The sequence below is a fragment of the Myotis nattereri genome (genome assembly GCF_964212035.1).
Source record: "Myotis nattereri genome assembly, chromosome: 3".
Classification (NCBI taxonomy): domain Eukaryota; kingdom Metazoa; phylum Chordata; class Mammalia; order Chiroptera; family Vespertilionidae; genus Myotis; species Myotis nattereri.
The window spans coordinates 88,429,289-88,501,377 of NC_138077.1; the positions used below are offsets into that span (position 1 = coordinate 88,429,289).

The window sequence follows — 72,089 nt, forward strand, 5'->3', positions numbered from 1 at the left end:
TTCTAGACTTTCATTCTGGGCTGAATTTATCATTATTTTCTCATTTTCTTCCATCAGTATAATATAGAAATGACCGAGGTATTGAAACAGTGATATTGCATTGTAGGAAGATTTTTGTCAAATACCTCCAGACTTTTGAGTCCATGAGTTATTAGTATCCAAGAACTACATCTTTGTTGTACGATAAATAATTCGCAGCATACTGGAGTCCATGTGGGGTGCAAGGAAGATGCAGAAATTGGGGATATGGACATGTTGGATCTAGTTATGATTTATTTTCTAAGTAGACAAATACATATAGAATATCTTCTAAATGTTAACTATACATGATATAAATGGTCTCTGCAAGAGTCTAGTGGAGGAGAGAAATATTGAACACATAATTATACCCAAAACAATCAACTACAGATATATTGAGGTATTTAAAGGTAAAGTGGAAAGCGGTAAGGATGTAAAATAGGAAGTCTGGATTTTGAGGAAGGGCTGCCCTCACAAGCTAGATTCCAGGCCCAATCAGTCACTTTACACTTTAGGTCCTAAATTTGCTCACATCACAAGGTCCTTCTCATTCTAACATATAGGAAAAGCCTGAAAGAGAGTCTGAAACCATGTTCCTTGCTTTAACCTTCACTGATTTCATACACGTTTGTATGAAATGTTGTAAATTTTTGTAACACATTTGTAAGCTCCCCTAATGTTTTTTTCTCCCCCTTTTATGCTTTATTTATTCAATGAATGTTTACTAAGCCATGACTGAGATTTAGAGATAAAAGTCACAGTCCTTGCTTCAAGCAGTCATGGTCATATTGAGGAAAAAGCAAGTAAGCAATTTCATATCAGATAGTTGGTTGTTAGTATGGTGGGAGCAGTATTCATGGGGTGCTGGAGTTGTTGAGAGTTAGGGGCATTGGAGCTGGTTTTCAGCAGATGTTTTGGAAGGTAACTCCTTGAAGAACAAGGAGTTAGCAAGTGAAAATGGTGGGGAGCGGGTATTGGTGCAGATGTTCTGGTCATGTGTATAAAAGCATGGTAGTAGAAAGGGAGGTCGCAATTCAAAGGGCTGAATGGACAGTTGAGGGAGATGGTGACTTAAGCAGGGACCAGAACTTGAAAGTTGGGACTGCAGACTGTGGGGAGCCACTGTGAACATTTTTAAAAGAGTGATGAAACATTATTACTTTGTTGGATTTTTGAGTAGCTAGGACAGAAGAGAGTGGGAAGGCAAGTTGTGAAGAATGAACCAGAGGAGGGTTCAAACTAGGGCCTGGGAATCAGAGAAAAGCCTCCTGCAGGTGTCGGTGAGAGGTGCTGAGTGAACTAAGGATTATTACTGCAGAGATAAAGAGTCGAGGAGAGAGAATCAGTAGAAATGTGAAAGTTGGGATCAAGTGGACTCTAAAAAAGGAAGGAGTATTAATTACCAAAATTCTAGCTCAGCAACTGGTGAGCGGGAGTTCAATACCTGAGATGCAGAATAAAGAAGAGGATCACTTTGTGGGTGTGGGGAAACCACTAGTGCTGTTATGACTGGGGTTCCTATGGAATATCTATGTGGAGTCATCCAGACATAAAGCTGAAGAGATGAATCTGGAATACAGGGAAAGGGTGTAAACAGGGAATGTCAATTTCAGAAAAGGCAGTAATAAACACTTTTAAAAAATTCTTATATACTTTTTATATGCTTTGATTGATTTTAGAGAGAGAGGAAGGAAAAAGGAGAGAGAAATATTGATGTTAGAAAAATGCACGAATCAGTTGCCTCCCATTAAACGTGCAACTTGGGCAAATGCCCTGACAGGGAATCAAACTGGTGACCTTTTGGTGTATGGGATGGCACTCAACCTACTGAGCCACAATGGCCAAGGAAAAATCTTATACAACTTATTGATAGAAAAACTGCTCCATTGCAAAGAACACACTTAAAGTCCAAACTGTTGAAGCCCTTAATAAATATATTTTTAACATTCAATGGATGAAAGAATGGGTGAATGAATGAGAGCTGTATGAGTAGCTAAAAGTTCCTATATAATTTGTATAGTTTGTTTAAGTGTATGAGTTTTGTATGTGTAAGTGTATATGTATGCACGTGTCTGTGTGTTTATACATGCACACTTATATAAAAATTAATAATGTATATTGGTACTATATATCTGCACTAGTCTGACAGGACTGCCATAACAAGTACCAAGACTGGGAGGCTTAAACAACAGAAACTTACACTCTCACAGTTTTGGGGACTAAAAGTCCAAGATCAAGATGCTCTCAGGATTACTTTGTGGTGGTGAGGCGCTCTTCCTGGCTGGTAATCTGTGCCTTCTCACTGGGTCCTCAGGAGACCCCTCCCTGTCAGCACAGAGAAAGATAACTGGTGTCTTTTTCTCCTAAGGACACCAGTCCTGGATCAGGGCCCCACTCCCTGGTCTCCATAAACCTTAATTTCCTCCTTACTGGCCCTGTTTCTAACTAGTCACATGGGGGTTAGGGCTTCAGTGTATGGACTTGGGGGTGTGCCACAGTTCAGTACACAAAAGCCTCAGTACACTTGACATCCAGAAGGATTTTCCCTCTGACAAAGAATGGTCTCTGTGAAAACAAACGAGGTTGCTATATCATAACAGGATACCTACGGATGAAGGGGAAAATCTGTTTGTTAAAGGTTGGAGGTAGAGTTTACTCATTTATAAAATAAACACAATTCTTTCCTGCTTTATCTGGTTGTATAGCAATTTCTACAACAAATTTTCTTTTTCACTTTAGGGAAGGTTACAAGTCACTTGCACACAGACAAACCTCTGAAGAGCAGCTGGACGGGGAACACGGACTGTTGCTCTGTATTGCTCTATGGAGACCAGGCTGGCCAAGCCAGAAAAGGCTGCCGTCAGACCACCAAGGTGCAAACTTAAAGCGGGGACTGCTTGTTGAACACTGTTTCGTTCCTGGCATGCGCGCACTTGTAATAAAGTTAACTTTCACTATGGTTATAGTGAGTGGAGGGGATATCCAGTTTACTTGGAGCCTGCTCTGCTTTTCCTCTGCGCGCTCGGCTGCCCGCGGGCCCCGGCCTCTCCCTGTGGTTCCCAGTGAAAGCTCCCTGGGGTAGGGAAGCCCTCGCCGGCAGCCAGGTGACGGAGGCGGGTGGGAACCGCGGAGCGCCGAGGGCGCGGAGCTCTGCATACCATTCCCCTCCCACCACCGTCCCACGGCCGGGAGGCGGAGAGGGCTGCACACTCCGCTCCAATCGCAGCCGGCCCTTCCCGGGTCCCCCTGCCGGCTGACCCGCCCGCGGGACGGAGTTGGAGGAACTTTGCGGAGCTCCGCGTCCCAGCCCCTGGAGGCCGAGCGCTCCCTCCTCCCAGCCGACCCCTCCCCCCGCCCCTGCCTCCCGGCCCGCGCCCAGCCGGCCGCGCCGGTGATAGGACGGCCTGGGAGCGCCTTGTGTGTCTGCAAACCGGAGCCGCGCGGCCCGGGCCAGGGCTGCGGAGGGCGCTGCCGTGGGAGCCGCTGCCCTCGCCGGACCCGGCGCTGTCATGTCCCCGCCGCGCGGCGGGCGGCTGCGTGCCCGAGCCGCTATATAAGCGCGGGCAAGGGGACCTCCGCTGGGGCTGAAGATGAAGGTGCCCGCGCACGGGCTCCCGCTCATCGCCCAGCCCTGCCGAGCCCGCGCCCCGCACGGAGCCCGCGGCCGCGGAGGACCCGCCTGCGCCGCAGTAGCAGCTGGAGCAGCGACAGAGGCGGCAGCTGCGGCGGCGGCGCGAGCGCACAGATCGGCGGCGGCAGCTCGGGGACCGCCGCTGCCCCGGCTGCCATGAGTTGTGCGGAGGTGATGTATCACCCCCAGCCGTATGGAGCGCCCCAGTATCTGCCCAACCCTGTGGCAGCTGCAACCTGCCCCACAGCCTACTACCACCCGTCGCCCCAACCTGGCCAGCAGGTGAGTCACGGGCCGGGCAGCCACCCGGGGGCGGGGGCGGGGGCGGGGGCCAGGGGCGCCGCGAGCGTCGGGCTGGGGCTTCGGCGACGTCCCGTGGGGGGCCGTGGCGCGGAGGATGCTCTGGGACCTGCGGAAGCGCCCCGAGCAGAAAGCGATCAGAAGAGAGGAGGCGAGGCTTCAGGAAGGGACGAGCGGGGGGCGGACGGCGGGGGCTGGAAGGGAGGCATTACCTGGCCAGGGGCTTGGGGAGTGTGTCACCGGAACGCACAGGCGCCCCTCATAGCCTCCCCAGCTCTTAGGGCTCAGTTCTCTGAAGCTCACCAAGGGCATCTGTCCTAGGAGGATGTGAGTAAACTTCCCTTAAACCAAATATTTTGTTTCTTTTGGAGAGGTTGAGTGTTTCAGGGTTTCCTTGATTGAGGGGATGAAATGTGTCCCTGACATCGATAGGGGAGGTAGCCCTACCTGGACGGTGAGCTCAGGGAATGGGGATTTTTATGGTAGAACACGGTGTGGAGTAACATCTCTCAAACGTTACTAGAACTTCTTTGCAGAGTGTGTCTTCTTAAGACTACCACTTAGAGGATGGGGATTAGTCCCCAAGTTCCTCATTCACTTTTTAAAAAATTAAACGTATTTGGGCAACAGTGGTTTAATAACATTAAATGTTGCAGCTGTACAGTTCTTTAATACCTCATCTGTATATTGCCTTGTGTGCTCATCACCCAAAGTCTAGTCTCCTGTCACCAATATTTTACTCCTGTGCCCTCTTCATCCTCACCCCACCCGCATTCACCCTGCATTCCACCAAAGCACAGAGGTGTTAGAGTTCAGCCTGTTGAAAGTGTGGGGTGTGTGTGTGTGTGTGTGTGTGTGTGTGTGTGTCTGTGTCCTTCTGGCCAAGAGGTGCCTTGGATCAGGGTTCTCTACCATGTCAAGAGTGACTGAGAACGCTGTTGGTGAGAGGGGTCCGGGAGCCAGGGAGATGATGTAGTCCTTCAGAAGGGAGAGTACGGCTCTGAGGAACTGGGCACTCAGTACCCCTGGGCATTCCTCTCTGGACACCAGTAGAGTGTGTCAAGGCTTAGTTAGTGCTGCACAGGACACATCAAGACACATGCGAGTGCCTGGCTCTGGCTTATACCAAAGCAGGGTCTTCAGACCCTTAGGATTAGAGTGGGTTGATTTGGTGAGACTTAAAAAATACACATATGAGGGAACTAGGTAAGGTTAGAAAATTACAGTCCACTGAATTTATTGATTTGTTGTTTCTCAAGAACTATATGTTTTATGACAGTCTTAAGAGTTTGGCTCTTTGGTTAATCTGGCCTTTTAATTTCTACATATTTTTTTTCCTCTGTCTCTTTGCTAGATTTGTAGTGCTACTCTTTGGAAAGAAATCATAACTTCTGTTTAGGATTTAGGGACTGTGAAGTTCATCTGATTCGGAAAGGGTACATGCCTCAGATTTTTCTGCCACACAATGAGGTTTGCAAGGACCAACTAAGACTGCAGAGGAAGGAACCCCACTTTCTTGCTATCATTTTCATTATTTAATATTCCGCAGGTCCAGCATCTCAGAGATTACTTTTGGGGAGGAGAATGGGAAAACATTTTTTAATTTGCAGCCAAGGATGACAGTAAAACATTTTGGTTATGCTGTTTGTCTTTCTTTGGCTTTAAATATAAAAGATATAAATAATGAAGAAAACCATTTAGTACAAGTTAGGGAGTGAGGCAAAGAGGTGCTGGAAATCAATTTCTGTGTTTAATAACACTGTCCCGGTGACACACCCTTTCCTCCTCTCCTTGCTTCCATCGTGGAGACGGTAGAGGCCCTCAATTATCAGTTGGAATGTGGATGTGCAACAGACTCAGACTTTACTGAGCATCCGGGAAGGTATTTTTCCCCTTAAAAAATTACTTGAACTAGTAGATGTGAATAAGGTTTTATTTGTGAAAATAGCCCCATTAAAATATGAAGAATTTGTGATCGGGGTTAGAACTATAATACTTTTTTGGGCTAGACTTTAAAATTTCATAACAGAAAAATTATAAATTACAAGCCACAACATTTAACCTTCAATAAGAAACAACTCCAGTCCTTTACCTAACATTTGCAATAGCCCTGAGATTCACTCCCCAAATTTCATTCTTTTGCTAAGACTATCAATAAACTGAAGAATGAGCTCTTTCTGTTACCTGACTTGTCAACATTGGTAAGGGGCACATATAAGTAAATAATGATCAATTTCCACCGTATTTTGGAATTCTGTAGATGTTGTTTGAATAGATGCGTGGCTGAGTTGACCTAAATAACCTAGTTGAGAGATGTGCTTGCAAATTTTTATCTTGCTTTGCCAAAATGGCTTGTTCAAGATTAATTCTTTTTTTTTTTTTTAGTCAAGTAAAGAAACTATTTGCCTATAACTGGCTAACAAATGAAAAAGAGACTTGCTAGTATAACTATTGTTCTTTCACCGTCAGGAGTTTATTTTGCTGACCTATATTTTCTATTGGAAAAAAGAGTAAATCAGGAAATTCTTATCAGGCTGACAGCATTTTTAGACTGTGTGGTGCGTGGGTGAAGTGGGACTGATACTGACTTGGCCCCAATGCAGTCATCTGAGAATACATATTTTGGTTGTTTTTGCATTCCATAAGGTTTTATCATTATTATCCATGAAGATCCTTTTCTCCGTACATGGGAAGTGACCCCTAATAACATCTTGCCTGGGAGACAAAAATAAGGGCTACAACTTCTACTGCATTTAAACATTTGATTTGTTGAGGAGGAAAAAAAAGGGGGGAAAGCAGAAAAAATAATAGAATTATTAATAAAGTGTAATGATCATTAATAAAATGTTAGAAGACAGAGCACTGAAGTTTTATATGACTTCTGTATTCAGTTGTAGTAGTGTATCTTTGAACTGATTTTTTCTCAAATCTATATAGCTCTGAAGTTCTTGTAAATTGGTGTATACTTTAAAATGGTTCATTATGATGGATTTTTAAACATAGGTATATTTGTCCTCTTCGTGTATGACCATATAGCTGAAAAAAAATTTTTGGAACACATGAACTTCCTACTCCAGACATGTGTATTTCAACTTTTTCCTAACAGCAGAAATGTACCCTTAAAATTTTAAGCTAAGGTTTTTATTGACTTTATACATTGTAGGTGGGTAATGGGTTAGTACCGTAAAGCCATAGCTAACTGCAATGTGTTACCTAGGTGTACAGTAGGCTGAATGAATCCAAGTAATATGCAGATATGTCTGGGTAAATTGTATAGGCCCTGGCGTCCATTCCTAGAAACTGCATGGCTCTGCGTAAATCTTGCAGTGTTCTCTGCAGAGTCAGGACTTGCCAAGAATGCTAAACTCCCTGGCCCACCATCTCTTTATAGCCTTACTACATCAGCCCCTCACATCTCATGAGAACTCTTGACTCAGGCTTTCGGCACATGCTCTGAAGGCATGATGACACTGCAGAACATGTGTAGAGAGGAATGCACTTGTATTCTAACAGTGACAGTAGGAACCAAGAAAAAAAATTCAAAATATGTGTCAAGAAACATTGAGGGAAATGATCTGAAATCATAGATTCTCTTCATACCCAGTGGATTTCTCATCTTAAGTGCAGACAGTCTGCTGTTCTCTGACCCCGCCCCACCCTCTATAATAATGTTAACCTCGGGAAGATGCTTAAAGCAAAACTTTCAGAATTGTATAATTCGTAGATGGGGTAGTGAAAGCTGAGAACAATAGTTAGTTTTCTAATTGGACGTAGGAAGTTTTAACAGTCATACTTCGGGCTTCAAGTAAGAGCACGTTTACTCTATCCTCTTCAAAGAGGACAGTCACTGCATGCATCTTTCACTTGAAAGAATTCAATGCCCTTGGGAGAAACTCCAGTTATAAATTTGTAGGAGTTCAAACTCTTTCTCTGGACTCTGCCACCTCGGTTAGGTAATAAAACCTCTCTGAGATTTTGTTTGTCAGGGGAAAAAACCGGAAAAGCCTGCCTCAAGCCCTCCTTTCACCAACAGGAACGTGGACAGTCGTAGGACTCAGGTGCCTGGCTGAATATCTCAAAGCTAATTGGTGACAAAATTAGAACAATTCCCTACTCCCCAATATAGCATCTTTCCACCATGCCATGCAGTATCCCAAGATTTTTTTTTTTTTTTTTTGCTATTGCACAATAAGCTTATTCTTGTCTTTCGCGCTCCAAATCAACTTCTTGATAAAGAAGATTAATATGCAGTAGATTCTTTGGCCTTGGAGCTTGAAATTCTTTCCAAGTCCTTGGTAGTGTACTTTTTTAGTTTAGGCATTCCAAAGTCCTTTTGCAAGCATTTGTATTATGCTAATGACTTTTGCTATCCATGTTGCATCCTTTGTTGATGAGGTAGGATATCCACTTAGCAAATGAACATTTATTTACTTAAAATAGTATGCAAGAAGTGGTATTAGCAGTCAGCTTTAAGTGCCTCATATTTCATTGCTATTCCAACATAAGTTTAGATTCATGAAGAAGAAAGAATACAATTATATCTTAAGTAGTTTCAATACACAGTCCACTTATTTACGGTGCAGGGTCTAATTTTTTTTTTGCAACTGTAAACAAGGACTTAAGTGGGTTTATAAGAACTCATCCAGGACTTTCTTTGAGAAAAAACAGCCCTTATAATTCCACACTACACAGATTTACTTGACTGCAGAGACTTAGGAGCTTAATGTGCCCCACAGTTTTATGCTCCCAATAACTTTGCAGCCAGAAGATTCAAAGCTAGAGAAGAAAATTAAACTTTAAAATAACTAACTGAACTGTTGTCTCTGGCAGTCAACCAGAATGAAGATTACAATAATGATAGTAAAGGCAGGCTTGAAATCTATAAAATCATTCGGAGTGATGGAAACCAAATGCCAGGAGAAGGTAACGCACTTTGAAAATTGAAGTGAAGGGTATTTTGGATAAATGCAAGGAAGCTCCACTTCACTGAACACCTATTGAGTCTCATGATGTTGGGGTGGCAGGGACATGTCCCACACCAAAGGGAATGAGAGTGTTCAGAAGGTTGAACCACTCTGTATACTGACTCTGGGTTATTACAGAAAAAACACTGAGCTTACCCCAATAAGCAGTATGTATATTTCAGTCTTATGTTTCTCTGCAAAGGGAATTTTCAGGGATACTAAAAATATTATGCTCAGAATGCTTAAGGTAGATCCTAAAACAAATTCGTGAGTTAGATGACTATTATTCTAAAACTTGGGTGCTTAATCTGGACCAAATTCCCACAGGTCCTGTTTCCAGTTAGTGTAAAACAAAACAAAGCAAAAAAACAGCCTGGCTGGTGTTGCTCAGTGGTTGAGCACTGACCAATGAACCAAGAGGGCACTGATTTGATTCCCAGTCAGGGCACATGTCCAGTTTGCAGGCATGATCCCCAGGAGGAGGGGTACAGGAGGTAGCCAATCCATGATGTTTCTCTCTCATTGGTGTTTCTATCTATCCCTCTCCCTTCCTTTCTCTCTCTCTCTCTCTCTCTCTCTCTCTCTCTCTCTCTCTCAAAACAAACAAACAAACAAAAAACTAATACATCCAGTAATGGGAAATAACTTAAGGTATTATTTTCAGAAAAATATTGTTTTATGACCCAGTGATTCCACTTTTCCACTTCTGGGAATAAATCCAAAGAAACCCAAAATACTCATTTGAAAGAATATATGCACCCTTATGCTCATTAGAGTGTTATTTACAATAGCCAAGATTTGGAAGCAGCTCAGTTTCCCATCAATAGATGAGTGGGTAAAAAAGCTGTGGTACATTTACACAATAGAATACTACTGGGCCATCAAAAAGAAGGATATCTTATCTTTTGTGACAGCATGGATGGACCTAGAGGGTTTTATGCTAAGTGATATAAGCCAGTCAGAGACAAGTACCATACGATTTCATTTATATGTGGAATCTAAGGAACAAAACAAACAAACTAAGAAAAAAAAAATAGAAACAGACTCAAAGATACAGAGACCAGATTGACAGTTTTCAGAGGGGAAGGGGTTAGAGGGCTGGGTCAAAAAGGTGAATGGATTAAACAGTACAAATTAGTAGTTGCAGAATAACCACAGAAATGTGGATTGCAGCATGGAGAATATAGTCAATAATGTTGAAATAACTGGGTATAGGGCCAGGTGGGTGCTTGGGGCAGCAGGGGGACGAGTCTGTAGAGTACATGGTTTTCTAGCCCTTTTGCTGTACATCTGAAACTGGTATGGAATGGTATTGAATGTAAACTGTGGAGGGAAAATAATAAAAATCATTTTAAAGAGAAAAGAGAAAGAAACAAAAGTTCTCTGATACTTGAATATCAGTCTCTGGCAGATACAAGTAAAGGAAATAGTTGGGGGGGCGGGTGCAAAACTGTGCCTTGAATCTTTCAAAACACATATCGTTAAGCAGCTGGTTTTCTGCTTTAACTATTCATTCAGGAAGACCCTAAGAGTGCCTTGAACCATTAGACCCAAACATCTGCTGCTAGAAAGAAGTCATAAATGCCATATTTATAGATAGTTCAGTGGATATCAGATTTATGCCAGTAATTTACAAGTGTGGTCTGAACTGGGGTAGCTGAACTATTTTTCACTTATCTCTTACTTTAATATAGGAAAACAAAATGACCGAAAGTAAACAGGTGTCTTTTGCTCTTAAGCGTATGTTATTTTAGTATGCCAAAACACTTGTCCGTGTGGGACTTAGTGGCGGGGGGGGGGGGGGTCTCAAAGGATGCATTATTTCTTGTTACTGTGAAGATAGATAAAAGAAGTACTGAAACTAATTCCTAAGAATCGGGCTAGATGACCCATGTCTGGAAATGAATTAGTCTTCAATGGTCTGTAGGGTGTTTTTGGCTAGTGTCCTGCAAAATCAGATGAGGCAGCCAATGGAAGAAACAAAATTAAGTGTGAATTTTTCTAGAGCTCCAGCATGTTGCTTATTAGGATATAGAATTGGACCAGATCTATAATATAATCAAGTCAAAATTCCTCATTTTCAGAAGAGGAAGCTGAGGGCCAGAGGGTTACCCAGACTCATGGACAAGTTTTGGTTAAATCCTTTCTCCTATTGCAGTCCTTCCTATGTGCTCCCTTCTCATCTAGCTTTCCTTAGAAACAAGAAAACAATTAGTAACTTACCTGACTTTACCTTCTTACTTTTCTTATTTTTAAATTTTTGAGTATTATCTCCTTGAAGAAATAAAACAATTAGCCATATGAATAAGCTGTAAGATTCCCTTTATTTTCTATTGACCTTACAATGCTTTCCCAACTACAAGCTTAGAGGCAGGCTATGGCTTTGATCTTTGTGGCTCCAAGTCTATGCACTATTACTGACAAAATAGAAACTAATGGACAATTCAATGAATAACAGATACATCTTTAAAAACTGAAATCATGCTCTGAGTCTTATAATAGGTTTATACAAATATACCAGAAATTTATACATTGGAACTATTGTTTCCTTCATAGTAGTCAGTTTGAGAGAGAACACATACCTTCATTTTGTGATCGCTGCTTAAACAATTTTGGGAATGAAAATTTTGAAATTCTCTCTAAGCCTGTGGCATATTTTTTTGAACATGAATGGAAAATGTTCATTCTTGGAGGAGATAGGTTTGAAAAAAAAATTGGTTTGATTTTTGATCATGACTAGAATCATTGAGAGGCAAGTGTGCTAAAACATAGCTGATCATGTTAATATTATTTTTGGTTTGCTCCTTACAACTGTTAAGAACAAAACAAATTTAAAATAGCAAACAAATAGAATCTCAAAGTGTGACTGTGCTTCACAAACTGGCTGTTTGTGAAGCACTGTTCCCAAAAAGACTTCCAGAAATATGGTAAGCAATTGCATTATCTATCTGACTGGTCAAGGGGACAATACATGTTTAGATATAGAAGTTCACTTTCATCAATATACTAGTATATAATGAAGAATACTGCATTTCTTAATAGCCATACTTCTGATACATGTTTACTAATTGTTTTAATGTTATAGATAACTTTAGACTCTCCTTGCTTAGCATGTGATGCCATGCTGACTCCGGGCATCTGTTTTCCTATTCAATTAAAAATAAATATCCGCCGAAGCCGGTTTGGCTCAGTGGATAGAGCGTCAGCCTGAGGACTGAAAGGTCCCAGGTTCGATTCCGGTCAAGGGCATGTACCTGGGTTGCGGGCATATCCCCAGTGGGAGATGTGCAGGAGGCAGCTGATCGATGTTTCTCTCTCATCGATGTTTCTAACTCTCTCTCTCTCTCCCTTCTTCTCTGTAAAAAATCAATAAAATATATATAAAAAAAAAATAATAAATATCCTATAGAGACTCATTTCCTGCTGTCTATTTTCTCGGTACATGCTTTGTAGGTAGTTAGAAGTAGGTTCTAGTTCTATCTCTGCTATTTAGTAGTTAGGTAACCCTAGCCAAGTAATTCAGTTTTTGCATATGTAAATTGGGAATAATTATTCAAAATGTGTTTGAGAGAGTTAGTCAAAAATATGAAAATTTGTGGCATATCTCCCTTCTCCTGACCCACCCACCCATAACCTGATTCCTCCCCTTCCAAATAGGCTAAGGATCAAAATTTCATGTCTGTCTGAGATATTTTTTTAAAATCTGTTATTCAAGTGAATTCAGAAAAATATGATCAAAGAGCAATGTGCTATTTCTATGGACTTTACAATTTTGAAACAGTTACTTCTGGCTAGTATTATAGGTTACTCTTATATACCAAAAGCATATTTTGGACATAAAATTGTTGCATTTAGAAAAGATAGCCAGTCGAAAGTAAAAAAAAAAAAAAAAAAAAAAGAAGAAGAAAAGCAAAAAGCTGTTTCAAAATATCCAATGATTCATTAAAATACTTTTGTTTCCTTAGGAAAAAAGTTTCCACATATGCACAGTAATCATTTGGCTTTTCTTAGGCTTAAGCCTTGGGGAGTTAGTGGTATTTGGCTCCTGACATGGAAGTCTTTCTCTTGTCAGACAAACCCTTTCCCCTGCACATTCCTGTGCAAGTTTGTTTCTGTTGCGCCTCATGGCAGGCTGCGAGGTGGCTGGGTACGTTTGCACTGCCCAGCGCCTCCTTCACGCGGCTCCTTTCACCTCCTCCTGAGTTAGCCTCAGCTCTGTGGCTATTAACGTGCTCATTGTTTCTCTTTCCTTGAGTGTCATTTTACCTGGACAATAGCCATTACTCTGAGATGGAGATGAGCCAGTTAATGTGCATTAAATAAACCAACTTGTCGTTTTTGAAGTCCCTTTGGATGGGTTCTTTATTTTTGCTAACCATTCTTCAGGGTTTCATAAGAAGAGCAAGAACATTTCTGAGAGATTTGACTCTTTTTAGGGAATGGTTGTGCGTTTTGAGAAAACTATGAACTAGATTGCTTTTCAATGTTGTTTCGAGAAATCTAGGTTTTGATGATTTGAGATTTATTCTCAACATTTTGGACTTTCTATATTCTCAAGAAAGGAGATAACACTAAGAAAGTTTCATTCCAGGGAACAAACACCAAAGTGATATGGAAAAGTGCACACGAGTAACATAGTTTTAAAAAAGGGCAAATGATTGATTTACAGTCTAACTTAGACTCTAAAGCATAGGTCACGGAAAGTAGCTGAGGCTGGAGTCCATGCAGAAGAACATTAGGATGTTGTGAATGTCAGCATATCGATCCATTGCTGTTTAAATTCTGTTCTATTTTCTTCATGCTCAGACTCAGTGTTTGAAAAATGTATGCAAATTAAATGTTAGCATTTTAGGTAGCTATCAGGCCATTTGGAGACTTTAGAATTTTCCCTTTAAACATTGATGTTGGTGGTAAGGCTATAAAAATGTGTGTGTGTGTGTGTGTGTGTGTGTGTGTGTTGTAAATGTAAATGTTTAAATTGATTCACTCTAATTTGTGAAAATTGCCCCAATTTTAATCTGAAAAATGTGTAAGAGGGAATGAAAGATAGGTATGCCTCTTTTATTCCTTATTGGTAAATATGCCATAGGCTCCCATTTCATTTTATTTCTTTGATAGTCTCCAGTCAAATTTATGTAATTAGTAGACTTGCCTTAAAGAGTTGGGAGAATAATAACAAAAAAAGAAGTATATTTGCCGAAGCCGGTTTGGCTTAGTGGATAGAGCGTCGGCCTGTGGACTGAGGGGTCCCAGGTTCGATTCCAGTCAGGGGCATGTACCTGGGTTGCGGGCATATCCCCAGTGGGAGATGTGCAGGAGGCAGCTGATCGATGTTTCTCTCTCATCGATGTTTCTGGCTCTCTATCTCTCTCCCTTCCTCTCTGTAAAAAATCAATAATATATATATATATATATATGTATATTTTATAATAGTTCCAAACATTTTTACTTACATAGAGGAGTCAATATAGACATTTTAGTAGAATCACAGGTGTTTGCATATCAAAAGGAATAATATATTAGTATATATTCATATAAATGCATATGTGCATAGGCAGACATATTACATTTATATGATATATAAAAATATAGGGAATCAATGTGTCCATCAACAAAAGAATGATTTTTAGAAAATAGATTAATAAAAGGCATTATGATAGGGTAGCAGATTTTGCTGTTTTCCCCATTTTATATTGAAAAGTATGTAATTTTTAGACTTATTTATTTGTATCCAGCCATTCAACAATGGTTTAAAAAGGAAAACACAAAATTAGTTTTCAATGATCAAATTCTATCATTTTAAATAAATAGTAAATGTATACTCTAAATTCAACTACTATCAATTAAAAAATTAAAAAATATATTATTGGTATAGGTCATAATACTCCACTACATTTATATAAGGATTTGCAATTTAAACATTTTTACATATGTACCAATTTAGTTTTATTTCATCTCATAATTGATTGCTAATTGAGATAAAATAATGCATTGCCTTCTTTTGGTAATTAACACAGCCAGGATGAAAACAAATGAAATAACTATGAAACTCAATTCTCACAAACTAAGGCTGAACTGGACATTAACAGAAAATTAAAATCAACTTCATAGGTAATAATGAACTCTTGTGGACAGTGAAGCTACTCTGTAGATTAGTTTTAATTTCCTTCCCATATAAAAACTGCTTCTTTCTAATATGCCAGAGAATTAGGCAAAGAGTGTGTGTATATGCTTAACGTGGTATGACTTCGAGTAAATGCACATGTGCCCAGAGAAACAGGACTGTGATTTGACTAACAAATCATAATATTCATTTAATTTTATAACAGAATTTAAAGTTAGGAGTAACTTTAGAGGCCATTTAGATCAATCCCCTCACTTAATTTTTTTTTATTTATTGATTGATTTTAGAGAGAGAGGAAGACAGAGAAAGATCGATTTGTTGTTCCACCCACTTATGTTTTCATTGGTTGCTTCTTGTATGCACCCTGACAGAGGATTGAACCTGTAACCTTGGCATAGCGGGACCATCTGTCCCTCATGTTATATATAACTTATGCTACTGTGGTGTTTTTACTAATGGAGTTAGCTATAAACATGTTCAAATCTGTGCAAAGAGACTATAAGAAATATAACCACTCAATCATTACAACCACCTATGCACCAGCAGAACATATACACTCACAAGGAATGAATTATCTACTTATCAATAGATAATCAAAGTGCTAATTATACTGATACATATTTTAAACAAAAAATCAATACACATATTTATAAATACACATATTTATAGCAGCCCCCAAATAACAAGCAGTTGCTCATAATATACCTGAACATTTCAGGACTTACCTCATGCAAGAACAACATATTCACTGCTAGGGGAAAGAGTTTAGTTTATTGAATGAAGCATTTATAATTTGTGGCTACAGATTTTGAAGCTTAGAAACATAAGAGTTGGAGTTAGGTGTTGTGATAACATTTGTTATAAAAACTCAGTGATTAGTGAGTTTTCTAGAATGATTTATTTTTTCTACTCACATTTATTTTCCAGCATGCAATTTTTTATGAAATTAAAAACACAGCATGACAAAGAATCAAGTTTTACAGGTATATAGATAATAGAATGCTCATTCTGTTATTAGGATAATGAATTTTATAATCTTCAGCATTATCTCCTTGTATCTAGTTCACATTAAAGTTGTTGATAATAAAAGTAATGCATGTTCGATGACAAATGTTTGGAAATACTGAAAAGCAAGAATAAGAAAATAACAACTAAAAACTTACCAGACAGAAAAACAATACAAAATACATTTTTGCAATTTTTATTCCCACAGTAGATACCCCTCCCATGCTCTTCTCCATCACATACATGTACACAGATATGTAAATCTGCATATTTTTGTTACACATTCTGACTCCACCACTTACATGCTCGGTGAGCTTTGGCAGTTTACTTCACTTCTCTGTGCTTTTGTTTCTTCATGTTTAAAATGTGGAGAATAGCAATAACTGCATTATAGAATTGTAAGGATTAAGTGGGGCAATTAATAAGTATAAAGTTTTGTAAGTGTCTGGCATAATATTTTAACTATTAGTATCACTATTATTATATGTTTAAAAATGTTTTAAAATCATCCAAATGTTCTCATTTTTATTTGAAAGCCACACTAGCCATTGCTAGCATCTTGTATTATTTTCTGTAAGCCACAACAATACCCTTTTTCCCCTCTATGATAATGGTGGTAAGTGGAACATCTGAAAAATATGTTCCATGCAAAATGGATCTTCACACAGACTTATTTTGTCATTTTAGTTTGATTTTTGAGAAATGAGTTGGGCACATCTGCCAAATCCTTTTATAAGATGCTACATTCCTGTTTTTATTTTAGTTTATTTCATTTATGGAAAGTTCTCTTCTCCTCCGCCCCACCCTCAGATAATTAGGCCTCCATCCCCATTTCTCCATGTCCCAAACTATAGAGTCGCCATACGCTAAATGTTTAAAATAAAAAGTGGAAGAAAAATGGGGAAGGAATCTGTCTTTGTTTGTTTGTTTTTTGTGAAGTCATCCTTCTTTTGGTATATCTAGATTAACAAAAAACTTTCACACTCTGGAAATATACAATTTGATAAAGGACTTTAATTTTTCTTCTAAATTTGAAATATATTTTTTTCGAGGGTGGGAAGGAGAAGGTTGGTTTGGGGAAGGGAAAGATGGGGTAAAGCAGATGAAGAATCAGTTTAAGAATATATGTTAATATATATATATATATTTTTTTTAATTGAAAGGTTAAATAGTTAATGCTTTTTTACAAACTGTCTTTGATACTGTGTTTTGTTTATTCCATCCCAGAAAAAGTTAGCGGTATACAGCAAGATGCAGGACTCTCTGGAAGTCACCCTTCCCAGCAAACAAGAGGAGGAGGAGGAGGAGGATGAGGAGGAGGAGGAGGAGGAGAAAGACCAGCCTGCCGAGATGGAGTACCTTAACTCTCGCTGTGTCCTTTTCACTTATTTCCAGGGAGACATTGGGTCAGTAGTGGATGAACACTTCTCAAGAGCTTTGGGCCAAGCCAGCACCCTCCATCCAGAATCTGCCATTACAAAAAGCAAGATGGGGCTAACCCCCCTATGGCGAGGTAAGAATTTAAAAGCAGATGCTCTCCAGGGCCCTGTCTCTGTTTCGCAACTGCCTGTACCAGTTTCCAGCTGGAGATTTGCCCCTGAAGGACGGATATCCACTTGCTTTTTAATTTTTAAGGACAGCAAGGAATTTCTTTCAGACAAACAGCTGGATCAGTTTTGTCACATGTGGAATGCAGGGTTGGAAAAGATGCAGTCACACCCCTTAAATTCCTCATGGAAAATAGTGATGCAACCAGCCGGAGTTTATAGTGGCCGGATCTAGCTGCGAGGCACCATTCCTTAAGCCCCCATGGCCCAATTTGGATGTCTAAATAACAGGCGTGCCTGGATCAGCTTTTAAAAATTAGCTCTTGCTCATTCCACTAGGTGCTACGTGGTGACATAGCAGAGATCTGAGTCTGGCCCAGGAATACCAACTTTGAAAGCTGTCTCTGTTCTCTCGATAGCTTTCCCTGTCCTGCTTTGTTGTGTATTAACTCTTTGTCCTGTACAATCCAGACATTACTGACTGTGTCTACATGGTTTGGACCTCGGTGAAGTAGAACAGTAGATTGGGCATTCTCTTCTTTATTTGTCTCTGTATAGAAGTCACAGAGGTGTGTTTGAATCTGATTGCTAAGCTCACTGAAAATTGGGACATCTTAATTGGGATAATTACAAGGCTAGAGAAAAAAATAATACATCATTCCAGTGATAGTTTTAGAGAAATGTGTTATGGACTTTTTTTCTGAACTCACTAGGTTATTTGAAGCATCAGTCAAATGGCTCTCAAAGTGTGGTTTCCAGGATGAGGGACATTGGCCTCACACAGGAGCTTATTAGAAATGCAGGTTCCTGGACCACACCCCAGACCTACTGAACCAGAAACTCAGGGGTAATTTGTGTTTTAACCAGCCCTCCCAGTGATTCAGATGCAGGCTCCCATTTGATAATCATTGATTGGGGGCTGTTATAAACACAGATTGCAGGCCACCTAACTCAGTCCTACTGAATCAATGTTTCTAAAGGAAGGCTTTGGGAATCACACTTTAACAAGTGCTGCAGGTGATCCTATGATGAGGAAAGGCTACCTGTGGTTGGGGCAGGTGAGAGGTGATGAGTGGTTGGTCTCCTCTCAGCATCAGAGGAATGGTTCTGCTCCTTTGTAGGGGAAATTTTGGCCATATGAAATTGCTGGGCCTGATCTGTAGATAGGGTGACACCTCCCTCCCCCCCCCTCCCTCCCTCACTCCCTCCCTCCCTCCCCCCCCTCCCTCCTTCCCTCTCTTCCTGTAAATAAGAAGAATACTAAGATAAGCAGTGACTATAACCAGAAGGAGGAATACAAATTCAAGTGACTGAGTCTTGACAGAGATGGATTGGGAATCATAACTGCTTATTTGATTAATACATATTACAGACTTCACACAGAACTGAGAACTTAGTCCTTGGAAACGTAAGATGTTATGTAACCAACCAATGTTCTTCTTGATAGTACATGGTGAATACATTTAATAATTTGGAAAGGGTAAAATTAAGAAAACTTTAATGAATTAGTTGACTTGAATAGTTTGTTATATCAATAATAGATCCTATCAGCATATTTTTTGCTAGGAGAGTAATAAATACAGTGCCTATTTCTTTTAGAATACTGGCATAGGCAACCCTAGTAATTATTTAACCTGGGATGCAGGAACAAGAGCCCAAAATTATAGCTATATGTGAGCATAATTGTCTATACTATAGTATTATAACTAGGATAGTTTTAAGTGAGGTATAGTATATATGCAAAAACTCTACAATTCAGTGTTTTTTTTTTTTCTGTAATATGCATGACTGAATAGAGAAGACATTTGGGCAGATATCAAATTTCAGTATGGAGAGGGTAAATAAGGTAATGTTTTAGTAACTATTGTTACAATTTTCTTGGCATTATTTTAAATTTGGCTTTCAAATCTATCTCCTCTTTTATTCATTGACTCACACAGCACATCTTTTATTAGGGTCTTACTATGTTCTAGGTAGAATGACTATATCAGTGCACAGGAGAGTCTAAGGCTCTACACTCATGGAGCTTATTAGTGAAAGAGACAGGTAACAAATGTGCAGTGGAACCCAAGGGAATTAGGGTAATAATAGATGTTCTTTCTAAGACCATTGCATTTGAGCATATATCTGAAGGAAGAAAGAGTGCTCTGCACCACATGAATATCCAGGGGAAGATTATGTGAGGCAGGGGGAACATCCAGTGCGAAGACCCTGAGTAAAGACTGCATTTAGAATGTTTAATGCAAAGTAAAATGCTGGTGGGTGTGGAATGCAATGAAAAGTGAGGGGCAGAAGCAAGAATCTTTAGAGTTGTTTATGTCAGTTTACCAGAGTAGCACAGGCAGACACACTGTGCTCTTTGGCTTCCGTTTCTCCATCTCCCACTAATTATTTCCCTAACACTTGGGATAATGCATTTCTATAAAGAAGATCTGGGATAAATATGAATTGAATGATTAAGTGACTGACTTAGATAAACCAAGTTCATACCATGTACCCCAGATTAGAAAACAAAAGTGTCCTCAATGGAGAATTTATTAGCAATACCTTGTATGAAATCATTGATTACAGTTTTGTTATTTGTAAAATAAGGGGGTTGAATTAAGTGAGTACTGAAATCTTTTCTCTGTAAAGTTCTGTGATTTCAGATGTATTATTTACTTCCCATTTGTGAATAGAACTTTGCCATTGTTGTTTCTAGTTGTGATTCCGTTGTTTCTTGTTGTGATTCAGTCATTTTTAGATAAACCAAACATAACTTGGATACAATTTATAGATTCACAAAATAAAGGTTTAGAAAATAATATCTTTAAAAAAGGTGTAATAAATTGAGACCCCCCATGTCTAGCAAAGAGAGTTATGGGGAGTTTTGGATTAATTGCCTAAGTCATACAGGTTTGGTTAATGCAGTCTTTGGGTTCTATTTGTTTTGGGTTTAAGTTTGAGCTTTCTTAATGTCTGGTTGCAATGTGATTTGGAATTAATTACTTAAAATCTCTCTGGGCTCAAGTTTGCCTATATAATATGTGTTTATTGATATCCATTTCCTGGGGTTATAATACATAGTTTTTAATAATGTGTGTGGAGAACCTGGCATAGGGTTTGATGCAAGGAGCTAACTGAAGGTCAGGTGCATTTTCTCTTTTTCTTGTGTCCACTCATTTTGCACATAAAACACCAACCTTGGGCCTTTATACAGAAACACTGTGTCTAGAAGTTTGCATTTCTGGCAAAAGCACAGTGTGTTGGACACAGTAGGTACTCAAGGCTATTGATAGCGTTGATGGCCATTGTGGTAATACTTTATGCAGGAGCTGCTGACCAGCTGCATTAAATTATAGGGTCTAATTTATGGCATGAAATTTTTACAGTGCCACACGAGTGCTATAGTGCTACAAAGGAATTTAAAACTGAATTATGTTTGATTGCAGAATATATTACACAGTAAATCTTTAGACAAGCATAGAATGTCAGCTAATAATGGAATAATGGTTATACTTTGTGTATCTTGATGGTGTGAGGAAAGTCCTGTTTAGGTGTTTTGCAGCTGTTAGGCAAACAATTGACAAGAAATATTTGTATTTTGGCATGATATAATATCAATTCTCTCATATTTCACTACAAATTCAATTCTAGCAGTGATTGAATAAGGCATCTCAGTTAAGAAAATCTAATGAATCCCATTGTCCCCTTATCCCCATCCAAATAGAAACATCAGCTTCAAATATGTCTATGTATTGATCTCAGTGCCCCAATAATATTACAGAAAGTGTGTGTGTGTGTGTGTGTGTGTGTGTGTGTGTGTGTGTGTGTGTAGGAAAGGGGAGACGTTAAGTTGAGCCACAGCAAAACAAATCACTGATTTAAAAACCATGCTGAGCCCGGCCAATGTGGCTCAGTGGTTGAGCATCGACCTATGAACGAGGATATCACAGTTCAATTCCCCGTCAGGGCACATGTCCGGATTGTGGGCTCAATCCCCAGTAGCAGGCCTGCAGGAGGCAGAAAATCGATGATTCTCTCTCATCATTGATGTTTCTATCTCTTTCTCTCTGAAAGCAATAAAAATAGATTTAAAAAAGAAAAAGAAAATTATGCTGAGTAGTAACATATTTACTGGCATCTTTTCTTACTGTAGCGGCAAAGCAATTGTTGCTTGATAGATCTAGTAGTGTGTGCTTGGAGCAACTCATTCTGGCCGGAAAGACCTCTCTAAATGAGTAGTAACTTAAAACAGCAAAAAGGTGAGGGGGAGAAGGACTGATTTTCTGAGCCACTGAGGCTGGGAAGGAGATGGTGGAGCCAGATCTCCAGGAGGCCCTGCTGGGACCGTCGCTGCTGGGACGTTTAGAGCAGGCACCTGGAAGAAAAGTGAGGTCTGAGGTGCCTCAGTGTCCTGCCTCCAAAGAGTGCGGCATCTGCTGTTGCCTTTGAATCTCTTATTTTAGAGTCACAAGACCCATTTTGAGCTACTCTAGAACAAAGTAGATAGGGGGCAATGTTTGGAGATAATGGAAATGCCTAATTCCAGCCTGACAGAAAGCGTTGGAATACATGTCCTTTCACCTCTGACCCAACAATTTATTTTCATGGGAAGCAGGACAAGAGGATGGGAATTAAATTATAGGGAGGACCCTTTAAGTTGAAAATGCGGTAGCATTTTTTTTCACTGAGATTAATAAAAAGATAAATGCTACCTTTTAACATTGCTATTTTAAGTCAATATTTGTTCTAAGAATATGTTTTCTGAATGTTTTTAAGATAATTTGATAGTGGTCCTATAGCATTTTATTGTCCCATTTTACCACTTTACTATAGTTCTTTTTTTCCAAAATTAAGTGACACAGTACTTAATTAAAAAAATAAATGTTGAATTTTCTCTTGCTTATATTGTTTGCCCTTAGATTTTTTTAAAGAGACATTTAGAGTTAACATAAAAAGTCTCCCAGCTACTATGAATTGAAAGAATCATTTGATGGCCCACGTTAAATTCTTCTATATTTCTAATATATATTTTGGGTATAAGTCAGACAGTGAAGTTACTGGCTATATTTTGGGTGGGTTGTAGTGGATAATGTGTCACGTTTGTCATTTTGTTGTTTAGGAATAAGGGTGTGTGTGTGTGTGAGTGTGTGTGTGTGTGTCTAATATTTTTCAATCCCAAATGCAAGCTGAATCAATGTATAGATTTTTTGTACGTGTCAGATTGTCAGTGTTAACATCATCCAACTGTCAAGTAACACTGATCCCACAGTCACCCTGGAGAGTTCACATTGTTCAGTCTGAATCGCCTCCGCTAACCTGAAAAGTAATATTGCATGGAAATAGCTCATACAGTTTCTCATATGCTTTTTCATCCAACAAATGTGGCTGTGATTAAGTTCTTGTGAGCAAAGACTCACGTAATGAAAAAAAATTTACATATATATGAAATAAGTACACTGATTCCCAGGCATGAAAAAAAGCATGTCATCTGTTTCTTTGTATCAAGATTTTTTCTTAACAATCAAGATAGCCAATAGTGGTTTTGAAGTTTAGACTTGTCCTTAAATATATTTTCTATTCAGTATCATTTCATTTACTTGTAAAATGTAACATTGTTTTTGAAACGGCTGCATATTATACTAATCTCAGGAGACATACAACTGGGAAAATACTAAGTTGCTTCTAATTTTATTTTTCCCTAAGGCATTTTAAAGCTTTGTTCAGACTTTATGAAGTGCATTTTTAAAAATAGAGTTTCAGTTTCAATGACAATGTGTTCACTAATCACAATACAATACTTCCTAAATAGGACAAGATTTTTGGTAAGGAATTTGTTCATTATTCACATTTGTACGTGTATATCCAAAATGCTTAGGCATCTATAAAATAAAATTGGGCCCATGTACATATAAATGAAAAGAAATAAAAGGAAAGCAGCCAGAGAAATGACATATACTCTCTGTACTTTTGATATTTTAATGGTGGCTTTTACTAAGGAACTCTGTATCTCTGGCACACACCCACGGGTTGGGTTCAGCAATGTTTATAATAGGATTTTGGCCTCACTAGGAGATGACGGTTACGAGTAGAAAGAAGGATTTGGTACCAAAGATTGGATCTATGAGAGCAAAGTGGCAGATCGGTGGTGGCAAAGCTGCACTGTATGATGTAAGGAGCCTCTATAAACTCCTTGCATGGGTTTTAAACTTTACACATTGACAGCCTCCATTGTGGGTGTGAGAGAAATAGTCCATAATGAGCCTCACTTAAGGCAAATTGAATTTTCTTCTCACAGCTTATGCAATTTTCTTTCTTGTCATTAGCAGCTATTTTTCATAGGTCAAAGGAAGACCATTCTTAAATAAAATGCATATGCTCCAGTGCCAGGAAGTTTGATTTTAAGTACTATTTTCTGATGGATTGTGGTTGTGACAAAACAAATTCACTCAATGAGGAGTTTGCCAGGACTGTTTGAAGACTTGAAGAACGGCGCCCACTTCTATCCTTTGCCTTTGGAAGACTGATATTTCCTAGGTTTCCCAAGGGAGTTGAGGTCCACGGAGATTCTGTGGGGGAGAGACTTGATTGTGAGACAGGACTCTCTGACCGTCCATAGGATGGATGGAGTGAATGATGAACGCTCCCGGCAGACGGGAGAGAGTGGGAAAGTTTGCAGTGCTAATGCCACAGCCTTTAGGGAGGCTAGAGAAAGGAAATGTTTGAATACCACAGCAATATCCTAATTATGTTAGGCAAGTTACAGATGTGGTGGTTGATTCCCATTATACAAGCTTTCCCTGAAGTTAAACAAACAAACAAACAAACTGGCCTGGAAATTTATGAAGTGAGAACATGGATATGTCACATTTCTGAGTGCTTTTATTTCAGAGTACTTCTTAGGACAATGATGGCGAACCTATGACACATTTCTTTGGTTGATTTTCCTTTGTTAAATGGCATTTAAATATATAAAATAAATATAAAAAATATAAGTCTTTGTTTTACTATGGTTGCAAATATCAAAAAATTTCTATATGTGACACGGCACCAGGGTTAAGTTAGGGTTTTTCAAAATGCTGACACACCGAGCTCAAAAGGTTCACCATCACTGTCTTAGGATGTCCTTTATTCAATGGAAAGATCTTGCAAGTTTTTTTTTGTTTGTTTTGTTTTGTTTTTTGTTTGTTTGGTTTTTTTTTTTTTTTTTTTTGTGTGTGTGTGTGTGTGTGTGTGGACCTAGTATAAAAATACTGTCTTACTTTACAAGCATGACTAATATTCTAAGCAACCTTATCTTAATCTATAGATAGAAATAATTTATAGGCCACTTTACAGAATGATAGAAGTATGGAGTCAGAAGATATTTAGAATTTTCATTCAAGTGCCTCAGACTTTAGTAGAAGACTGAGCCACAGAGAGGTCAACAGTTCCTTTTGGGGTCATAAAATGAGATAGGATTGCCCTAGTCAGTTTGGCTCAGTGGTTAATGTTAACCTATGGACTAAAGGGTCTTGGGTTCGATTCTGGTCAAGGGCACATACCTCGGTTGTAGGCTTGATCCTTGGCCCCAGGAGGGGCACATGCAGGAGGCAACCAATCCATGTGTCATTTTCACATCAATGTTTCTCTCTCTGTCTCCTTACCTCCTTTCCACTCTCTCTAAAAATCAATGGAAAAAAAAACTATCCTCAGGTGAGAATTAACAACAACAAAAACAAATAAAAATGAGACAGGATAAGAGCTGAGTGCTAGTTTTCTGACTGAGCTCTCTAGACTACCAATCCAGAGCTCGCTCATTCCCACCACACCATGGGCCACAGGCTCCCACTGGTGGTGTAAGTCTTCCAAATGGAGATCGACTATATCACTCTCCAGATTAAAACCTTTCAAAGCTCAGTGATCTTCTCGGGACAGCACCCATATTCAGTACACGGTTGGCAAGGTCATACCCATCTGTGCCTTTCTTGGATCCTCATCTAAATTTTTTCCACCTTTTGCCCACAGATCTCTTTTTAATCCTTCAAATGGCACTTTGCATGTATAGTGTGTCTGTGTGTCTGTGTGTGTGTGTGTGTGTGTGATTTTTTATCTTTTTTTCACATAATTTTTTATTTGTCTAAAACCCTCTTCACTACTTCTTCCCAAGGCTAGCCTCACTCTTCCTTCCAGTTTAGCTCTCTCTTCCTTAGGCTTCCGGCCCTCCCTCTGTGCTTTATGAGAGCACCTACCATGTCACATTGCATGTGCGATTTATTGTCTGTCCTCTATCAGGTTGTGATTAAAAATGACATCTCTTGACCATCTGTGTTTGGTACATAGTAGGTCTTCCATAAGTATCTTACGAGGATTGAGTGGAGAAAGTGAATCAAAGCGGAGTCGGGGAAGGTTATCACTGTTATTTCCCCTTCCCAACACCTTCTCAAATCCATCACTCCTCCTTAAATCTCTTGATTTCCACAGGAGCTTCACCAAAATCTAATGTTCAGGTTATAGTGACAAGTGTGCCCTCTTGTGGCACAGTTATGAAGACTGCTGGCCATCCAGGAGGCAGGCTAACCTGTTTCGAAGCTCGTTTTCCAACTGGCCAGCTGTGAAGTCTTGGGCTTCTTACCTGCCTCGATTTCCACATGGATAAATGGGAGTAACAGTAACAACAAGATAACAATAACTACCTGAAGGGAGGATTCATTAAGATCATCCATGGAAACTGTTGGGCATTTGGTCCCTATCCTTAAGTGTTAGCTATTATTCTTATAGGCTCTCAGAACTCCACAGGAAAAAAATAAGCTTAGAATACTCTTTCTGATGGAAAATGAGTGTCAGTGAGCATAATTAAATGCAATCTTGTTTCCATTTGTTTCTTTCAGCATTAAAATGTTTAGTTTGAATGGAAATTATATTTGCATTTAAAGGAAGTTAGTAAGCATCATCATTTCCAACCTACTCGAACATCATCTATGGCATACGTTTTCTTTACCTAGGACTAAGGACCTAGGATCTTTGCTCAGACTTGGTGGCAGCAAGTCACTCAGCAGGAAATGAAGCTTTTCAATCCCAACTTGGAGACCTTAATATACACTGTGGCTGAATAAAGTGCACAGACTAGGGCGGGGGGACTCAACACGGCGAACCCTGCGGTTGACTTGGCCTGAGAGCTCAGAGGCTCACCTAGTCTCAGCCCACCTCTGTGTGGGGACTAAAAGTGCATCCTGATTAGTCTGCTATAAAATATTGGACATGTGGAGGCAAGTCTCTCCCAGAATGGAATCTTATGTAAATAATTTATTTTTCTGTCTTCTCAGACAGCTCAGCTCTCGCAAGTCAGAGGAGTAGTTTCCCGACTTCCTTTTGGACCAGCTCTTACCAGCCCCCTGCACCCTGTTTGGGGGGAGTTCATCCTGATTTCCAGGTCACGGCACCCCCTGGCACCTTTACCACAGCCGACCCCAGTCCCTGGCCGGGACATGGCCTGCACCAGACTGGCCCAGCCCCTCCCCCTCCTGTGTCTGAGTCTTGGCACTACCCTTTGGCATCTCAGGTGAGCCCATCCTACAGCCACATGCATGATGTGTACCTGCGGCACCACCACCCCCACGCTCACATGCACCACCGGCACCACCACCACCACCATCACCACCACCACCCTTCTGCTGGCTCTGCCCTGGATTCATCCTACGGGCCCCTGCTGATGCCATCAGTGCGAGCAGCCAGGATTCCTGCTCCCCAGTGTGACATCACAAAGACAGATCCGACGACAGTCAGCACTGCTACCTCAGCGTGGGCCGGAGCCTTCCATGGAACTGTGGACATAGTGCCAAGTGCGGGGTTTGATACAGGTGAGCTGGGGGAACTCCCCCTTTTCATAAGAGAAAAAGTTAGGAAATAAATATTTAAAAGAGGGGATGTTCTAAGTACCTTGAAATATTTTTTTCTTATGTGTATAGTTAAGCTTTGCCAATATGCTTATAGAACCTAACCATTTGCAATAATTCCTGCATCCCTGCAGAAACTGGTGTAATTCATGGAGTACAGTCTGAGGAAGCTAGTGATCTGTTCCTTTGGACTGGAATCATTGGTACTTTATGTTTATAAAGTATTGAGCATATTCTCTAACTCTTCTCCTCTCTGTGCTCTATGCTATGTGCAATGCCTAATAGAATCACAAATAGTATGTTTCAGACATTTTTCTTTTCTTTTTTGTTGGGTCTTATTTATGGTTTATAAAACAAAACAAATTGCCTCCTGGAATGTAGTCCATGGTCCACTCTCTGAAAAAGATTCGGGGATGTGTTTTTTTTAAAAACTGTCTTTTTCTTCCCTTTTTTTGCCCTTTTGTCCCCCCCCCCCTTTCTTTTCCTCATCTCTCTCTCTCTCTCTCTCTCTCTCTCTCTCTCTCTCTCTCTCTCTCTCTCCAGACTTAATAAAACTACTATAAAGTTTATATTCAACAGATTTATAAAAAATGGTAAGGGAAATATTTATTCCTGAGTATTCAGCTCCTCTGGAATTCACTGGTTTTGAAGGTCATGGTGTTAAATGTTTGAGCTTGGTTTTTGGACCAGACTGTCATATTAATAGTATTAATAGTTCTGAGTTTGCAAAACCATAGGCTTCAGAAGCTAAAAAAGACTCATCAAGTCAGTGATTACATCCCCAGAGTCTACATTCCAAAGTCACCCCCTTCACCTCCAGTCCCAGGTTCTTCCCCTGTAACATTTTGGGACACATTAGAACTTTATTTCCAGAAGTTTAGAGAAAGTCACTCTTTCCTTGTTTTTTTTTTCTGTAGTATGCAGGGTCTTTAACCTGAGTGCTGGTTCACAGAAGAGAACCCCCCAGAGGAATGGATGCCCAGCATCAAGTGGCATTCACTCTGACAGGAGTGGAACAGTCTAATCTTGGCTATTGCTTCTGCACTGAGCTTTCCAATGTTGGTCCATGCCTGACCCCATCTAGTTCAGCTTCCTATTGAGTCTCTGGTTCAAACTGTTCTTCTAAGAAACTGTCAGAGGACTTGGTTCTCTATCTCTCTAGGAGAAAAGAATGTGGTGGGGCTAACAACAGGCTTCCCTTCTTTCTTAGCCGCATACTAGCAGGATGAAGGCAACTCTTGAGTTGTTGGATGCCTGGGGCCAGATCTGAGTAGAGTTCCAGTTTGGTAGCTGCGATCCTGAGTTGCCAATTTCTGGAGGTTCTTTCCTATTGTCCTTCCGTGGTACCTTCATGGCCACACTTAATGCCTTTAGTAGGCAAAATGGATGTTCTCTCCTTTCTTAGTCACTTTGGGCTGCTATAACAGAATATCATACTCTGTGTGGTGTAAACAGCAAACATTTAGTTTTCATAGTTCTGGAAGCTAGAAAGTTCAAGGTCAAGGTTCTGGCACTTTCAGTGTCTGGTGAGGGCCCACTTTCTGGTTCACAGACTCTGTCTTCTCAATGTGTCCCCAGATGGCATAAGAGACAAGGGAGCTCTCTGAAATCTCTTATAAGGGCACTAATTCCATTCATGAGGGTTCTGCCCTAATGACCTAATCACCTACCAAAACCCCCATCTCCTAATACTAGCACACTGATCATTAGGATTTAACCTATGAATTTTAGGGGGACAAAGACATTCAGTCCAAAACATCCCCTCTGTGCATTCTAGAGCATAAAGACGGAAAATGGTGTGATTGCTTGTTGCTCTCTGTTTCCAATTGTCTGTCACCTGTTACCTACTTTTGTAGTTGTCAACTTTGGGCTGTGAGAAGAATTGGGTATCAGTCTTGCTATGATTATGTTTAACTGCATTGTAGTTGATTCTACAGGGATCTCTGGAGCCCGGATGGCTTTTTATAATTGTCCTGCCTTAAGTCGAGGTGGATGGGCTTTTTTTATACCTGCATTGACTGGTTATTGGATGGTTTTGCCTATTGAAAGGGGAAATAACTTTAGGCAAGATGGCTTTATTCAGCTGAAGGTAATTCCCAAAGAGAGAAACAGCTGAAAGTCATGAGCTGACAACAAAGGGGAAATGAATGTTTTAACATGGAATGGGGAAGTATCAGTGGCCCATCACAGTATCCATTATAGCGGGACAAAAAAAGAGTAGTAGCTCTTCTTCCACTTTTCTCACGACTTATTAAATAACAGAAGTTTCTGTGTAATAGGCCCAAGCTAGGGAAGTAGGTTAGTTGAGAAGAATGAGACATACGTTCCTCTATCCAATCTATAAAACATTGACCCGATTGTGCAGCCCAAAACAGTGGCTCAGCTCAGGACTCAGCATCAATGTTGGGTGGCTACCAAGCGGCTGAGGGAAAAGCCTACATTCAGGTGAGACAGCTGTGAAACTACTCATAACCCAGGTACATTCCATTAGGAAAGAAATTAATGCAACCATTTTGAAAGCAATTTGGTTATGGATATGACATTTTCATCAGTAGGGGAAAGGTTTAATAATGCTAGGTGCATTTTTATTTTGCAGTCATCTGTAGGAAACCTGGAAGGTTGAACATAATATAAAGCTTAATGACTAAAGAAAATTTTAGAGTATCATGTATGATAAAACCCAAGGGTCAGCAAAAATTTTCTGTAAAGGGGCCTGATAGAAATATTTAATACTTTACAGGATCATACTGTCTGTCACCACTACTCAGCTTTGCTTTTACAGTGTTGAAGCAGCCACAGAGACTTAACTAAATGAGGATGGCTGTATTCTAATAAAACTTTATTGATGGACACTGAAATTTGAATTTTGTATACTTTTAATGTGTCATCAAATACTACTTCTTTTGATTCCCTTCTTTCTTGATCATTTTAAAAATATATAATCCATTTTTCCATACTTAGTTCATGAGCTATGTATATAAACAAAAAGGCCTGATTTGGCTTATGAGCTGTAGCTTTCTGACCCCTATATAATCCCATGTGTGTAATTTTTATCTATCCGCACGCACACACACACACACACACACACATTTGCACCTGCACTTCCTCAATTAAAATTATCTGGAAGTATATGCCCCTAGTTTTAATGATTGCTTATTAGTAATTAGCAATCATTAAGTGGGCCTGATTTGGCATCCTGAGCTGTGAAGACAGACTGATTTTATAAGCCCACCTCTGGCACTCACTAGCTATAGCACTGGTTCTCAACCTTGGCTGCACTTTAGAATCACCTGGGAATCTTTTTAAAATCCTGATTTCTGGGCCTCATCCTCTGGAAATTCTGTTTCTTTGCTATTAATGTTGTGGCCCCACCCCATAACAAAGATGTGGCACAGTTTGGGATTCTAATGTGCAGCCAAGGTTGAGAACCACTGAGCTACAGGGTTTTGGGCAAATTATATAATCCCCTAGTTGCCTCAATTTATCTTTAAAAAATGCCTCTGGGTTGCTTTGAGGATTAAATGAAGTAATGAGGAGCTAATGAAGTAAAAAATTTACAAATGTGCCATGTACATAATAGGTATTCTATAAATGCTAGATGTAAAAGGAAAGATGGATAGAGCTTTGCTTTTTTTTGCTTTTAAATTATTATTATTGAGATATATTTCCTATGTCCTATACTATACCATTAAAAAATGTACAGTTTAGTGGTTTTTGGTATATTCACAGCGTTGTGCAACCATCCTCACTATTTAGTTCCAGAACATTTTTATCACCTCAACAAGAAATCCCATGTCTCAGGAGTCACTTCCAATTTCCCTCCTCCCACCCCATATGCCCTGGCAGTCACTAAACTACTTTCTTTCTTTGGACAGTTCATGTAAATAGAGTCATGCAATATGTGGCCTTTGATCTTCCTTCTGTCACTTAGCCTGTGTTTTCAAGATTCATCCATGTAGATGTATCAGAACTTTATTCCTTTTTAGGGGTGAATACTATGCCATTATATGAACATACATACCACATTGTTTATCTATTTATGAATTGGTTTGTTTCTATTTTTTGGCTATTAAGAATAGTACCACAAGTCACCCTCATGTACAAGTTTTGTTTTCAATTCTCTTGGGTATATACATAAGAAGAGAATTGTGCGGTTGAGAGAACCTCACTTTTTAACTTGTATAACTCTATATTTCTTGACATTTCTTCAAAGACCATTTATTATATCTGCAATTAATTATAAAATTATTACACAATATAGCAATAGAGTTCTGAGGTTTTATAGGCAAAGTTCTTTCCAAAGAAAAGTGAAATGGTCTATTTTTTTTCGGAATGTTCTGATCTGGATTGAGAACAGTGAGGTGCCTTAGGCATAAAAGTTGAAGAAATACTCATTCTCAGGGTCCTGACTATATGTGCTTCCTTAAATTTTGGGCCCAGGGTGCCTCACTTGCCTCATCTGTGCCCTAGCTCTATTTCTTGTCATGCCTGATTTACTTTCACTTACTGCTCCCTTTTTTGAATAGATATTATATACCAACTAGAGGTCTGGTGCATGAAATTAGTGCGCAGGTAGGGTCCCTAGGCCTGGCGGGCGATCAGGGCCAATTGGAGCCTTCCGGCTGCTGGCCAGGGCTTTCCATCCCCGGCAGCTGGCTGCAAACCAGGGCCTTCCTTTGTTCTGTGCTGTCCCCTGGTGGTCAGTTCATGTTATAGTGAGCAATTGAACTCCCAGTCTCCTGGTCCAACTCCTATGGGGACACTTTGCATATTAGCCATATATATATATATATATATATATATATATATATATATATATACACACACACACACACACACACACACACACACACTAGAGGCCTGGTGCACAAAAATTTGTGCACTCAGGGTGGGGGGTCCCTCAGCCCGGCCTGTGCTCTCTCGCAGTCTGGGACCCCTCGAGGGATGACCACCTGCTGGTGTAGGCCCGCTCCCCAGGGGATTGGGCCTAAGCTGGCAATCAGACATCCCTCTGGCAGCCCAGCAGCCCTCGGAGGATGTCCACTTGCCAGCGGGGAACAGGCCTAAGCTGCAGTCAGACATCCTTAGCGCTGCTGAGGAGGCGGGAGAAGCTCCCACCAACACCGCTGTACTGGCAGCCGTCAGCCTGGCCTGGGACTGAGCAGAGCTCCCCCTGTGGGAGTACACTGACCACCAGGGGGCAGTTCCTGCATTGAGCATCTGCCCCCTGGTGGTCAGTGTGTGTCATAGTGACCAGTCATTCCCAGTGTTTCTGCTGTTAGGGTCAGTTTGCATATTACCCTTTTATTATATAGGACTAGAGGCCTGGTGCACGAAAAGATTTGTGCAATAGGATTTCCCTTCCCCTGACTGCCGGGCCGGTTTTCCTTCAGCACCCGGGACCCAGGCCTTCGCTCTGGCAGGAGCTGCCTTCAAGCCTTCGCTGCCCCACCCAGCCGCCCCAGGCCGGGTCGCACACAGGATGCCCAGATGGTGGTCAGGCAGGCCAGCTGATCACTGCTACACCACACGGCCTCCCCAGGTCCGGTCGCATATGGGATACCCGCTGCCCCACGTCGCAGATAGGCCCAGATGGCGGCAGGGCAGGCGGGATGGCGCTGTCCCGCCCCACCGCCCTGGGTGGCAAAAGCAGGCCCAGATGGTGGTGGGGCAGGTGGTATGGCATTGTCCCATCCTGTTTGCAGTATGCAAATTATCCACCATCTTTGTTGGTGGTTAATTTGCATATTGCACTGATTAGTCAATGGAAGGTGTAGCGGAGGTACGGTCAATTACCATGTTTGTCTATTATTAGATACGATAGTGGCCTGGTGCACGGGTGGGGGCCGGCTGGTTTGCCCTGAAGGGTGTCCCGGATCAGGGTGGGGGTCCCGCTGGGGTGCCTGGCCAGCCTGGGTGAGGGTCTGATGGCTGTTTGCAGGCTTGTCAAGCCCCCCCCACAGTGGGGACCCTCACCCCATGGAGGTTTGGCCAGCCTGGGTGCCTGGCCAGTCTGGGTGAGGGGCTAAGGGCCATTTTCAGGCTGGCCAATCCCCCTGGTGATGGAAGCTCCCAGCCTCTCCTTTTTTCTTTTTTTTATTCTGGGATTTATTTACCTTCTGAAACTTTGTTGCCTTCAGTGGAGCTCAGAGCTGGCCAGGCTGGGGGGAAGCTTGGCTTCCTCCATCACTGGAGCAACCAAGCCTCCTGCTTGCTCCAGCTCCATGGCTGCCGGCCACCATCTTGGTTGGGTTAATTTGCATATAGTCACTCTGATTGGCTGGTGGGCATGGCTTAAGGCATAACAAAGGTATGGTCAATTTGCATGTTTGTATATATATATATATATATATATATATATATATATATATATCCCACGTTCAAAGGCTGTTAAATCATGTTGTTTACCCATATCTTCAGAAAAAAATCATTCTACTGTTGTGGTAAACAACCTGCTTCCCTATTTATAATGGTCTGGCCCTCTAGCAAATTCAGTGCAAAATTACAGCTAATTTGCCTACAAACGTCAGGTGGTCATAATAATCTGGCCACTCAGTGTATATATCCTACATAATAATGAGGTGATATGTAAATTGACTGTCACACCTCACACAAGATGGCTGCCCCCATGTGGTCACAAGATGGCCACCACAAGATGGCCAGCAGGGGAGGGCAGTTGTGGACAACCAGTCCTGCAGAGGAGGGACGATGGGGGCAACTAGGCCTGCAGGGGAGGGCAGTTGGGAGCAATTAGGCCAGCAGTGGAGCAGATAGGCGTCAATCAGGCTGGCAGGGGAATGTTAAGGGGTGATCAGGCTGCCAGGCAGAAGCGGTTAGGGGCAATCAGGCAGGCAGGCAGGTGAGCAGTTAGGAGCCAGCAGTCCCAGATTGTGAGAGGGATGTCTGACTGCCGGTTTAAGCCCACAGGGATTGGGTCTAAACCAGCAGTCTGACATCCCCTGAGGGATCCCAGATTGGAGAGGGTGCAGGCTGGGCTGAGGGACACCCCCCCCAGTGCATGCATTTTGTGCACCAGGCCTCTAGTATGTATATATATATATATATATATATATATATATATATATATATACACACACACACACACACACACACACACACACACACACTAGAGGCCCGGTGCACAAAATACATGCACTGGGGGGGGGGGCGGGGTGATCCCTCAGCCTAGCCTGCCCCCTCTCACAGTCTGGGAGCCCTCAGGGTGGGAGGCCACCCAGTGATTGGGGGGAAGCAATGCCCCCATCGCACCTCTACTGCTGCCTCTGCTGGCAGTGCAAGTCTTGGCTGGCCCTGGTTACCTGAGCCTCAGGCCAGCCCTGGGCAGCTGGAGGGCTGAGGGGACAGGGAGACTCCGGAGGTAGGCACCCCGGCGGGCTGAGGGAACTGGGTGCCGCCATCTTGTGGCTGTGAGCACCGCCATATTTGAGGGTGTGGCAGTCAATTAGCATATTCCCTCCTTATTGGCTGTGGGCGCTGCCATCTTTGAAGGCAGGGCAGTCAATTAGCATATTCCTTCCTTATTGCTGTGGTTGCTGCCATATTTGAGGGCGGGACAGTCACCATATGCTCTTTTTTTTTTCCTTTATTGATTAAAGTATTACAAATATGTCCTTATCCCCCCATTGTCTCCCTATCCCCCCACTCGTGCCCTCACCTGCTGTGTCTGTGTCCATTGGTTAAACTTATATGCATGTATACAAGTCCTTTGGTTGATCTTTCCCCCTTACCCCCACCGTCCCCTACCTTCCCTCTGAGGTTTGAGCATCTGATCTATGCTTCTCTGTCTCTGGATCTGTTTTCATTCATCAGTTTATGTTTATTATATTCCACAAATGAGTGAGATCATGTGGTATTTATCTTTCTCTGACTGACGTATTTCATTTAGCATAATGCTCTCCAGCTTCATCCATGCTGTTTCAAATGGTAGGAGTTCCTTCTTTTTTACTGTGGCGTAGTATTCCATTGTGTAGATGTGCCAAAGTTTTTTAATCCACTCATCTGCTGATGGGCACTTAGGCTGATTCCAAATCTTAGCTATTATAAATTGTGCTGCTATGAACATAGGGGTGCACATATCCTTTCTGATTGGTGTTTCTGGTTTCTTGGGATATATTCCTAGAAGTGGGATCACTGGTTCAAATGGAAGTTCCATTTTTAGTTTTTTGAGTCACCGCCATATTTGAGGATGGGGCAGTCAATTAGCATATTCCCTCTTTATTAGGTAGGATATACACACACACATTGATATGATCATAACACATCTGCTTTCCTCATGAAAATACCTATCTTTACCAAAATACTGTTATCCCAAATCCCACATTAGGCTTAGCCAATTCCTTTTAACAATCTCAAAACTTGGTTTCATGGGAACAGTAGTTTCAGCATCTTTAATAATAAAAGCATAATATGCTAATTAGACCAGACAGCCAAACAACTTTTCGAACATCATTCTGGATGTCCTTCCAGACAAAGCTGCCATGGCAGGGGCAGAGGCAGAGGCATTCAGGGGTAATCAGGCAGGCAGGTGAGTGGTTAGGGATGATGAGGCAGGAAAGTAGAGGCAGTTAGGGGCGATCAGGTAGGCAGGTGAGCAGTTAGAAGTCAGCAGCCCTGGATTGTGAGAGGGATGTCCAAGATTGTGAGAGGGCAGTCGTACATCCCCCAAGGAGTGCTGGATTGCGAGAGGGTGCAGCCCAGGCTGAGGGACCACCTCCCCTCACAAGAATTTTGTGCACCAGGCCTCTAGTGTGATAATAAGAGCTTAACTGAAAAAATATAAGGTCCATGGTGAGATGACTTAGTTAACATTGCCTACCACATACCTCTCTTTGAGATAACAATTCATTTTAGCATATGAAAGGTTATTACACATTCTTTAGTAAGGAAACATGTTAAGCCCTAGCTGTTTGGCTCAGTGGATAGAGCATTGGCCTGCGGACTGAAGGGTTTCGGGTTCGATTCCAGTCAAGGGCACATGCCTCAGTTGTGGGCTCGATCCCCAGTAGCGGGCATGCAGGAGGCAGTTGATCGATGATTCTCTCTCATCATTGATGTTTCTATCTCTCTCTCCCTCTCCCTTCCTCTCTGACATCAATAAAATATATATTTTTTTAAAACAAGAAACATGTTAAAATTTAATAGGAGATTTTCCACTCTGATTTTCTTATGGACACATTTTGTTTTTAGCATACTTATTAACTTTTCATGTAAGGCTCTTTGGGAATGCTATTTAGCTTAATTTTTATCCCATAATAAAAGCCACAGATTTCAACTTTAATCAGTGACTTTCACCTTTCTTTAAGCTACTGTGGAGAGGAAGATTAAGAATGATAGCTTGAGCCAAAGATAAATACCTAGAAGGCTAAGAGGAGGAAGGGAGGGTCCAGGATATGGAGGACTAACTTCAGTATGCTCAGAGTCTTGTACTAGGCCCCTTTGTGTCAGGAAAAGAGAGTTACATGTTGCCTCATAAGTGTGATTGTGAGACAACATAGTATTAGATATGCATGTACGAATGCAAGACTATGTCTCTTCCTATCATGCAAGTATTTTATGTGTGTGATGACATTAAGTAAATTCTGACCACTATTCATCTTTTCAGTGGCCATACCCATAAATGTATTTTACTGAAATGCTGATATTTTTATTTTCTGTTATTACCAATAATTTACCTAAAATAAGATATACAATGTTCCATATCCCCACCAGTTTGAATTAATTTTTCAAGTAAAGATTTGTTAATAAAGTCTTTCTACTGAAATACAGAGTTGACTTTATTTATAACTTCCACTTTAGCCACTGTTTTTAAATTTAGCAAAAGGAAAAGCAGTCATGCTTTGTGGTGTGACTTTTTCTTTATAAACACAAGCTGCTCATTGCTTGAGATTGTTTTCATCTCTAGATACACAGATATTTTTCTTAGGATCCCTCATGTTATTTTAGCTATAATTTTGTTATTTTTTATGTTGAGGAATGTCATAATTACTCAATATAAAATGTACATAAACATCATAGAGTTGAGGTACACATATTCTTTTTGCTAAGATATATTTAGGTAGGCTAAAATCACACCCTCCCCCAAATAACATTGTGTGTTATCGCACAGGTTCAGCAAATCTGGAGGTAAAAGGGATTTAATATGTTGCTGTATCTCTGGTTTCTCAAAAAATTTTTCTTGTAAACATTAGCTAGACATTTGCAGAAATAGATTCTATGACTAAATGACTTTGCCCCAACTGATGGCTAGAGCCACATATTAAACACTATCTGGTTCATCTCTCACTAATGAATTTTGTTTTCAGCTATGTAGTGAACTCAGGATTATGTATCATAGCATGTGACATTTATTATTTATAGACAGAGAAAAACAATATACCACAATAGCTACTAGCCCTACAAATGACTTACTCAGTGTGCGTTGTGAAAATTTCCATAAGTACAGGAAGCTATGTTTCTAGTTTCTCTCAGGTGTTGAGGCATAAACTGAATTGTTTCTGAAGAGACTTCCCTACCAATGGGCTTGATATACCTGTGAATAGAATTATTCTTATAAGAAACCTGGAAAAATATGTTGAGAACTTAGAAGTTTGATAATAGATAGGGAGCACTAAGCACCCAGGAAGATTGGAGTACATCAACTTCCTTCTTATCTATGTTTTTCATAGGCACTTTGTGTCTGATGAAATCATAAAGTCAAATCACCTTTAGCGGTTCTCTGAATTCTTTATAATATGGGGCCTGTAAACCACATTAAAAATTCTGACTTAATCTGAATATTTTAATCCGAATATTTTGTGAAAGGGCCCTTGTTTACAAATTATAAAATTATATTTTAATGAGATTTAAATTGTAATTATTATTGCCCAAAATTGTTATATAGTGTTCACTTTAAAATAGGTGAATTAAACTATTTCAATGGTTAAGGTACTGATGATCAGTCCTACTCAATACTATGCAGATGCTTTTCATTAGTAGAAACATGTATATTTTTGTTTTATCAAGTACAGGAAATAAAAAAGCAAGGTGAAAAATAGCTATGCGCTAGAGCAGCAAATGGAAAGGAAATTTCTCTCCAGGAAGGAGGGATGGACATCAAGTTACATCTTGCTTTTCCATCCAACCTGTAAGTGTGCCATCTCACTAGATCCCATCTCAAGACCTATGCCTTCTTGGAGGTGGTCTGGTGCTGACAAGTGTAGGCATGAAAAAAAGATTGTGATTGCATGAAAGTTCTCAGAATAACCATGATAAGCTATTTTAACATCCCCTTTTAAAATGTTACTAATTGTTAAATGTTATTGCGGACAGTAAGGGAATGAAAAACATATAGCTTTATATCCAATAACCTCTTGGAAAAGTATTTCCCTCTCTGAATATGTATATCTGCAAAAAAGACTAAAAGAAACCAAAAGTTACCAACCTAAGAGATTTTAATATTTGCTTCATATCATAATGCTCCCATTCCAAACTATAATGAGAGAGAGAAATAATCAGAGAGCCATAGTAGTAATTAACAGGATAGTATGATTTATATAAAAGATTAAAATACTAAGGCATTTTCACCCTAGAGAAGAGAAGATATCAAAGTAACATATATTGAAGGTAGCCAACTGAAAACAGTTTCCCTCCCATATCACCTCTTCTCATGGAGCATATATATTCGCTGTTGCAATTCTGAAGGTTATGGAGTTAGTGATTCATTGAAGTCTATTCTGACATTAACAGTGATTTTTATAAATGCTAGGGAAATGAGCAAATTGTCTCTAGTGGTGTTGTAAGCTAGAATAGGCATAGAAGTTTACTTCTAATCATTTTGCTTCAGCAGGGAGACACATTAAATGGCATTTTATAGAAACCAGCCTTAGGACTCTGATTTCTCAGTGGCAATTGTGTTGTTCAATAAAGGTTTATAGATTTCTGGATACCTTGGGGGTATTATCTGAATTCAGATAGTTAAAATGTCACAAGGCAAAAGCTGCTGATTGAAAAAAATACTAATCAGAATGTTTACAAACTAATACTTTCTCTGGACTTTTAAAAAAGAGTATTATGATTTGGTTGCAATAAAGACTCTAGTACTTAACAACCAATTGCTTCACACTTTCACAAAACTTTTCTTCTCCTTCATGGACTTATGTCATATGTCTATTTTTCACTGAGAGAAAAAAAATCACCAAAAGTGTGTTAAGATATTTATGCACTCCTGAATGGCATTAGTTGTACAGGGCACATGTCCAGAATGGCAATTTTGTGACCAGAAGGGTAATGGGAACCATCTTTGAGATGTATGCAAAACACCAGGCGATCCCAGCCAGAGAGTCAGATCTGCATGAACAGGACCTGGATGGTGATTCAGGAGGAAATGCATTCCAGAGCACTGCTGTCAGTGCTGTCTCCATGGCTGGATTCTGGAGGACCTTAATGAAATTCCTCTGCGGTCCCGGAGCCGTGCCGATCTTGTCCAGGCTCTCTTCTGGGCCTGCGTCCATAGAATGGTGCCGTATGTCACACCGCCCAAAGCATGGGGTTTTCTCTCACGGATCCTCTTACCTTACAGGATGAGTGCAGAGGCTTTCTGAGAGGAATCTGCATGTTTTAGGATGCATTTGCTTAATAATACAAATAACCACATATGCCCATAAATGCGTGTGTGTGTGTGTGTGTGATCAATTTGAATCCCTGTTAAATACAATTTGCTTTAGGAATAATGCTATTTCTCATACATTGCTGGTAGAAAATTGAAAAGTTATAAGCTTTTTAAATACTAGAAAATGTATTACAATTTAAAGTACTCATAGACTTTGGCCCTGTGAGTCTCTGCCACATAAATATAAGCAATGGCATATGAAGATATATGTACAAAATTGTTTATTGTAACAATGTTCACAGTAGCAAAATACTGGAATCACATGTCTGCCATGAAGAAAAGGTTCTATGAGTGAACTATGTTCTATGTGCTTTTAATGACTAAAAAAATAAAAGTTACAAAAGAACATACATATGCACTTCTTGTCAAAAATGGATGACCAGAAATCCTGGATGTATGTGAGTTTGTGTGGTGTGTGCATGTACATATAATTCAATGAAAGTAGGGAAAACTAGTTAGTCAACATGTGTTTCCTCTTAGGGCTGCAGGTATTGGGGTCACTATTTGAATTTGAGGAGGAGAGGAGAAGAGTATATATATATATACATATATATATGTATTTATGTATGTGTGTATATGAATATGTATGTGCATGAACCAGAAACAGGTAGAGAAAAAGAGAGGAATAGATATTAATTTTATTAATAATTTATCCTCACCATCAAATCACTTAGGGGCCCATAAAAATGATTGCCAATATCAGGAACTTTGCAAGATGTAGAAATGTGTGTCCAGAGATATGTATGGGAAAAGCAGAGAACCAAAAAATAGATTCTGGGACAAATATCACCACTTAGCTATATTAGGTTGAATAACTCTCATAACCTCTTCTTTAGAAGCAAAATGAAAATGATATGTCCTTTGACAACTGGGAAGGAGATATCAATGAACTAACGCCCATACTTGTGTTTTCTAGATGTTGACACATGATGCAGAACTAAAGCTCTCATTATTCTTAATAAGTATGATGCATTTCAAACAAAAAAGGAGGTTCACACTGGGGATCATAATGACATATGAATAATGGAGATGCTAGTTTTAAACACTTCTGCCACTTTCTGACTGTATCTTTTGGAGTTAAATGTCCTAGTAGTGGTGTTTGCTGGTATTGGGCATACAGTAAAAAAAGGGTGCTTTTTCTTGATTGGGCACACAATTGGAGAGGTGGGATAAAGATTAAAGATAAGGGTTTGAGGAGTTATTGGTATGTATAACTTCAAGACATTTTTAAACATAATTTTCTCTCTCTAGAACAAACACTGTGTCACATGGAATGAGAGGTACTAAGAGAAAATACATCCTATCTCATTGTGCTTACGTGTTGCTGAAATGTTTATTCTTGTCACTCATGAAGGTGCAAGTGAAATTTTATGTGCAGAATAAGGACTTGGATCACTTATTGATTAAATTACCCACTGTGCATATAATTAAACTACCCCCACTCTATTAATATTTGCTAATTTATAAAGTAAAGACTGTGAACTAAAAACAGATTCATTTTCTATTTGCCTATTAAATTTATAAACAAGTTTTTATGGATAGCTCTCTGAAATGTTTTCTTTTTGTTTTCTAAATTGCAAGCAATATTAGACAATGCCATCATCCTTAGATTGTTCTTAGATGAGTTGTCACCAACTAGCTGTGGTTGGGATTGGGATTTTTTCAAACTGTAATGTCTTCCCAAGAGAAACATATGTTGCTCGCCTGCGAGGGGACCTATAGAGGTTGAAAGAAACTCCTGGGTAATTCTAGCATGCCTCCAAATGGAGAATCACTCAAAGATAAAAGGCTTGTTTCGGGGTTCAGCTTCTTTTGTATCAGCAAAGTATCTTTTCAATAATACTTTGATATTTCTCATATCACATATAAGGGTACATCTAAAAGAGACAGCTCAAAAGAAGAAATCTGTTTCAGAACTTGTCCCCAGACAATTTTATATTAGCTTTCAGACAGGCTGCAACGATTATACACAAAAATTCTATATGGCCTGTGGAATTTACAGATTCTCTTTATTCTCTCTCAGGCTGCCCAACTCTTCTCTTATTGTTCTATTTATCAACAATATAAGGTTTCACAAACAGTTGTCTGTGGCCAACATGTTCTGCATTCCTAGGCAAAAAGATGACCAAAAACAGTCTTGCAAGAGACCGATGCGAAGCAAAATAAGCCGTTTTTTTTTTTTTTTAATATATATTATACAGCCTGACATACTGGAGATTTAACTTCATGATTTTTGTCAAACACAGTGTGTGTTATATATAATATGTATTTTCATAGCTGCTTTGTTTGAGCAGTATCAGATTATGCTTAGTATCCTCATAATCACTGAAGTGCTCTTTACATTTTTGGTGTGTTTTTTTGGATTAGATAGACTTTTCTGGAAAATGTCAGAGAGTAAGCTTGTGAAAAATTATTTATGTCAAGGTGGAATATATATATATATATATATATATATATATATATATATATAATCTCCCAATATGTTTTGATTTAATGGAGAGATTGATTAATTAAACCAAATAGTCATAAAAACAGATTTGTATTTCTGCAGTTGTAATTTTTTAAAATCTCATATCTTTAACTCATTATTACTCACAGGTAAAGTGTCTACCCTGTCAGTGTTGGGTCCCTAATTATGGTTTTGTGGATAAGCAAGGAATCCCGATTAGCTCTTCCTCTGGTTGGATTATCTATTTTCTGGATCATAAAGCTGTCACTGCATAACCTAGAAACCTTTTTAAAGATGCATGTTTGGCTGCATTTGTTCTCCAACAGATGTCTGGATAGTTAGAATCTCTTGAGAGTACTATAACTTGTGGTTTCAGTTACAATAAGTGATCCAAGCATTTTTTGGATTTGCTCCTCTCCAGTTCTGGGAGAAAATCTGTAGAAGAAATTACAGAGGGTGTTCCATTTCACCCCTCCCCACTCCCTTTCCCCTTTATTCTTTGTCTCTGTCTTCAAAGTTGCTTTGTATCTGCTTTTGAAATTGAGGTCACTGGATTGGTGAGCAGTGTCTGCATTCCATATTGCACCTCCTGATCCCAAACTGCTTTTACCCAAGAGGTTTTCACACTGACATTCAAATTTTGAGCGTGGTAAATTTCCACTGTGATCAAAAACTATGTAACTCTGTGGTTTATATTTTATTTTATATTGTATGCAAGGTTCGTTTTTAAATGACTGGTTCAGATTTGTACCTCCATATCCCAATGCTGAAAGTATTTGCCAGTTTCCCTTCCAGCAGGGCATTTTAACATGCACGTGTCTGAGGAATTGGATGTCGCTAAAGGCAAAGGCTGAAGATTCTGTGCTTGGGAGGGTTTGTGATTCTGGAGGGAGAAAGGCTCTGAGAGGGCAGACAGACTGAGGTGCTCGCTGTCTGGGTCTGGGAAACAGGAGCAGTGGGAACACGTCGCACTAAGGGCTTGTCCCTGCAGTGTTTGCCTCAGTGTGCAGGTGCTGTGCTCCTCACAATAGCGTCGTAAATGTGGGTCTAATGGTAACATCAGGCTCGGTGGGTTTTACATTTCTACTCCTTTAAATCTGAATTTAAAGACGTTTTGACAAGTTCAGACAGTTTTCACCTCATTGCTTCTGACAGCACTACTGCATGGAGATTTAAAATCCATTCTAAATGTGCCTTGAGGAAACATCTTCATACGCAGAAAAACCTCCCTCTGCTGATAAATGACGACACTGTCATATTTAGGAGTCTTTAACCATTGCTTCAGTGTGTAAGAGATGTAATGATAAGAAGGTAATTGTAATTCAAGTGTCATAATATATTTAATATCTTTTCAGGGGGTGTGCGGGGAGAGAGTAACCAAAGAACTTACATGCATAAGCATGGTGAAGGCCTCGGGGGTAATGGGGGCGAGATGGAGGGGGTCAATGAGGAATAAAAGGGGACATCTATAATACTTTCAACAATAAAAGTAAATTTTTTAAAAGTCCATCTTATTTGAAATGACTTTAAAAGAACTGTTGTTCAACATTTAAATACTAAGTGTGGAGGTACTTAGTACTCATCAAACTGGCAAAAATATTTTTAATATATGAGAAAAAAGTTAATATGCCTAATATACAAAAATACTTAGAAATCTATGGGGAAATTACTTTCTTAGAAGCATAGAAAATTGGCCAAAGATAAAACACAGAAAGAAATGCCATAATCAAATAATGTTCATCTTCACTAATGCTGGAAAAACTGCAAAATGAAACAATCAGATACATTTAATCTGTAATAATAATAATAAATAGGAAATAAATTATGATTGTACAGACTTCCTGAAACATTTAACACCGACAATGAAATATGCAAATGTAAGTGCACACAGTGCTTGGGTTCAGCAAGCATATTTTCAGAAATATCTTATCTACTAAAGCATTCACATAAGTAACATATTCACCTATTTGTAAGGGTATATATCTAAATGATGTAGATCTATAGAGAATTGTGTAATTTATGGCATAGGGTGCAATGGATATTGTACAGCCCCTCCACAGGGTTTATCTACATATTCTGACATTGAACGGCTTTCCAAGATAATATTGCTGGTGAAATAAGCATGTTGTAAGCACAGTATAAATAGAGGTGTGAGTACATCCAAAGTATACTGAGCGAGTTGTTTGATGACGGGATATTATGTAGAACTTTTACTTTCTAAACACTTCATAGCTTGATTTTCAAACAATAAATCTATGATGTTTTGAAACTAGAAAAAGAAAAAAAGAATAAAGGGGGACTCCATGGTGGTTAAACACGATCTATTTTGCTATGCACCTGAAATGAAATCAGAGCTCCCAAATTGGGTCGCTCTGTCTCTTAACTCCGCCCCCACTCTTGAACATTAGAGTTAAGGTGCCACCTCCACATAGATCTTATTTGGAAATTCTTAACCAGCATTTAAACCAATTGTCCCAGGGCTCAGACAAACAAATGTGGTTGTATGATCATTACCAGTGATAATTTTATAAAGTAGGAGAAGATAATATGACTGTCTCTAGCATCACTTTCTTTGTGATCATTTCTCATTGTGTCAGTGTTAGAGGTCAGTGGTGAAGGTTGGATATTTTGATAAGGCATCAAATACAATGTTGTATATATTTATATTTATAATGAATATGGCATATCTTATTAAAGCAGAGATTCTTCTTGTGTTTTTTAATGTAAAAATAAGCTACCAACTTATAGTAAGCATTCTGATTTAAAAGGGTTTCTAGGCTCTAATTATCTATGAAATGAAAAGTTTATATTTATTGATTTAAGTATTTACTTTTAGGTCATAAAATATTCTAGCCACACTTCCAGGTTTTATGTTTCACTTTTTCTTCTCTTTATATCAATAGCATGTACCGCTAGTGTATGTTTACCACATTACTTTTATTATCCCCAGCAATAAAATTAATTGAAAACATATTCTACTTATTTAAGTGTTGTTAAGCGATTATGCTTCCTTGGAAGTAAGACGTGCTTTTCTAATGGATGTGACTAGCAAACATTGCCTAAATCTCAGGTGCGTCAGAGTGTCACCTTTGCAGTAGCCCAATATATTATTTATTTCTACTCAATAGCAGAATATTTAACTGCACCAAGTGTGAGTATTCTTAGCTCAACCCAATGATATCTCCATTGTGTTTAGTTTAAAACAATTTACCAGAGCTGGTCTGGCGCTCAGTTGGTTACAGCATCGTTCCAATATACCAAAGTTGTGGGTTTGATCAGGGCACATAAAGAATCAATAATGAATGTGTAAATAAGTGGAACAACAAATTGATCTCTCTCTCGATCTCTCTCTCTCTCTCTCTCTCTCTCTCTCTCTCTCTCTCTCTCTCATCAATCAATAAATAAAAGATTTTCCCATTTAGAGATAAAACCTCAAATTCTTCCCTCACTTTCTCCTTAGGGTTGTCTCTCTGCTCCTAAAGTTACATTTCAAAAATTGCCCATTAAGAGGTTGCTATCAGATGTTTGGTCTTGCCTTTTCAATACTATCCTGGCCATTGTTTCCAAGCATATTCCCTCCCCGCACTCTCCCTCTCTGTGCATTCTCTGTACCAGGCTCCCCTGATAATGAACTATTTCACTTGAGTTCAGCCTCATAGTGCTTGTGATTCTCCCAGATGCTCAGGTGGTGTGGCCCATGTCATTTCTCCTGCCATGGGGTGCCCACATTGTAGCTACGGAACATACTGGCAGACTCTGCATAATACTTCCTGAGCTAATGTATCCTTCTTGGAGAGCCCAGGGACAATTTAGGATCTAAGGAGGGGGAATTCTCCAGGCTTTTCATGCTTGCTATTTCTACTTCCTTATCCCCAGAGTCTTTTGCAAAAGTTGAATCTGTGAAGCTATTGCCTCCCCCAAAATCTCAGCTAGGAAATGAGTTGTGGTGCCTTATTCAACAGATTTTTCAAATTTTAAAGGGAGATCATATTATGATCTTTCTTGATCAAGACTTCTCTTCTATTGCTAATTATCTTAAATTTATTTTCTATGTTCATACTTTTTTTTCACGCTCTTCGTAGGTCTGGTTTTCCCCTTTTCTTTTGGTGGTCAGGTGGTGTTGGTGACAGAAATGGAGGGAGGACCTGGGTCTGAGGGTTGACATTTTCTTTTCAATTTTTCTTCTAACTGAGGCCCAGACTCCCAACTCCAAAGCCAACGGTGTGATGTTTTTGTTTCCTGGTCCATTTCTTACGACAACCTCGTAGGCCAAATGGCTACCTCATGGGGGGGAAGTGGTTATCTATATCAAAAAACATTCCAGTTAATATGACATATCCTATTGCATTATTAAAGCACATAGTCTTCACTCGAAGTATAACAAGTAGTAATCATTTACTACATCTTAGGAAAAACATTGTAGATGTATAGTTAAAAAAATCACTAAGACCGCTTTTTTGTTAATCCTGATATCAGTTCCCTTAAAGTGTTTCTAAACTGAAAAAATTATATAAAAATGTATTAACAATTCCTTGAATTGATTCATGAAAGAATTTTGACTTGGGAAGTTAAGGAAGTATAAGCTACTGTCACAGCTTACAGCCTACATAATCCATACAGGAGACGCCAGGCTCTGACATCAGACCGTCTCGACTTCAATCCCAGCTCTACTGCTTGATAGTTGCATAACTTTTCTTAGTTCCAATTTTCTCATTTGTAAAATGGATACTATTATAGCATGGTGGGTGGCATTAAATGAAATATTTCATGTAAAGCACTTAGCACAGTGCCTGGCATATTCAGCCCTAAGAAAATGCTCATTAACATTATTTTTATGCTGTTTATTTTCCTTTCTACTGACAATCTCATTGACTAAATGATAAAGCAATTGTGGATTACAAGTATAGAAGATGAATATGGGTGATTTCAGACAGCCAGTGGGGAGATTTTAGGATATGCTATAAACTTATTTTATATTTTATATGGGTTTCAGTTAGGGAAGTGAGAAGGAAAAAAAAAAAAAAAGCCTGAATAGGAACAAAATCATAGTGGGTTTTGTCTTCTGGTAAACAATTAAGGGAAATCCTAAATATATATAGATAACATAAGGATGATGAGCTAATGATATATGGAGACCACATAAAGTTCATGGGGATTAATGATTGTGTCCTCTTTAACCCTTATTGGGAAAACTAAGTGTACTGAATGGCTTTTTAATGTCCTGATCGACCCTCATCAACTGTATAACAAGAACAATTATAGCCATACTTCTCTGCTGCACCTTATTAGTAGTAGGCTCTGCTGCTTGTGGTTCATTTTCTTGTGCTTTGCTTATGCCAATTTTGAAATTTACAGGTATGACTATCTGGCCATTAAAGGAAAGGTTTGATTTATGTGCCTTCACCACATTAGATATTTAATGCATTTCAGGTCATAGATGAATTTAATTGGTTTTTTTTTTTAAGATCATGCAAAGACTTGACAACAACAAAAAAATTGAAGAGATGAAGTTATAATGAGAGAATGCCTTCTGTTATTCTGGTTGGAAAATGTAGGGCTATGTTAAGTAATTCAATTCTTGTCCACAGAAGAAGGCTAACATGATTTTGAAGGAGTCGCATGTCTTTGCAAAGCAAACGAAGGATTGCCTTTATTTAAAGGGGAAAAAAGACACTCAAACCACTTGATGATTCCAACACTATTCATGACTTGCGGTGCTGACATTCTATAGATTGATGGAGTCTTCAAGTGTGGAAATACTGAGTCATAGGGAAGATGAGACATTTTAATAATGAAAAAAATATTTATGCAGTCAGCAGATTGTCAGTTAAGGTGGTTTAGATTATGAGAGTCACCCAACAGAGACTATGGTATGTTGTAAATTATTCTAACCACACAATCATTTGAAAATGAGTAAAGCAAACAGAGTGAATTGGTATACCCCAAATCCTTTTATCTCCTTTCTCCCCCTCATTCTCCTCTTGATCCTCCTGCTCTTCCTTTGAAATGGGGGAGGTGAAGGGGGCTGTAGACTCTGTATCTAAACATAATCTGTATACACATAAGGAAGAATAAGATGGGACTAAACTTTTTTCAGCAAGTGTTGCTTTTCCCCAATACACAAATGCTACGGAACTCAGATACTGACTTGTGGGTCTGTGAGTTGCTTGTTTCCATTTGTACTCTTCCTTCATGTAGTTTGTTTTGAGACTGTCTTAATGTCTCCCATCAACGACTAGCTAACTGTATCCATTTTGTAATGATACCCACTGTTTTATAAAATTCTTTGACAAGTTGGAGGGACAAGAAATGAAATCCCTGCATCTGGTTTAGTAACAATTGCAGTTGAAAGCCATACTGGTTCATTTAACCGTTCTATTGCTGACATCCAGCCCAGACGTCAGCAGTTTTAGATCAAGGATCAAGAAGCTAGCCTGTGATCCCAGCACCCATAAAACAGCAACCAGGCTGCGTTCTATGCCTTATGTAATAGCCTTAACTTCGTGTTTTGGTATTTGGTTTTAAAAAAATTCAGAGCAACCATTATTCTGGATCTTTACTCTTCCAAATATTTATGCCCCAGGACAAAAATAATGGAAACTGAAGGAGTTATACTAATTGCCATATCAGAAATTAGTCAATTGACTATATGAGTACCAAATCAGAGTTACATTTTTGTTTCATTTACTGTTTGATAAACTTTTGCTATGAGTTGGAATTCATACACGTTCACATATTTTCCTTTTGTCACTATTCTTTTAAATTTACCTGCGAATTTTATTTTCTTTCTATGAAGTTTGGATTTTTGTAAGCCATCTTAACTATTTTCTGGAGGGAAATGTGATAAAAATAAGTACATTTATAAATAGAATATAGGTTCATGCCATTAGCTGGGAACTGACTATATCTATTTTGCTGACAATACTAGATTCAGTTTTTAACCCTAATTGCTCACTGTAATTTATAGCAATCCCACAGTGGAATACATTTCAAAATAACACTAGAATTTATTTATTATTTTAGTCCAAAAAGTATGATTTTTGTTACTCTAAAGTATTACAGTATTAACTGAAGTGCTGCCTAAATATCCCAAAGATTTGTTACATCATTTCCCCCCAATATCAGCTCCCTCTGAAATTAGAAATAATATGGTTTATTTTATTGTTTTATTCACTCATTTTATTAGGAAATAAATGTTTTATTAGGAAATAAAAAACATACTGAAGAATTTGTACTGTCCAAATAGCACTACTGTCTGGTCAAGAGGTTTTGTCACCTGTTGGTTAATATTTTTAAAACTATGAGCTCAAGTACTAAATTTCCTTAGAGATCAGGTGTTCTGACCTCACAGCCAAGATTGTGTTTTTGGTTTCTGTATCTCATGCATTGTAGATTATGCCTATTCTTTTAGTGTGACATATATTAATGCTTTTCATTGCTCTCATTGTCACTTTTTCTAGGTCTACAGCACCAAGACAAGAGCAAGGAATCACCATGGTACTGAAAAGCACAGTATTAATAAGTCAGATTGGAGCATGAATCCCGGGCCCACTGGGAATAGATGCTGCCAGGATTGTCCACTCTGCAACTGGACACAATAGGCGTAGAAGGAGAAGAGGAGTGCCAGCCAGCTGACTTTGCATTGGAACCTTTTCTTGAGAAAGCAGAGTGGGTCTTAGACATTGAAGAAAAGCATTTTTGTTTATTTTTCCCCTCATCTGAGCCTTTGCCAACTGTGCAACTCGTTTTATTTTATTTTTGGTTTTGGTTTTTTTATCTCAATACATGGTTTAATTTTTGTTTCATTTTGATTTTTTTTTAATCAACCACCTTGTCAGGAAAAGATGAATCACAAATGAATATGCTCATTCTTTCAGGAATAAAATTTCATAGCTCTATGTGCATCTATTTTTGTAGAAATACAGAAAGTTTGATTTAGCATTGATGGGCTATTTTTGAGGGATGTATTTTTTTTAATATTGTTAAAAATTGTTAAGTTCTGTTTAAAGAACTTGCTCTCAGAGAAGCACTGGCAAAAAAAAAAAATGTTTAAAATGCTTGTCTTTTAAGATGTCTGTGATATGCTCTTGTGCTTTCTAGGTTACCTCAAGTGTCTGATAGTTTATCCCTTTTTACAAAAGTAACACCGTAGTCGAGCCGATGTAGTGCTGTATCACATTAAATCTCAGTGAAGATTGAATTCCATGCTACCTTACTTTGCTTTGAGTAATATGTATAGCTTGAAAAAGAAGTTTTTTTAATGAACACACTAAGGAAAGAATATTTGATTACTTCGATTTCTCCCAATCAGTACTTGTAGCTTGATTTGAAAAGTTTTACATAAACCTGCAATCAGATGAAGAGTTTGCATAGAATATGTAATTCTCTTTCTAGTCCATCTGAGTTTGATAAATGGAACCTGAGGTTATAGCCAACTGCTGGAAAAAAGGGCATTTAATCATGCTACCTTGGAGTGCCAGTGACTTATTTTTCTCATTCCTAATTCATAGCAATTTTTAAGGTCACATATTAAGTGGAGTTCTTTTCCTGAACATAGTTTGAAGGGATACTATTTGGGAAAGTACTAGACGTATTACAAAGCCTTTAATTCAATGACTCTTTCTGATCATATTACCTATCATTGTGAATTGAAAACTAATGTAGTGTATGTGCAATATTTTAAACATAGGTTTTTGCAAGTTTTTTTTTTTTTTTGAAATCTGGGTTTAGGTGATTTAATTCTTTATAAGAAAGACACTTAGAGCAAAATGAAATTTCAATTTGAATTTATACCACAATTACTGAAATTGGGTTAACAATTTGATAATTTGTTATTTAAAATTTATTTTTGAAAACCCCGATTCAAATTGATTGGCCATCAGAATGTAAATAAGGTTAAGTTGGAATTATAAAGACCCTTCCAGAAAAAGATTATGAAAGTAGCAGTTAATGATAGTTTAAGGGCTTTTAATGCGAAGTCCATTCTTTTTTCCAGGTCTTTTCAGAGATGGGTCATGTTAAAAAGTTAATGTTGTAGAGAAGTTTTTTGTTTGGTAAAAAAAAAAAAATCTCAAATTTTTTTCATCCCTGTCTTCACCCATGTGAAATACAATATTTAGTGAAAGACCACTTTTCATCTTAAAGTGTGTATATTATGTATGTGAACATTTTAGATATAAGAACAACAAAACCTCTGCTTAGCTAGGCAGAGTTCTCACAGATAATTTTCAAATATGTTCCTTAGCTGTGTTTCATGCCCTAGTTTTCTTTCCTGGAGCATCTCATGAGGTATACACTGTCTTGTGGTATTCTTATCACTCCATCCATTGCTTTTTCTTAGCCAGACTCTCCTTAGCACAATGTGCACATTGTTACCTAATGTGAGGTCCAAACTTAAGGTATCTTCCACTTACTAATGACATGAACTTAGGTTTTTAGGGCCTGGCTTAGTTAAATGATCTACATTTTGATTTACAATTTGATATATTACAGTTGTTAGTAATTTTGCCAAAATCTGTGGAGCACAGAGTTGAATGTATCTATAAAATTGGTTTCATTTGTGTCCTCCTGAGTTTTCAAAGACAAATATTTGGTATTCCCATGGGAAGACTCACTGGGGATTATTTATTTTTCTCTTCTTCCCTTGGAAGTTCCTTTTCAGTGTCTCTGAGAATGGTATGGTATACCAACTCATCTAAATCATTCAATTGGATTTTCCCAGTTACGAGAAGAAAAGTATTAACTTTCTGCTCTTTTCCTTATTCTCCACTGAATTGAATTGAAGGAGAGAGAGCAATTAGATAGCTTCACTCTAAATTGAGACTGTGTTCTGTGTCACTCCTGGCAACCACAGGATAAAATATTCCTTGGCTCTGGGGGCCTAAGAAGAGTTGAGGACCTAAATTCTTCTGTACACGTGAAAGATTTGTAAGTGAGAAGGGGCCTAGGTGGTGTTGGCACAGTAAGGATTAGATTTTTGCATATGCAAGGAGTGGATCCAATCTAAGTGAAAAAAGAATGAGTGCATGTCTACAATTGTCTGGCACCCCTTACTATGATCACATTATCATCACCAGCAGAAGTTATAAAAACATCAGTTGTAATTTAGCATGGTATTCTGAATTTATTTTAGGTTTAAAATGCTAGCACACTCTGGGTCTGGTTTGCTAACATCAAAATGATGCAGTTGAACTTAGAGTCTTCCAAACTGCTTTATTGAAGGCTGCCACCTCCTTCCTCAATTTCACATGGAACCACTCTATCTTTGACTATTTTAGAAATTACTCAATCTTTCTAAAAATCTATGAACTAGCCCCTAGAAAAATGATCTGATTTAGTTGACATCTAGTCTATTCTTCCACCTAAACTATCATGAGCTAAGGAACAACATAATAGTGACAAGTCGATCCTAACAGGTTATCGGTCCCTCATTGTTTATTTGAAAAGAGTGCTAAACTTTTTAAAAATCAGTATTTCTTCTTAAGAAGGTTAACCATCCACTCCTCTATTTTTTCTTCTTTCTCATTCCTCTTAAAATTACAATATTATTTTAAGCAAAAGTGGCCAGGATTGTTTTGAATTTTGTAAATGAGAACTAGTGGATGACAAGTGATTGAGGAATTAATTTCTTTAACTTTATAAGAAACTTTAAAAAAACACACATCCCAGGCATTGGATTAAATGTGCCATTGAGGAACTCGTTCATCATGCACATAGTATTTGCCCATTCCTACTCTAAGTGAAACCTATAGAATACATGACAGAATCTATCTCACTTTTACATTTACTGTCTGGTTTAATGTTACATTTGTAATTTAAAGGGGCAATCAGAAACTATATTTCAAGAAACTGCATTCTATTTCTTACAGAGTGTCCCTTTGTTAGGTAATATTTGCTGAATTAAGTCAATGGGGCAGTGGCATTAACTGTAGAAAAGGAAAGAATTTATGTTAGCGTTCTGATGGGGATATGGATTGAGAAGTAGAATGAATTAATGGAAAAGTGCATTGCGTTGGGCATTAGGTAATTCTCTGAATTCTGGCTTAACCACAATTAGATATATGTGATTTGGGGGTTTATTTATTTATCTCATGAGTAAAGTGGGATAATGATACCTACTGGCAGGCTGTGAAGATTGAAAATCATATATATGTATATAAAATCCATCATCAGCTCATAGTAAATGTTCAATAGATAACAGCTATCACTCATGTCTATCAGTTGAGTAAGTAGGTCATAAAACTGAGCTCCCAAATGTCCTCTCTACTTCCCATACCCATTTCTGCAGCAGTAGATATATTACTGTGCTTTTCCATAACAAATTAATGCAAGAGAATCTTTTGCCTTCTACTAGGTGTTAAAGATAAAATGTAAAATTCTTAATTATCTCTAATTTTTGAGTGTACCATTTATGAAGGAAAATAACCTCTTAGTGGTATCTAGGTTCAACTCTGAGTTTTCTTAACTTATTCCAACATTGAATTCATCTAGGACCCTGTGTATTATTTTCTCCAAAATTAAGGCAACAGGTTTATTAAATCACCAAAGTTATTGTTTTTCAGTTATATTTGGGGCTTCCTTGGCACCTGGAATAAAAACATCTTTTTTGAAGTTATTCATTTTTTTTTTCTACTTGCCATGGAGGAAAAACTGCAAAATACGGTGGAAAAAAATTGTCTGCATGTGAAAGGGAGAAAAAAAGGAAAAAAACAGAGCCCTTTAAGATCTCAGTCAGCAGATTTACTCTGCTTGAGAAAAAAAGAAACAACTTTATTGGAAGCAGATGTTGACACTGTGTCGGTTATTGAAGATGGAAAGAGTTCAGTTGAACCATTGCAGTTACAAAGGGGTATTGATGGCAGTTAGAATTCCTGTGATTGATCACCTTCACAACAGACAGAAGGACAGCAGAAAGCAGAAACTTTGGGACCAAGACTGTAATCAGCCGCCAATTTTAATATGCAGGACCTAAGGATGCAGTTTTGTTTTGTTTTATTCTTTCATCCAGGATAAAAGACACATCTTTGAGAAAATGTAAGCCTTGTTTGAGAGAGAAATTAAAATGTATTTCCTAAAATCTTGGCCCAAGAACCCTTTAGTATTAAAGCATTAAAACTATTATTAAAGTTGTTTTAGAAAAATTAGGTTAAAGTTTTTGTTCAGTGATGTATATTGTAAGTGAATCTGTAAACTACACAAAGGTGGATGACTCTGGAGATTGGGGTACGGGTGGGGCCTGCAAGGAGACCTGAGTCTCAATAGGCTCAAAATGTTAATTACCTTAGTAACTTGGTCACAGAACAGACTTTCAGAATTTTTCTGTAGGTTTTTCTTTCTTTTAGTGTTCTCTGGGAATATTACGTATACACTTTTACAAGGTATAGAAATAGTCATTATTATTAAAGTATCATACTTTTCTTATTTCTTTTATTGTCCATTGTGTTTTCTTTTTGTTTGTGTGAAAATATTTTTATAGTTTCAAATAATTGATCAAACTATTTATCTTGAAATTGCAAATGAATTAGTCCAATAAGTTTACCTATCACCCTTTTAAAATTCCAAGAAATAGTAAGTGTAACTTGCCAATTCCATTGTATAAGTAAACAATGACACTTTCTAGAAAAGTGCAGGTCGCCATCAATTAGCTTTCTTTCAAACTGTTTCTGGACTACTAAATTTTGATTTAAGAATAATTCTTTTACTATATAAGATTCTTTATTTAGCTTTTTTGGTATATGCGTAAGATGTGAACTTTTAAAATGATATCTCTTTATACTAATAGAGATGTACATTTTTTCCTATCCTGTGGCAAGGGCAAAAATTAATGATTATTTACATACTTGATTTAATTTCTTAGGCTATTTACAATCTTGGATATTATATTTGATTTCAAAATACTATTCCATATATTTTAACGGATTAACAACATAGGGAAGGATTTTCATGTGAATTATTTGTATCATTTTAAAGTGCATATATTGAAAGGAAAACACAGATTTAATTTTGTTTTCATCATATAAATCTAAGTAAGATGTACTTTTGTAAAAAAATACATAGCATGTTAAACTTATATTTGTTACTTGGTTAGGTAAACTGAAAATTAATGCTAGTAATATCTCACAACCTTGAAATACAGTCAAATTCCAGATTTGTTAGTTTTATGAGCAATTTTATGCTATCTTAATTTTACATTTCCAGAAAGATAAATGAATCTTAGCTATATTGTCATTCTTAATTTACAAAAAATAGATGTAATTCATAAAAGTTTTGGCTTTAAAACTAATTTTAAAATCATATTTTCCCCCTGTTTTTCTTGGGGTTGGGGAAAGAGGCATTTTCGTATTTCTATTCACTTTTCAAATGCAGGTCTCATAACTATGTGTTGATGATATAAAATAATGGAGGACTTTGTAATAAAAATAAATGTCTTCAATTTGTTCAATAAATAATTTAATGCGAACTTAATGTTTATATTTAATGTAGCATTTTGGTTTAATTTGTATTTCTTGACTCTTAACTAAAGCTCTCTGTTTTCTTTTTATTTAAGCAACTTGTAAATATCTTTGGAAATTAAAACATCATAGGTTTTTTTTTTTTTTAAAATGAGGTTTAGTTAATTTTTAGAGCCAAGAAATGTATGTTACAGAGAGAAATAGGTTATAAAACAATTGTTAATAATGGACGAGCAAGTGAAATGGGCTGTATTTACATAACTGAGGGAAGCTTATGAATCTTTTAATACAATATTTCTAAAGTTATAGATAGACTCTTTGGGAGAGAGACATTTATTTTATTTTAATTTTATTTTTTGCATTTGTTGATACAGATGAGCAGTATGGAAAAATAAACCAAACTTTCCCAACAATTCTTTGAAATGCACCTAGAAGGAAGTCCCAGACCTGCTATTTTTAAAGGAAGCTAGAATTTCCCTCCCTGGGACTTCTATTTCCTTATTAAATGAATCTTTAATGTGAAAGTGCAAAGCCTGAAAATCAGTATTGGAATCAGTGGTGCCTCCAGCATTACGGGTGAAATAACTTGGCCCAGGCTTTTTAACAGTCGGCAGATCTTTAGACCAGACTAGTGTCGTAAGTTTCCTATGGATGCTGTAAGAATTACGACAAATTCAACGGCTTCAAGCAGCACAAATGCATTACCTTATGGCTCTGTAGGTCAGACATTTGGCCCTGGCCTCAGTGGGCTAAAATCAAAGTGTCAGCTGCATTCCTGGATACTCCAAGGCAGAATCTGTTTCGGTGTTGTTTTCAGGATCTCCAGTCCTTGGCTAATGGCCCCCTTCCTCCATCTCCAAAGCCAGCAATTTCTGGTCAAGTCCTAATATGGCATCGCTCTGAACCTCTTTGCCTCCCTCTTACACACTTAAGGACTTTTGTAATTACATTGGCTTTACCTGAATAGTCTGGGATAATCTCCCCATTTCAGAGCCCTGGATTTAATTCCACCTGCAAAGTTCTTAAATGTTAGGCAACATGTTTACAGATTTCAATAATTGTTTTTCATCAGCTTTGTAGTCTGAGGGAATTTACTGTATCACTGAAACCAGCAAGGCTTGTTCCATGTTTACAAAGGTCATTTGTGCAAGATTCATCTTCAATTAAATAATTGCATATGAAGGAAATTCCTGTTGCTCTCTTAAACATCTCACGTGGTTATTACAGTACCTTGGGATCCAAAGGGTTATGTGGCATTTATTTCAGACAGGCACTCAGGGGGGTGGAGACGGGACATCTGGTGCAGATTCTTCCTAGCTGAAGTGTGTTTTCTTTGGGGACAATCACTACCATTTAATTGTTTTGCTTCCTTTTTTGGGAACATATGCCCATTCTGTGATGTTCTAAGTCTCCAAGCATCTCATTTGACTTGCTTATACACATTTAACTAAATATCTATATATATGACCACATTGACGTGGTAAAGCTTTTGTATTTCTGTCTAGATTGAATCATTGCATCTGTTATCAGTTAAGCAGTGGAAAAACTGCTATGGAAAGCCAACATGTTTTGATCAATTTAATGTGTAAAGTAGGTACCTTTACTCTAAAATGCTGTTAATAAGTGAGCTAGACTCTCTTAAAAACAACACTCAAGCAACAACTGCTTTACTTCCCATACCAACTTTGGCTGTGGCTGAATGAACACCAGCATTGATCTTTTCGTTGCACTTGCACAAGAGACTATTTGCAGGGAGCCAAATATAGCAACAGAGGATTTAATATCTTGCCAAAAAATACAAAATCTGTTCCCCTTTAAGCATGACACTCTATCCTTTTCTTGTGGATCTTGCTAAAAGGAAAATATAGCTTTAAACAACCCCATTCCTTCTGCTGGAAGTTTCCTAATCTTTTACAAATGGACTATGTGTGGTTTTATGGTGTTTTATGTTTCCAAAAGAAAATGGCTGTATGAGAAAGCTATCCAGTGTTACTATTTTTTTTTTACAAAACAAACAAACAAACAAACAGTTATAAATTAAAGATGAGAGTCAATAGCAATACTTTGGTGGCTTCAGGACTAACCAAGGATCACTGTATGATTATGTTTTATTTTATATTGAACCAAAAATAACAATTTAAAGATAGACAAGATCAGGCACGTTCAGGGTGGTATGGCTGTAGACTAAAGATAGGGAGCAGGCAGACAGCTCTGGGGGTTGGGGTGGGGTGAGAGTTGTGGGGGGAATGGAGGGATGGAACAAAAAAGAGAAAAAAAAGAGTGAGAATACATGGACAATAGTGTGATGATTGCAGGGGTGAGGGGGTGGATGGAGGTGGAAGAGGTCATAGAAGGGATAAATGTGGATGGGAAAAATTAAATTAAAAAAATGAATTTTACCAAGAAGGTGCCTTCTTTTCTTAGAACAAGAGTGTTTCACTCTGAATGCTGTCTGAGTGGTAGATAGACTGATCCAGATTTCTCTATAATGTGGGTAATGACTGATTATTCTGCTACACTTATGATGTATACACAAAATTTTAAAACAGTTTTGCAAACATCACCAAGAAAATAAGCTTTCCACAGTAACAGCTTTACCAGACATCTCTGTGTGGGATTTTAAAACAAACACAAAGCTGTTTGGAAATGCTTGGTATACGTAAATATGCTAAATATGCTGAACACTACTAACAGCTGCAGGGTGTACTCTCTCATCCTTGAGCAGAATATTTTGGTGGCAGTGGTGCTTATTTCTTCCACCCTGGCTTGTCATTCCCTACCCCCTTTGTCTCCACCCACTCCCCCATCCACAATATCCTCCAAAAGCACATTCTTGCCCTCCTTCCCCCTCTCCTCTACTTCCACACTGCCTCCAAGAGAATCAGTGCAGTAGATCCACTGGAAAAGGTGGGTTGTGTCCTGGAGGAATGTTTGAGTTACACAATGTAGTAAAGGCTGAGCTTTGAGGAACTTGTTTGCACTTGCTCTGACACCAGCCCGTACACAGCCCAGACACTCTGCAGGCCAGATTCCATTAGGGCTTGTCATTGCAGGGGAGCAAAAGTCTAGTTGAGAGTGGCCTTCTGCCATGATGATCCTAAAGATCACAGAATAATCATTTTAAGTGTGTGGTGTCAGGTTCTGTAACATCAAGAGGCTCATTCATTTATGAAAATAAGCATATGCCTTCCTGCCTGCAGCCAAAAAGAAAGGAGGACCCAAGAGAAAAAACAAAAGTCTCTTCTTGCAGGACTTTGACAGGTTTGTAGAGGAAAAGGTAGCAGATGTGAAGAAAGAAAACCTGGTTCCTCAGACCAGTTTCTCTGGTAATTTGTTGGTATTATTCAGTCCCATATTTCCTCAATTTCCATATTTGTCAGGTAAAAATCAAATAAAATGATAAATATCAGCTGTTTCGAGAAAACTAAAAGTACTATATAGATACAGAAATAGGAGCTGACATTTATTCAAAGTCTCCTATATACCATGAACATTATATGAACTTAAAGGAATTCTTACAAATAGCAATTTGTAGGTAGCATTATTGGAGAGGCAGCAACATAAAAAGAAGATTTGAGATTTAGTGATGCTACTTGAAGCTGTATGTCCCTGGATGACTTCCTTAACTTCTCAAAATCTGTGTGTTCACCTGTAAAATGACGATATTAAAAGTGACTAGTTATTAGAGTTGTTATGGGGATTAAAGTACATAAATTATTTACCATTAAGTAAATACTATTTTTATTAATCATATTTTATTAGTAACCTAGAGTATTGAGGAAGTCATCAAACACTTGCCCAAGGGCATTATTCTACAGTGACAGGGTCAAGATTCAAACATTTTAACAAAAAAACCACAAAAATCTTAGAACCCCATAATGCCCCCCCAAAGTTGTTGCTATAGTCCATCTGAAAGTATTTTCTTTTTTTTTTTTTAATTAAATCTTTATTGTTCAGATTATTACATTTGTTCCTCTTTTTTCCCCCCCATAACTCCCCTCCTCCCAGTTCCGGCCCCACCCTCCGCCCTCACTCCCCACCCACTGTCCTCATCCATAGGTGCACGATTTTTGTCCAGTCTCTTCCCGCATCTCCCACACCCCTTTCCCCCCCAAGAACAGTCAGTCCATTCCCTTTCTATGTCCCTGATTCTATTATAATCAACAGTTCATTCTGTTCATCGGATTATTTATTCACTTGATTCTTAGATTCACTTGTTGATAGATGCATATTTGTTGTTCATAATTTGTATCTTTACCTTTTTCTTCCTCTTCCTCTTCTTAAAGGATACCTTTCAGCATTTCATATAATCCTGGTTTGGTGGTGATGAACTCCTTTAGCTTTTCCTTATCTGTGAAGCTCTTTATCTGACCTTCAATTCTGAATGATAGCTTTGCTGGATAAAGTAATCTTGGTTGTAGGTTCTTGGTGTTCATCACTTTGAATATTTCTTGCCACTCCCTTCTGGACTGCAAAGTTTCTGTTGAGAAATCAGCTGACAGTCGTATGGGTATTCCCTGGTAGGTAACTGAGTTTCTTTCTCTTGCTGTTTTTAAGATTCTCTCTTTATCTTTTGCTCTTGGCATTTTAATTATGATGTGTCTTGGTGTGGTCCTCTTTGGATTCCTTTTGTTTGGGGTTCTCCGCGCTTCTTGGACCTGTAAGTCCATTTCTTTCACCAGGTGAGGGAAGTTTTCTGTCATTATTTCTTCAAATAGGTTTTCAATATCTTGCTCTCTCTCATCTTCTGGCACCCCTATAATTCTGATGTTGGTACGCTTGAAGCTGTCCCAGAGGCTCCTTACACTATCCTCGCATTTTTGGATTCTTTTTTCATTTTGCTTTTCCGGTTGGGTGTTTTTTGCTTCCTCGCATTTCAAATCATTGACTTGATTCTTGCGCTCCTCTGTTCTGCTGTCGGGAGTCTGTATAATATTCTTTATTTCAGTCCGTGTATGCTTAATTTCTAGTTGGTTCCCCAATATAACATCGAGGGTCTCATTAGTTTTCTTGTAGATCTCATTAAGTTTATCGGCGGCTTCTAAACAGTTCTTGAGAGACCTTAAAAGTGTGGTTCTGAACTCTATATCTTCCATTGACAATTTTGTCCTGTTTCTTTGTCTCCGCATTTTGTTATGCTTCCTTGATGCACCCCCTAGTGGTCTTTGTTCGTGGTCTTATAGTTAAATTTTGATTGTTGTAGCTAATTCCAGGGAGGGTTTGACCTCCAGGCCAAGTGGCTATGAGAATCAGCTGTGTCAGCAGTGAGAGAACTTCTGTCCTCTAGGGAGGTGCTAATCTGGCGTTTGCCTGAGGCTATCCAGCAAATGCCTCTGTGCAGGGCTTGGGCGGGGCGGGTCGCACAGGATCAACAGGGTGGGCCAGAGAGAGCAGTTATGGCCGCTCTCAGTCCTGTCCCCAGGGGCTCTGCCTCTCTGAGTCCCAGCACCCGCTGCAAAGCTCAGAGAGAAAGCTGCACTCGCTCTGACCGAAGCCAGACAGACCCGCTTCTCCCGTTTGAGTCTGGGTCCCTAAAGACTCGCCGGGATCTGGAGCTCAGAGTCTGTGACTCCCTCCGGATTGAAAACGCCAACCGCGCCCTCCGCCGCCAGCCCGCTCCGCGCACTCTGCACCTCAGAATTTGACTTCAGCACTGCGCCTCCTCTGAGTGTCCGTATGCGTTTCTCTTTCCTCCTAGTTGTAGGACTTCCACTCAGCCAGCGTTCCAGTGGTTCTGGGTGATGTCCCTCCGTCTTTTAGTTTCACTTTTGAAGTAGTTGTTCAAAGCAGCAAACTCCGGCGTTAACCTATGCCGCCATCTTGGTTCAATCCCAGCCATTTCTCTCTGAAAGTATTTTCTATGAACATATCTTAATACTCCCTTGTGCGATCCATGGCCTACATGGTTAAGGGTTCAGGATCTGGAGAAGGGCCGCGTGCAAATGACAGAGACTAAACAAGAAATAATAATTTGGAAATATTGGGGCCAGGCGGAAAGTCCAATGCAAGGGGAAGGACTTCCACTGGTGCCCATGCCTTGCCAACCTTTTATTCAATTTTGGATACACATATAGCCCTTAGGCAGGCAATTCTGGTAACAGAGAGACTATCTTAAAGGTCAGTAAATATTAGTAAAGATTTATTCTGAGACTGTTTCGTCAGGACATTGCTTGAGCTACCATTGTCTCGACTAAACAATTGGTGTATAGCTCTGGTCCTTGCCAGGGCTCAAGGTTCATCAGCGTTCTGGACCCCTTGTTTACACTTCTCTGATAGTGAAGACAATGGGTAGCTTCAAATACTCCCTTGGAACAAAAGAGAGAATAGGAGGAACTGACAGTGGCCAGAAAGGGAAGGGAACGTTAGAAGAGTGAGCAAGAGTAATATGGCTGAGATAAGCCAAATAGAGCTATGACAGATTTTGCAATTGCAGACATTCTTTAAAACTTGTGGCTACAGAATGAACTAATTCAACATATTCTGGTCTGAGGAATCATGGTTATTTTTCTAGTCAACTTCAAATCTCATTCAAACAATGAATAGTGGGTTGGAAGAATTACAACATTTTGTTTTGACATCTTATTTTTTTCAACTGAGAATGTCAACTCCCCAATATCTTTACTGATGATTTCTTGTTTTGTCTGCTAAAAATATCAAAATTACATTTTAATTCTGATTTATTTTTATAATCAAAGTAATGTTTGTGAAGTATCCTCATTTTGCACACCCTGAATGTTTGTTGGGGTAAGACCAAAAGTGATAAATCATTTAAAAATATATTATCCTGGACAGCTTTCCTGTCAGAAAGCTAAGATGTTGAAAGAAGATTTGTTCTGTATGACTGTTGGTTGAACATCATGATGTGCACCAAAAGGTCACTGGTTTGATGTTTCTCAGTCACATTGATGTTTTTCTCTCTCTCCCTCCCTCTTTCTTTCTCCCTAAAATCAATAAAAAATATTGAAAAAATATTTGGTTTTAGTCTTCTTACCGCCCCCCCCCTCAACTTGTCAGTTGTTTAATGTAAATAAAATGACTCTTCTGCATTAGTAAAAAATATATAGTAATATCTATACTATAGAGTAGATATGTGGATTAAATGATATTATGTACAAAAGTCTGTTAAATGCTGGACTTCCTAGGCAGCTTGGGATTTTACATGTCAATTACTAATGTTTTTTAGGCACCCGTGAGAAGAAACTATACAAAAGTTGCCGCATTTGAATCTTCAGCACAATTTTCCAATTTTCCTTTTTCTATTAACAATTTAATTTGAATTCACAGGTCATATTATATTAATCAACATTTTGAAAAAACAGAAAATAAGTTGTCGGGGTTTTTTTGTTTTTTTTTTTTGCTTAATCTCTTCACCTTTTTCACCTAGACCCCTTCTCCTCCTCTTTGACAGCTGTCAGTCTGTTCACTATATCTATGAGTCTGTTTCTATTTTGCTTATTAGCTTATTCTGTTCATTAGATTCCACATATAAGTGACATCACATGGTACTTACCTCCCCCTGATTGACTTATCCATATGGGCCTTCTTAGTCCTACATTACAGATGAGAAAACTGAGTGGTAGAGATTTTAAATAATTTGCCCAAGTCAGAATCAGGAATGAATGCTCGGTCTGTGTAACTTCAAAGCTCATGGCCTTTTCCACTGTGACAAGTTGCCTTTCAAGCTACTAAACAATTAATATTGAGTACCTACAGTTTGCTCTGTATCCCATATGAAATGTGAGAGTATAAAGACCCTACTCTGGGTGATTGGATACCTGGCATCTAAGCTTCTTATCCCACAACCGAGCTGTGCTACCTGAACTAAATTACAGGTCACCGAATTTCATGACTGAGATATCATGATGAGTAATTGGAAAATCTAGTCCAATTTCTGCATCAGAAATCAGGTTATCATACATTTGTAGAATAGAGAAACCTCATTCTCTTCTTTCAAATTCCATGGAAATAAAGCAGGAGAAATCTCCCCACTCTTAAAACCCTAGAACTTAAAGTGTGTGTTTGTATAACACACTTTTTCCTTCTCCATTTAGTTTTCCTACAGAGTCAACTGTATATTCTAACAGTGCTAATATAAGTAAAATAAAGTAGAGATTTCAGTCCCTAAGGGCTGTGGTCTTGAAGCCATATGGATGTTAAATCCTTTCCCTTGACAATTGACAGTGGTTATGGTGTCTGTAGTGACTAGTTGAAATAAGTCAAACTACCTTCTTATCAGTCAGTGGGCATTCATAAAGCAAGTCTTGGAAATGTCAGCTTGTTCATAGAAATATTCTTAGGTGCAAGCACTGCTCCCTGCTCTCTGCTGTGCGTTTGGGCCTGTGAGGCTTCTGAATTTGTCTTTTTTCTGGCTCCATGATTATACCTTTAAACTCTCTGATGCTGATCTTTTTATTGCACTGCCTAGAAGAGGTGTTTACCCGCTTTGCTCATAATAGGTCTTTTCTGTCCCAGTCCTGCTGAGCTCTGGCTCCAGGAATGAACCAGGATCAGGCTGTCCTGAAGCCTGGAAGGAATAACTTTGGGAAAATTAATCACCCAGGGGAGTTTGGGCCTAAAACTCATAAAAGTTGGTGGGGAGGGGTTTTTAAGAGAAAAAGAATACAGCCGTGGCTGGTGTTTCTCAGTGGTTAGAGCGTTGGTTTGTGTACTGAAGGGTCTTGGATTTGATTCCTGGTAAGGGCATATACCTGGGTTGCAGGTTTGATCCCTGGCCTGGTTGGGGCAGGTGCAGGAGCAACCAATCAATGTGAATGTGTCTCTCTCTCACATCCATTGATGTTTCTCTCTCCTCTCTTTCTCTCCTCTTCCCTCCATCCCTTCCACTCCCTCTCAAAAACAAACAATAAAACACAAAGAAAGACAATTAAAAAAAAACAATTATTGGATGAGGATTAACAAAAAATAAATAAAAGAATACACAAATGAATCCTAAGTTGTGTATAAAACTAAATCTTTATTTAGAATGAGAGATCAGCCCTAGCCGGTTTGGCTCAGTAGATAGAGTGTAGCCTGAGGACTGAAGGGTTCAGGTTCAATTCTGGTCAAGGGCACATGCCCTGTTTGCGGGTTAGATTCCCCAGTAGGGGGCGTGCAAGAGGCAGCCGATCAATGATTCCCTCTCATCATTGATGTTTCTCTCTCTCCTTCTCCCTTCCTCTCTGAAATCAATGAAAATATATTTTTTAAATTTTTTTAAAAAAGAATGAGAGATCAGAACTAACAATTTGGAAAAGCTAATGGATACTGTAAACACAAAAGCCATGTGAATTTGTACTGACTATCTGCTTAAGACACATGTACAATGTAACATACTACTCTTCCAACAGCTTGCTTCTATCTTAACAATTCAATGTGTTTCTTTTTCACTATCCTCTTACATTTGCTGGTAGAACACTCATAGGACCTGTTCAGAGATTAATATAAATCAGTTCAGTGAGGGGTTGAAACATTACCAGATGCTAGTCATATACTAGGACGTGATTATTTAATTATACCTGGACATGTTTGAGAATCTTATAAATCTAGCTAAATGCATCCACCAACTCAGTTTTTCCTTAGCTGGAGCCCCACCACGGCACAAGGGAAGGTGTGACGGAGGCAACATCTGAGTGAAAGAATGTTCTTACATGATTATAGTTCAAATAGGTTATTTTTTAAAATTGCTGAAACATATAAATATTAGGATTCATTCCAAGGCCATGGGGGGGGGGGGGTCTGTGCAATTAAGGAACCCTGCAGCTTTAGTCTCATTAGCTCAGTGCAGATCTACCTACACACATGCCACTCAAGCATGAGCCGCAGTAAGAAAGGAAGGCCTACCTACAAGGGCATTGGTGTGTGGCCTTGCATTTTTGATTTTCTGGTTCCTATCTGTTATAGTACATTGAACTACAAATCCAAAGATAATAAGAGAGTTCCATACTGAATAGCCAAGGTTTAAAAAGATTTCAGGTTGAGAGAGGGAGGCAGAAGGGAAAGCTGAAAAAAAAATTGGAAGGAATTCAATAGGGACAAACAAGGAAAAAACAATTTGCAAGATGACTCTGAACTGAAGAATGTATGTGCTAATAACCTGAAGCTGGGAACAGTGAGGAATGAGTTACAAAGCTAAGAAGCAAAGCAGTCTTATTCCTTTTAAGAATAAAAAAGGAGATTATGATGTTTACAACTATTTATGACCACAAACCAGAACTATATCACATGAATGAAGTCTTACTGTATAACTAAAGCATTTCTGAAAGAATGCTTTCTTAGATTATCTGAAAAAAAAAAGAAAAAGGATTCCTGACCTAGTTCTGTCATTAACAACCTATGTGCTTCTGGAAAAAATAATTATTAAATTTCCTCATCTATAAACTTGGCACAATAAAAGTAGACAATATCTAAGACTCATCTAGTTCTAAATATTCTGTGTTTCTACATGTATTTTCTTTAAATATAACAATACTATAACCAATTTAGACATCAGAATTACTTTTTTCCTGGAGCTACAACACTTTTGAAAGAGTAACATAATTGAAAAGATTATTTGACAACTTCAGATGTCTATGGAAGTCTGAGCTAGAAAAATTCAATAATGACAATGTTGTACAGAGTGGAACAAAGAAAAATTCCAATGAATCTCTTTGCAGAAAATGCCATGCCATGTATGTAATCTGAAGGGAGGGGGGTGGGAAGACACATGATTCCCTTAGGAATTTGAAACCCTAGAATTTGTATTTTTAACACAGTTTATTCCTCAAGGAGCCAATATTCAAACCTGTGTATAATTTAGACTTTTTTGCTCATCCCATGTGTTCCACATGATGGTTTGAATTACTCAGTGGTGGGAAATAGAAATGTAGAATTAAAAAAACACACAGAACATTCCTATTACTAATTATGTTCAACCCTGGAGACAAAGTAACAGACATGTACCATTAAAGACATAACAGCCTTGCTCCTACTCACTTTACATGGTTTAAAAAACAAACTCCTCATGATTCGTCCTTAATTTTAACAATCCATGTTGGCTTCTACAACTTCTACTGGGAAACTAATAATTGAGTACATTTCAATATCGGTGAACATTTGTTGGTACTTAATTTCTGGGTATCTAAATTTCATGTAATTACCTACAGTCCTTCCTACTTCCATCAGCAAGAACAATTTATCACTTGCCACCTCCTTGTGATGCTATCTCACATGTTGAATAAAACAAATTAAAGAAATACAATCCCTGAGCTCTATAAGCATCCTCAACCTCTTTGGTCTGGCTGTGCCAGGTGTTAGAATTTCTATCATGTCTTTGTTAATAGTTTTGCCAAATTAATTTGATTTTCTTCATGTCTCATAAATGTCTGTTTTTCCTCAATTTCTTCCTCCTGGCAAATGTCCTAATGAATTCTTGGCCAGTTCTCGCTTTTGTAATAGCTTCGTTATAGGTAAAATGGCATATGGAGCCTGGTGCCCTTTCCACTGGGCACTGGTAGGTGCTAGAGCAGTTTATCCCTAGGTGGAGGGAGGAATTATTTCTCGTCCTGAGTAAGCCTATTTTTTCTGGAAAGGGTAACCACATTTGTTTCTTTGCAACTCTGGGGACTGTTTGCTATCAGATCTCTTCCCGTACCTTCTAATGCTATCCTCAGTAGCACTGGAAGATTAGCCCTCGCACTGGGAGGAGACTGACGTGTGAGGCCAGGAGGTAGGGAGAAACCAAAACATTTATCTTACTCTCACTCGACTTTGGACATTTCTGGTAGCTGCTATGTCTCCAGCAGTGACTAGGCTTCCTGCGGTCTCAGCTCCTGCCATACTCCCAGATCCTGTCAGGTACTCTTGGCCTCTGTCTCCCGTAATATAGCTCTTCATTTTTATTTGGGAGTGGCTCCCTGATGTTGCTAATCTGGTTTGCTTCACCATCTCCTTAGCTTTATCATCACTGTGTCACCAATTTCCTGCACTGAACTTGCGATTATAGGTACTCAGAGAGGTTTCCATTCACTTGGTTGGAACGTGGCATATAAGCTTTTGCCTATAAGGAATTGTCCCAGGAAACAAACCCTCAAGAATGGATTGTGGCATAGTTACTCACAAGTTAAAGCCTGAGTATAGGAATGACCCTCTTGAAGGCAGAAAGGAGAATTTTAGTAATCTACTAGAGGCCCGGTGCACAAAAATTTATGCACTCGGGGGGGGGGGGGGTTCCCTTAGCCCGGCCTGTGCCCTCTCGCAGTCTGGGACCCCTCGGGAGATAATGCTCTGCTGGCTTAGGCCTGCTCCCAGGTGACAGAGGGCAGGCCCAATCCCTAGGTGCAGCCCCTGGTTGGGCTCAGAGCAGGGCCGATTGGGGAGTTGGGGCGCCGCCCCCTGTCATGCACAGAGCAGGGCAGATTGGGAGGTTGTGATGCCACCCTCAGTCATGCTCAGGGTAGGGCCAATTAGGGGGTTGGGGCACCGCCCCCTGTGACACTCAAGGCAGGGTCGATGGGGAGGTTGCAGCGCCACCTCCTGTCACACACAGAGCAGGGCCCATCAGGGGGTTGGGGCACTGCCCTCTATCACCCACAGAGCAGGGCCGATCAGGGGGTTGGGGCGCCCCTACTCTCACACTCAGGGTAGGGCCCGTGGGGAGGGGTTGGGGAGCTCCCCCCTATCAGGCACAGAGCAGGGCTGCTCAGGGGGTTGGGGCCCCGCCCCCTGTCACACACAGAGCCGCAGGGCGATCAGGGGGTTTGGGCGCTGGCCCCTGTCACACTGATCCCGGTGCTGGGAGGCATATTACCCTTTTACTATATAGGGTGGAGGCCTGGTGCATGGGTGGGGCCAGCTGGTTTGCCCTGAAGGGTGTCCTGTATCAGGGTGGGGGTCCCCACTGGGGTGCCTGGCCAGTCTGGGTGAGGGGCTGAGGGCTGTTTTCAGGCTGGGGGTGAGTGAAGCCCCCAACTGCTCCTTTTTTTCTTTCTTTTTTTTTTTTTTTTTCTCTGCCAGCTTTAGCTTTGAGGCTTGGCTGAAAGTAGGTTTCTAGCCTTTGCTTACAATGTTGCGAATCTGCTGGCTGAAGTCCTGCGGTATTTGTTACAATGTTTCTTAAACTGTCAGCTCAGAGGCCTGCAGCCGCAGGCGGGGAATGTTGGTTTCCTCCAACGATCCTCCCTCACTGAGGCAAGCAAGCCTCATGTTAGTTTCAAGCTGCTTGGCTGCCGGCCGCCATCTTGGCTGACAGTTAATTTGCATATCTCTGATTAGCCAATGAAAAGGGTAGCGGTCGTACGCCAATTACCATGTTTCTCTTTTATTAATGTAGATGGTATGCAATGACATCACAACCACCTGAAGTGTCAGGGCTCTAAGACACCAAGTAATCTGCTGAACTTGGCCACTGTGGCAGTGGCAATGGTTACAAGTATTATCGAGGCCAGAAAGTATTTGAGACAGCACTGAATGGTGAGAGAGAGAGAGAGAGAGAGGGAGAGAGAATCAACTCAAGATTTTGAATTATTAGCTTAAGATACAGGTAGGAAAACAGAGAACTTCATGAGACTTTTAAATGAAAAAAATTAATTCATTATAGAGATAGGGTAGACATGTTTGAAGATCAGCGCTAAAATAGTATGGTACCATTTGGAGAATAGTGAAGCAGATTGGTCAGACAACTTTGCCAAGTTTCTTAGTGAAGAAGGAATGATTCCCTTAGACATGGGCAGAAACATAAGAATGTTCTTAGATAAGCTGGAAACTCTGGATCCCCATAATTAAACAAATCCCCTAATTGAATCCCAAAATTCATTTGCCAGTTGAAACAACTCCCTTCCTCTTTCTGAGAAAATTAGCCTTTTTTTTTTTTTCATCATCTACCCACTTTACACCTCATTGCCTTTGACACAAAACTAGTGTCAGATTCCACTAAGACCCAGGGGAGAATCACTAGTTATTTTGGGCAAAGATAGCCTACACATCACAGGGACTGCAAGAACTTGCTCATGTTTATCATTTGGAACTTGAGAGCATGTACATGTTAGACTAAGGCAGTGGTTCTCAACCTTCTGGCCCTTTAAATACAGTTCCTCATGTTGCGACCCAACCATAAAATTATTTTCGTTGCTACTTCATAACTGTAATGTTGCTACTGTTATGAATCATAATGTAAATATCTGATATGCAGGATGGTCTTAGGTGACCCCTGTGAAAGGGTTGTTCAACTGCCAAAGGAGTTGCAACCCACAGGTTGAGAACCGCTGGATTAAGGGTTTGGGATAGAAAGTTAGTTTGTCTGTATGCTGGATACAGGGTTTAATATACTAAGTTGATCAGCTAGAAATGGCTCTAATAGGGTACTTGCTTGACTGACTAAAGCATGGATTCTACAAAGGGCCATTATTAATAAGGTCAAGATGCCAGAACTTTCCTGTAATTGTTTAGAGGAAGTAATCAACAGACTTACAAATTTGGTAATGTTAGACTAAAATTACCTTGTGCAACTTGCTTTCTCTTCCTAGGACAATGTTTCCTGAAAGTTACAGAAAACACTCCCATCCCTGGGGCATTGAGAAATGCATTATGAGGGAAATAGCAAAATCCTTGAAAACTTGGTTTGGCTGTGATTATAGAATGGGGATGATGGTGGGAGTCGCCACCCTTGACAGAGTACACATGATTTTAATGGAAATGGTGGGGTTCCAGAAAGACAGAGGCCAGATGTCATCACTTAAACATCAGCGATAAGAAGGCTCAATTACCATAACTGACTGTAAGGATGAACTGCCATTCAGAGTATTTTAGCTTCTGTGGATCTGGGGCATGGCAAATTGGTTATGGGGTCCTATAAACAAAGTAAACTATCATAAAATATTACTTGATCTATATTACAGGAAATGAACTTAGTCTGGGGAGCAGAAATGATATTGGAGTCATTGCCATGTATAAGAAGTCATGGCCTCTCACCCAGTACCTTCCCCAAACTAGTCCATAAACCTGAACCCCTTAAATGAAGGGGAAACATGGTTCCCTTGAGGAAGATCCTACAACACTGTTGTGTGTATAGACTTTAAATCTTCCTCCAAGCATCCTCTGAAGGGGCAGGTGGCCATTTTGCCCATGACTCTGCCCTAGAGAAAGAGAAAATCCCAGACACCGAGTTGACACTGATCCCTGTAGATCTGAAATGCATTATGGCTCACTACAGCTTATGGAAGTTCATTGGTGAATGGAGTTTGGGCTCAAATCTATCTCACAGTGGAGCTAAAAGATCAGTGGATCTATGCTTTGATTATTTTCCCAGTTCCTCATTACATAGTTGGGTTAAGAAAATGACAGATGCCTGCATTGATCACTATGAAAAGAAAGGCTCTATGTTAGCTCTTGGTTTAATTAAATACTAACCCAAAAGCAAAACTTCAACTCTGGAGGAAATAAATATGTATTACATCAGTTTTTTTCAAATATTTTTTATTGTTGATAGTATTACAGATATCTCCCATTTGCACCCCCCTTAGTCCCCTTCTCCCAGATCCTACTTACCCCCTCACCCAGGTCTTCACCAACCTATTGCCCATGTCCATGTGCCATGCATGGTTTATCTATTCTTGTCCCACCAATCCCACCTTGAGGTATGCCAGTCTGTTCCATGCCTCCCTTCTTCGGCCTTATTTTGTTGGTCAATTCCTTTTGTTCATTAGATTCCACAAATAAGTGAGATCATGTGATATTAGTCTTAATATTTTCCAGGTCCATCCATGCTGTCCCAAGGGTAAGAGAACCCTCTTTTTTACAGCTGCATAGTACTCCATAGTGTAAATGCCCCACTTTTACATCCATTCATCTACTGATGGGCACTTAGGTTGTTTCCAAGTCTTAGCTATTAGAAATAATGCTGCTATGAATATAAGAGTGTATATATTCTTTATGATTGGTGTTCTGGGTTTTTTAGGATATATTCCCAGAAGTGGGATTGCTGGATCAATTAGAAGTTTCATTTTTCATTTTTTGAGGAAACTCAATACCGTTTTCCATAGTGGCTGCACCAATCTGCATTGACACCAACAGTGAACTAGTGGTCCCTTTCTCCACCAGCACTT

The 72,089-nt window shown here is 39.2% G+C and overlaps 1 protein-coding gene across 3 annotated transcripts; it reads left to right on the forward strand.

Annotated features, from left to right (window-relative positions):
* Positions 1 to 3,805: 3,805 nt before the first annotated feature.
* Positions 3,806 to 51,664, forward strand: VGLL3 (vestigial like family member 3; the record flags this gene model as incomplete). Of its 3 annotated transcripts, none has more annotated exons than XM_081087824.1 (4): positions 3,806 to 3,931; positions 17,270 to 17,555; positions 26,877 to 27,410; positions 50,023 to 51,664. In XM_081087824.1, the coding sequence occupies 4 exons, from the start codon at positions 3,806 to 3,808 to the stop codon at positions 50,064 to 50,066; spliced, it is 990 nt and encodes a 329-aa protein (XP_080943950.1). In that variant the 3' UTR covers positions 50,067 to 51,664. The 3 variants fall into 3 exon arrangements, with proteins under 3 accessions (XP_080943950.1, XP_080943951.1, XP_080943952.1); XM_081087825.1 differs by having other exon boundaries at positions 17,273 to 17,555; XM_081087826.1 differs by having other exon boundaries at positions 17,438 to 17,555.
* Positions 51,665 to 72,089: the final 20,425 nt, after the last annotated feature.